Source organism: Phoenix dactylifera, chromosome 7 (assembly GCF_009389715.1).
Source record: "Phoenix dactylifera cultivar Barhee BC4 chromosome 7, palm_55x_up_171113_PBpolish2nd_filt_p, whole genome shotgun sequence".
Lineage (NCBI taxonomy): Eukaryota > Viridiplantae > Streptophyta > Magnoliopsida > Arecales > Arecaceae > Phoenix > Phoenix dactylifera.
Genome location: NC_052398.1, coordinates 145,016 through 217,104, shown reverse-complemented (window position 1 = coordinate 217,104; position 72,089 = coordinate 145,016). Strand labels below are relative to the sequence as shown.

General features: G+C 41.3%; 4 protein-coding genes across 7 annotated transcripts; 2 read left to right on the top strand and 2 right to left on the bottom strand.

Moving 5' to 3' along the window:
• Positions 1-17,746: 17,746 nt before the first annotated feature.
• On the top strand, positions 17,747-22,016 carry LOC103721518 (protein STAR1). The gene is made up of 4 exons (XM_008811769.4): positions 17,747-17,978; positions 18,139-18,480; positions 21,362-21,549; positions 21,669-22,016. Exons 1-4 carry the CDS (start codon positions 17,963-17,965, stop codon positions 21,921-21,923), a joined length of 801 nt encoding a protein of 266 aa, XP_008809991.1. The 5' UTR covers positions 17,747-17,962; the 3' UTR covers positions 21,924-22,016.
• Positions 22,017-22,851: 835 nt separating this feature from the next.
• Positions 22,852-49,381, bottom strand: LOC103721519 (ribulose bisphosphate carboxylase/oxygenase activase, chloroplastic). 4 transcript variants are annotated; one of them, XM_008811770.4, is made up of 13 exons: positions 49,018-49,376; positions 48,794-48,879; positions 47,834-47,843; positions 42,160-42,222; positions 40,752-40,865; positions 38,304-38,365; positions 35,220-35,274; positions 34,700-34,901; positions 30,041-30,147; positions 27,240-27,295; positions 25,460-25,552; positions 23,408-23,584; positions 22,852-23,224 (listed from the first exon to the last, which is right to left on the bottom strand). In XM_008811770.4, exons 1-12 carry the CDS (start codon positions 49,343-49,345, stop codon positions 23,477-23,479), a joined length of 1,284 nt encoding a protein of 427 aa, XP_008809992.2. In that variant the 5' UTR covers positions 49,346-49,376; the 3' UTR covers positions 22,852-23,224; positions 23,408-23,476. The 4 variants fall into 4 exon arrangements, with proteins under 4 accessions (XP_008809992.2, XP_008809993.2, XP_026665994.2 ...); XM_008811771.4 differs by lacking the exon at positions 40,752-40,865; XM_026810193.2 differs by lacking the exon at positions 42,160-42,222.
• An 826-nt stretch (positions 49,382-50,207) lies between these two features.
• LOC103721521 (ferroptosis suppressor protein 1-like) lies at positions 50,208-55,908 on the bottom strand. The gene is made up of 4 exons (XM_008811772.4): positions 55,714-55,908; positions 54,012-54,268; positions 51,660-52,111; positions 50,208-50,654 (listed from the first exon to the last, which is right to left on the bottom strand). Exons 1-4 carry the CDS (start codon positions 55,842-55,844, stop codon positions 50,394-50,396), a joined length of 1,101 nt encoding a protein of 366 aa, XP_008809994.2. The 5' UTR covers positions 55,845-55,908; the 3' UTR covers positions 50,208-50,393.
• A 3,850-nt stretch (positions 55,909-59,758) lies between these two features.
• On the top strand, positions 59,759-61,781 carry LOC103721531 (nascent polypeptide-associated complex subunit alpha, muscle-specific form-like). The gene is made up of 2 exons (XM_039128428.1): positions 59,759-59,904; positions 60,702-61,781. Exon 2 carries the CDS (start codon positions 60,720-60,722, stop codon positions 61,779-61,781), a length of 1,062 nt encoding a protein of 353 aa, XP_038984356.1. The 5' UTR covers positions 59,759-59,904; positions 60,702-60,719.
• The last annotated feature ends 10,308 nt before the right edge of the window (positions 61,782-72,089 follow it).

The window sequence follows — 72,089 nt, the reverse complement described above, 5'->3', positions numbered from 1 at the left end:
GAAGGACACCTCCGGAGAATCAATGCCCCGCTGGTCGGGTTTACCGGAGATGCGGTCCCGGTTGAAGGTGAGGCTAGCTTCCTTGTCACAGTTGGCCTCGCCCCCCGGGAGAGCACTGTGAGGATGGACTTCCTGGTGGTCCGTCTGCCCTCGGTCTACAACGCCATCCTTGGGCGCCCAGGGTTAAATGCCCTTCGAGCCGTGGTTTCAACTCGCCATTTGCTCATGCGGTTCCCCACCGGCCAAGGAGTGGGCGAGGTCCGCGGAGACCAACTGGTCGCCAAGCAATGCTACATGGCGGCCCACACAGTAAAGCAACCAGCCGAGGCACCAGACCGCCCGATGGGCCCTTCACTGCCCATAGAAACCCTCGATGCGAGGGACACCCTCTGGAAGAAGCAAGTAGAGCCCGGTGAGCTCCTTATTCAAATCCCACTACAAGAAAATTTTCCCGAGCTAACCGTGCAGGTTGGCTCCGGCCTCGGCGCCCATGAGAGGAATCGCCTCGTCAGCTTCCTGCGGGACAACGCTGACGTCTTCGCCTGGTCGCCCGCGGACGTGCCAGGAATTGACCCCGAGGTCATGGTCCACCGACTCCAGGTGAGGCCAACCAGCAGGCCCGTAAAGCAGAAGAAAAGAGGCTCCGCCCCTGAGCGACAACGAGCTGCGGCCGAGGAGGTGGACAAACTCCTCGGAGCCGGCTTCATCCGGGAGGTCTCCTACCCGGATTGGCTCGCCAACGTAGTCCTCGTAAAGAAGGCCAACGGAAAATGGCGTATGTGCGTGGACTACACCGACCTGAACAAGGCCTGCCCAAAAGACAGCTTCCCTCTTCCGAGCATCGACCAGCTCGTCGACTCCACTTCAGGACACCAACTGCTAACTTTTATGGACGCCTTTTCAGGATACAACCAAATCCGAATGGCGCCAGAAGACGAGGAGAAGACGGCCTTCATCACCGATAAGGGCACCTACTGCTACAAGGTGATGCCCTTTGGTCTGAAAAATGCTGGGGCCACCTATCAGAGACTGGTCAGCCAAATCTTTAAAGACCAGATCGGCCGGAACATGGAAGTCTATGTGGACGACATGCTGGTAAAGAGCCAAGCGGCGGAACACCACATAGCCGATCTCAACGAGACATTCGTCAAGCTCAGAAAATACCAAATGAAACTCAATCCGGCGAAGTGCGCGTTCGGAGTCACCTCGGGCAAGTTCCTGGGTTTCATAGTGACCCAACGCGGAATTGAAGCCAACCCGGAGAAAATCCGGGCACTGCAAGAGATGTCGCCTCCAAAGACAGTTAAGGAGGTGCAGCGGCTCGCGGGGCGGGTAGCCGCCCTGGGAAGGTTTGTTTCTCGATCAGCCGAACGTTGCCTCCCCTTCTTCAAGAGCCTCAAACGGCCGAAAGACTTCCGGTGGACAGAAGAATGCCAGCAAGCCTTTGAAGAGCTTCGGAGCCTTCTGGCCTCTCCCCCGCTGCTCACCAAGCCCCAGAAGGGCGAAATTCTTTACTTATATCTGGCCGTCTCCCCAGCTGCAGTAAGCTCGGTCCTCGTCCGGGAAGAAGACAAGCCCCAAAAGCCGGTCTATTACACCAGCCGGGTCTTCAGGGATGCTGAGACCCGATATTCTAAACTTGAGAAGACCATCTTCGCTCTCATCATCTCGGCTCGGAGACTCAGGCCTTACTTCCAAGCCCACACGATAGCTATATTAATCGACCAGCCTATGAAGCAGATATTGCAGAGGTCGGATCGTGCGGGGAGGATCGCCAAATGGGCGGTCGAGCTCGGGGAATTCGACCTAGAATATCGGCCCAGGCCGGCTGTCAAAGCTCAGATACTCGCCGACTTCATCGTGGAGTGCACCCTTCCGGACGACCCCGAGCCGCCATCTGAGTCCGTGGAGGAGACCCCGAAGCAGCCATGGGTCCTGCACTCGGATGGGTCTTCGACCCCGGGGGGCAGCGGGGCCGGACTTATCCTCACCAGTCCAGATGGAGTGGTGGCCGAGCAAGCTCTGCGCCTCGAGTTCCCGGCCTCGAACAATGAGGCCGAGTATGAGGCTCTCATCGCCGGGCTCAAGCTGGCGAAAGAACTAAAAGTGGGAGACCTGACGGCCTTCAGCGACTCCCAGCTGGTGGTGAACCAGGTCCAAGGAGATTTTGAAGCTAAAGAGCCATCCATGCAAAAGTATCTCCAAAAGGTGCGGGAACTCACATCTGCCCTGAATTCTTTCAATATTCAGTATATTCCCAGAGCGGAAAACCTCAGGGCAGACCAGCTATCCAAACTGGCCACCTCCCGCATGAGCGAGCTTCCCAAGGGAACAGCGCTCGAGTATCTTCGGGTCCCTAGCACGGAGGAACCCGAGCCCACTATGTGCATCGACTCCGAGCCAAGCTGGATCGACGGGCTCGTCTGCTATCTTCAGGACGGAACTCTACCTCATGACGAGACGGAGGCTCACCGAATCAAGCGCCAGGCTCCCCGGTATGTCTTGTACGAGAATAAACTCTATCGACAATCATTTACTTCTCTCCTTCTCAGATGCCTCCGCCCCTCCGAGGCGGACTACGCCCTCCGAGAGGTCCATGAAGGGATCTGCGGAAATCACCTGGGGGGTCGAGCCTTGGCCCATAAGATCCTGCGGCAGGGATACTACTGGCCCACACTCCAGAAGGACGCAACAGATTTCGTCCGCAAGTGCGATCGGTGCCAACGAAACGCCAATATCCAGCGCCGACCTTCAGCTCTGCTGAGCTCCATCATCGCCCCCTGGCCGTTTGCCCAATGGGGATCGACATCCTGGGGCCCTTTCCCCTGGCCATCGGACAGAGAAAGTTCCTGGTCGTCTCCATCGACTACTTCACCAAATGGGTCGAGGCCGAACCTGTTGCCCGGATCACCGAGCAAAAGATGCGGGACTTCGTGTGGAAGTCTATAATCTGCCGATTCGGACTACCCCGTATCCTTATATCTGACAATGGTCGACAATTTGACAATGTTCATTTCAGGGAGTTTTGCTCTGAGCTCGGCATTGATCATCGCTTCACCTCGGTTGCCCATCCCCAGACAAACGGGGAAACTGAGGTAACTAACCGAACTATTTTGCAGGGACTCAAAGCTAGGCTTGATCGGTCCAAAGGACAGTGGGTCGAGGACTTGTACAATGTCCTTTGGGCGTACCGGACCACGTTCCGACTGCCCACGGGAGAGACCCCCTTCAACCTAGCATACGGCACTGAGGCCGTCATCCCTTTGGAGATCGGCTTGCCTTCTCCGAGGGTGGAGCATTACGACCCCGATACCAATTTCTCTCAGCTCAGGAGCAATTTGGACCTCGTCGAAGAGACAAGAGAGGTCGCCCGGGTGCGCATGGCGAGATATCAACAGCGAACGGCCCAATACTACAACTCCAGAGTTAAGCCCAAGCTCTTCAAAGTAGGGGATCTCGTCCTCAGGAAAGCCGAGGCTTCTCAACCAACCGAGCAAGGAAAGCTCGCCGCAAACTGGGAAGGACCGTATCAAATCGCCCGGGTACAACGGCCAGGGGCGTACAAATTGAAGTCCCTGGAAGGGACTCTGATCCCACGAAGCTGGAACTCCAAGAATTTACGGATGTACTACCAGTGAAACCCCAAGAGGTTCAAGATAATCAGGATAATGGACTCAGCTCCTTTTTCTGCAAATATTTCTCTCATTTTGATGACTGTAATCCTCTTCTAATATTGGGTCGTCTGTGATCCTCAGATTCCCCGGCCAAAATCGGGATGCCTCGAGGCTCGACCGTAGAGTCCCAAACTCCCTCGACCTCGGGAAGAATCGCAGGACGGTGAAACGTCGACTGGTGCAAGATTCCTCGACTAAGGTCGAGATGCCCCGAGTGTCGACAGTGCGTGCCCAGACCCCTCGACACTTCGGAAAGACGGGGTAGTACCTTCGCAGTCCCCCGTGGCGCTCAACACCAACAACGGGGTAGTACCTTCGCGGCCCCCCGTAGCGCCTCCTCGACTAAGGTCGGGATGCCCCGAGGGTCGACCGTAGAGAACCAGACTCCCTCGACCTCGGGAAGGCGCCGTGAGGGGTGGAAAGGGTGGCTCCACCCGGGGTGCCACAAAGTGGACCCCCGGGAGCGGTCGACGATCCCCGATCCCCGAAGCGAGCGATCCCTCGACCAAGGTCGGGATGCCCCGAGGGTCGACCGTAGAGAACCAGACTCCCTCGACCTCGGGAAGCGTCGCCGGTCGGTAGAGCGTGCCCAGACCAGCCGACCTGACGAACGATCCCTCGACTAAGGTCGGGATGCCCCGAGGGTCGACCGTAGAGAACCAGACTCCCTCGACCTCGGGAAGGCGCCGTGAGGGGTGGAAAGGGTGGCTCCACCCGGGGCGCCACAAAGTGGACCCCCGGGAGCGGTCGACGATCCCCGATCCCCGAAGCGAGCGATCCCTCGACCAAGGTCGGGATGCTCCGAGGGTCGACCGTAGAGAACCAGACTCCCTCGACCTCGGGAAGCGTCGCCGGTCGGTAGAGCGTGCCCAGACCAGCCGACCTGACGAACGATCCCTCGACTAAGGTCGGGATGCCCCGAGGGTCGACCGTAGAGAACCAGACTCCCTCGACCTCGGGAAGGCGCCGTGAGGGGTGGAAAGGGTGGCTCCACCCGGGGCGCCACAAAGTGGACCCCCGGGAGCGGTCGACGATCCCCGATCTTCGAAGCGAGCGATCCCTCGACCAAGGTCGGGATGCCCCGAGGGTCGACCGTAGAGAACCAGACTCCCTCGACCTCGGGAAGCGTCGCCGGTCGGTAGAGCGTGCCCAGACCAGCCGACCTGACGAACGATCCCTCGACTAAGGTCGGGATGCCCCGAGGGTCGACCGTAGAGAACCAGACTCCCTCGACCTCGGGAAGGCGCCGTGAGGGGTGGAAAGGGTGGCTCCACCCGGGGCGCCACAAAGTGGACCCCCGGGAGCGGTCGACGATCCCCGATCCCCGAAGCGAGCGATCCCTCGACTAAGGTCGGGATGCCCCGAGGGTCGACCGTAGAGAACCAGACTCCCTCGACCTCGGGAAGCGTCGCCGGTCGGTAGAGCGTGCCCAGACCAGCCGACCTGACGAACGATCCCTCGACTAAGGTCGGGATGCTCCGAGGGTCGACCGTAGAGAACCAGACTCCCTCGACCTCGGGAGGTATCACAGGTCAGCAAAGCGTCCACGAACCCGCCGACCTGACGTGGGATCCCTCGACCAAGGTTGAGGCGCTCCGAGGTCCGACCATAGGGTCTTAAGCCCCCTCGATCTCAAAAAGGGCTACAAATCAACAGAGCCTCCCCAGATCCTCTCAACTCCGGCAGGAGTCGTCGGGTCCATGGGAAGCCCGAGCCCCTTTTACAAGTCAAAAATGACTCCGGAGGTCGACGAGGAAGGGAAGCGACCTACTCCACCATGCGAAGCATGACCCCGAGAATGCAAGAGGTACACCCAACTAGACGCCCTCCTTGTCAAATTTTATCTACATATTGCCGAGCGGGATCTCGTCCAATGTTGGAGTCTTATTTTGCCCCAAAGCCGGGCTTCTTCGCTGGGTCGGCTTAAGACCGACCTCGCAACTTCATCATGCCTGCTCTGTTCGTCAAGTCTCCGCAATCCGTACTAAGGCTTCATAAAGTAGGGCCCAACTCGGCTCTTCTAAGTAAACTCCGACGTCCAGCTGAGAAAGTGGTCCCGGCCACGAATGTACCAGCCAAGCACAGGTACCAAGGCAATCTTTGGGAATCCCAGCCTTGTTCACCGAAATCTCGGCAGGGTCCGAGAACGATAACTATGAAAATCTTCGGCAATAACTTGTTTATTAGCCCGCGCTCCCTATGAGAGGTTCGGAGTTGAGTTCGGAAATCCGACTAAACTCCCCGAATAGCGGCACGAATAGACCTATTCCGGTCCCACTTGAAGGGCTAAGGCCCGACCTCGGTGCCTTAAGATTTTTCTAAAGGCCAAACGTGGCAACTCCCACGACTCTAAGATCCGAGTTATAGGACTTAGAGAAATTTTCTAGAAACCTAAGCTCGGAGCTCCCTTTGGTCGAGACGACTGGAATCCGAGAAGGCTAAGATATAGCCAGGGAAAAGGGCAGCTTCGTTAAGCAGCCCAAAGATTAAAATACGAAGTTAGAGGTCGTCGAGGCGGTTAGCTAAGGTTCTAGCCTCATCCACGACAACAGAGGGAAAGATGAACACAGAATGACAAAAACATTTCTTCATTAACAAAGGGCCGGAAGGCCAATTACAAAATTGGAAGTCGGCCACTCAAGGGCCGACCCCGGATACAATGAAAAAGAAAAGAAAAATATGCTTAAGTCCTAAGCGGCGGGAGCCACATCCGGGGGGTCATCCGGCACATTGATGACCTCATGATCTTCCTCCGGAACAGGCTCAGGGCCGGGAGCAGGAGCTTCGGGCGCCGCCTCCGGGACAGCGTCGATCTCGGCCGCCGGAGCCGCCTCCATGACACCGTCCGCCTCGGCTACCCCCGTCGAAGGCTCGGCGGGGTCCTGCTCGTATATTCCCGCCTCGGACGTCAGGATGGCAGGAAGGGCTTGCACGTCGGACCCCCAGCCCCGGTCCTCCCTCGGACGGACCGTCGAGAAGTCGTACTGAGGGCAGTACCGGCGCACCTGCTCCCGGAAGTTCTCGAAGCCTCGAAGGAAACCGTCGACCGTATCCTCCTCCAACATGTCGCGAAACTCTTGCGACTCTTTGAAGAGTTCCACAGCATGCTCGGCTCGTTCGAGGGCCCTCCTCTCCCGGGCCTCAAGTTGCCCGAGTCGGAGGCGCAAGACCCCCTCCTCATACTCGAGGGCCGCGACCCTGGCCTGGACCTCCCCTAAGCGCGCTTCCGTGCCGCGCATGGTTGCCCTGGTCAGGGCATGAGCCGCCTTCTCCTCCTCGAGCGCCCCCACCATGGCAAGGCGCTCAGCCTCGGTGGCTGTCCACCGAGCCTCGGCCGCGGCCAACGCCGCCTCCAGCTCGGCGACTCTTTTCTTGGCCGGCTCCAGTTGCTGGCCGAGCTGTTGAACTTCTTCCCGATACCCATGGGCGATGAACGCCATGGTGTCGAGCTCGAGAATATGCTGAAAAGAAAGAAACGAGGGTATTGTGAGTTGAAAAGCACATATGTACGCTAAAAACTCGGGAAAATTAAGAAGGAAGCTTACCCGGGCGGTGTTGCAGTAAGCACTGCCGACGACCTCCTCCAGCGAAATACCCCGAAACACGGCCCGGTCCGCTGGAAGCACCGCACGCCGCAACATGGAGCGTGCGACCTCGGCATCTTGAAAGGCCGAGCGCCCCTCGGGAATAGAAGAGTCCGGCTCGACCGACTCTTCTCGGAAAGCCCGGGAAGAGCTCGGCACGATCGAACCCGAGGTCCCGGACCGCTCGCCTCGGTGCCTCGGGTAAGCCCGGGTCCTGGCTGCTGCGGCCGGACCGCGGACGGCTCCCCCCGCTGGGAAAGGGGGGTAGGGCAAGGAGGGGCCGACGGGCCCGCATCACCAACAACCCGCTCCCGCCTCGGGTCGGCTGCAGGGGCCCCCGCCTCGAGGCCACTCGTCCCGGCCGACGAAGAAGCGCCGTCCGTCCTCGCCCTCTTCCGAGGCTGGGGCGCAGCACCCCCGGCCTCGGCCTCTCGCCTCCTCAGGCGAGAGAAAAGTGATGTGTTGCTGGTCGGCATACGTGGAATATCTGAAATCAAGAATTTTGTTAAGAGTCAGACCCGTGACCGTAAAGACGGAGAACAAGAAATAAATAAATAGAATAATGCAACCGCCCTTACCCTCGGGGCGCGCCGAGCTCAGACCCACGCTCGCCAGGGCGTCCTCCCGCAGGAGCTCGGTCAGGTCGTTGCCCCTCCCGAGGGCTCGCAAAGAGTCCAGGGTCCTCAGCTCCCTCCCCGTGGGCTCGGAGAGTTTGTTGAGGGCCTTCAGCCGAGGGTGTCCCCACCTTGGCTCGAACCCCCAAGGCGCCGCAGACGCCAGAAAGAAAAACTTCCTCTTCCACTCGTGAATCGAGGAAGGGGCGCCCCGGAAGAGTGACATACCGCCCCGAAAGGCGAAATACAACCACCCTACGTCCGCCGGGTTTTTCTTTAACAGAAAACACCGGCGAAAAAGGCCTACCGAAATCGGGATCCTGTGCCCGAGGCACAGGGATAAAAACCCGATTATGGTCCTCCATGAGTTCGGAGCCAACTGCGCCGGGACGAGCTGGTACTCGGCCAGCAAGTTGCTCACGAACTCATGGGCGGGAAAACGCAGGCCCGCCCAAAGTGTCTCGCGGTAAACCGCGATCCGACCTGGGGGCGGCTGCGTCACCCTGTCTTCCGGCCCTGCGGTGTCAAGGCGAAACCCGGGCTGGAAGAAGAAACGGGAGCGGATTAACTCCAGCTCCTCTTCCGACAGACTCGACCCAACCTCTTCGGGACCGAAACCCATTCTCACGGAAGAGTGGAGCAAAAGTTAAGAGTAGAAAATGGAAGTTGACGAGGAGGAGAAAAGGGGAAACCCTAGTGAAAACAGGAAGAAAACCTACTGGACATTGCCGGAAATCGCTCCGGGCACCACCAGCAAGATTCAGCTGAGGGAGGAAGCAGGGGGGAAAGACGACGAAAATAAGAGGCAGCCAAACAAGACCTTTAGGGCAGACTCGTGGGGTTTATATAGACCCCCCTGACGGCCCAGATCGACGGGGTCGGTTCCCATCCCCCCGACCGAGTTGCGCCACGTGTCGACCTCGGAAGCCGAGGCACCGTATTCACTCCGGTTTAATAAATCGGATACGAAATCGAAGCGTTGTCCCATCGGATCTCGGGGCCTCATCATGGGTCCACAGAATCAAATCGTCTTGAGGAACGAGCGGACGTAACCCCCGCTCCCCTCGTTTAATAAGATCTGGGACACGTGGAGCCCCGATGAGGCCTCCACTTCTTCGGAATTATGATCCAGTAACATGAAATCGAAAGCGTCCGACCTCGGGTCGCGCCGCGTGTCCGTTTCAAACCCCGTAACGGCACACTCATTAATGAGCCAGAAACGTCGATTACGGAATCGAGACACCGCCTCGACGAGCTCGAGGTCCCCCATCATTAATCCGCCGTAAAATGATCCTGGCGATTCAAGAAGCATGATGATACGAGCTCCATCATTAGCTCACCAAATAAAGCAGCCTCGAGACGCCAAAGGGCGCATATCTCACCATGAAAGCTCCGGAAAGCACAAGGGGGCGGGCGAGACCTTCCCCCCAACCTTAGTGACAGACTTTACTTCCCACGTCCGAGCCCCACAAGCCGCTCGAACTCGGAAGTCGGGGGTAGTGTTGGGGGGAATAAAGTTTCCCCCCAAATGACATAAATGCCCCTAAGAAGCCGTACAACCTCCGACCCCGGACAGCCGAAGTCAGCGTCCGACCTCGGAACGCTCGGCCACAAGACGACCGACCCCGAAACCTCCGACCTAAGAGAAACCCCGATGTCCGAGGACCGTACTCTAACACCCCTCCGGCATTTATTGCGCATGGCCGCTGTAATCTTCCGGCACACTCAACAATAAATGCGGATCTCCGGCTTACTCCATAATAAATGCGGATCTCCGACTTACTCCACAATAAATGCGCATGGCTCCTGACATCTACGGATCCCCAGCTCTCCACGGCAAATCGACCCAGCAGGGTCTAGTCGACTATGATAAGTCTCTGATCTCGGCCATACCGCCGACATCAGCGCAATGATTCGCCTTACCGAGCGCCGACCTGAACAACATGCCAAGCCGTACTACGGCCTCGCCCTGTTACATCACAGGTAAACCGACCCCCGCATATAAAAGGGAGCCTTGGCCTCTCAAGAGGGGATTGGAACATTCATACACCCAAAAATCACTGTTTATCTCCTTCTCCCCGCTATTTGCCCCCTCCCTGACTTGAGCGTCGGAGGGCCGGCGCCGGAGAACCCGGCCACCGGTTCGTGTGCAGGCACCCGGACGGAGGACGCCGCCAGCCAACGGATCGCCGCCCCGCTGCGAGGACCTGCTGTTCCTTCTCTCCGACCGCCCCGGACGGAGGACGCCGCCCGCCGACAGACCGTCGCCCCGCCGTGAAGACTAACAGTCGCTCCCTCTCCTCGACCGAAGATTGCCCCCGGGTCCAATTTCCAGCAACAATAATCATAAGAGGAGGATATTGAGTATGTGTTAAGTTTATAAATTCTAAAAGTTGACTTAGGATACCAGTCTCAATATTGTAAGAATATTAGTTCGAGACTAAATTGATTTATTCTATTATATATATTCCTTGTAATCCCAAGAGAAGAGAACAATTTGATTATTCTAGAGATTGGATATAATGGGGGCTAGAGTTTGCGAGGTAATCTTATATTCTGTAATCTTTATTTTTTTATAGCAAAGTTTTTGCATCGTTTTTTCTCATAGACTTAGGTCAATAGACCGAACAATATAAATATTGTGTGCTTTTGTTCTTTTCCCTTTTCTCTTTTTTTTTTCTTGTTTTATTGTTCTCCGTACCAATAAAAAATGAGATAGAAACAGAGGCACGGGGTGCATGGGAGCTTATGGAATTTGCCAAATGGGTGTTCTAATTGGGCCTGGCTTGGCCTTTGCAAAGTAAAACTTTGTATGGTGGGCTACCCATATAGAGTTGTGGGCTGTAAGGATGCTACATGTACTGAGTTCAACCCAAACCTGACCAGCCCAAATCTCTCATTGGATTAGAATGGACCAAGGTTTTGTAAGCTTAGAACGGGCTTGGGTTCAAAATATGAACACCCTTCTCATTTGGGTTGAATCCAGATCAATGTAAACTTGATTCAACTCAATCCTAACTTTACCTGCACTTGACCCGACCAGGCCAAACCCAACCCAATAGATATTGAAACATAATATATCTGTTTATCTCTATTCTGTATAACAGATAGATATTTTTAATTTTTTATCCCATGCTTTAAAATTAACTAGAAGAATTTGAAGATTAACAAATGACTCTGTCTGCATGATATCATCTTCAGCTTTCTATATTTCTTGCCCCTCGATCAGAAACTCTTCTTTTTCTTAAAAGTTTGAAATATATATATATATATATATATTGTCAGAGATTTTTATTTTTTTATTTTTTATTTTAGTTTTGTTTTGTTGGGGGGAGGCGGTTGCAGTACTGCATGGATTTTTCTTCATGGTGCCACGAAGGATTCAGCGGGTTTATTCAAAAAAGAAAAAAAAAAGGAAAAGAAAACAGTGGGAACTTTTGGTAAGTCTGCTATAAAACGAAAAGCGTAAATCCATTGATGTGATATGTCTATAGTTCCCATCTTGGGTAGAGCAACAGGTCTTTATATATTTATTTATTTAACTTTTGCCGATCGTTATGGATAACTTGACTTGACTGAGCCATACCCAAAAATTAGGATGAGAAGAACCGGTGACAATGATTTAAACATAAACAATATATATATATATATATATATATATATATATATATAATTTCTTGCATTTGGTTCTCTTCTAAATTAGAGGACCATAGATATATGCATTTTGACTTTCATAAAATAATTTAATTATACTAAAATAAACAATTTTGATTCGTTTTAAAAAATAATGCCGTACATGAGATGGTTTCGGCTAAATTGGTTGTCAACGGCTTGTGGATTCCATCATTTAATAAATTTATGCAACATAAGGTGGCTTTCATGGAATTGCACTATGAAAAGAGTAAAAACCAAATTTATTGCCCTTAGGTTCAATCAAAATGCTAACAGAAATATTGAGGAGACTGATGTAAAACCCGGCCTATGGTGAACTGGGCATAGTCCATTTGATCGCCCAATTAGAAAGAGTTTGGCCCAAAAGCCGAAAAAGCAAATGGGGGGTCACACGTGCCGGGCACAGGCAAAGAAGGAAGAAGACTCCCAATGGAGGTCTTCTTCCTCCCGACCTCTTTGGAAGGAATCTGACCAAGGGGCGGATTCCATTCTTCTCTGACTCTATTTAGAGCTCCTTCGATTCTCTCTTTGATCTCGCCATAGAGCCCAAGTGTTGGGAACCCGCCCATGCCGCTGATATTTCAAAAATTAAATCAGATGGCAGCGGAATCGGCATGCACGGGTTCGACGTTCATCGCATGAACGTTGTTTCGAGACCTTTCGTAATTAGGTAAGAATTAAAACTTTTAAAACTATTAGGAAGATCAAATCTTCACCTTGCGCGGGTAGATGATCACCGCAAATCTGAATTCGTAGTTTTGGAAGAGGGTTTGCTTGAAGCCGTTCAAACGTCTGGCCTCTACGGGTATCCACACGAAGCAGGAACCGATCCAAGCTTTCTATCTCACCGGGGTGCTAGCTCCCTTGCAGAGATAGCTTTGATGGCTGATCTCCTCTCTTTCAATCAACCCTTGATTGTGCTTGAGTGGAGGACGAAGAAGAAGGGATCTTGAAGAAGAACAAGAAGGCTAGATGCAACCTTTGCTTTCCCTTGCTTCGAATCCCAAACGAAGGAGGAAGAAGAGGACCGCCAAGAGATCTTTCTTGCTCCCTTGCTTTCGGTTGAAGACCAAGGAGGAAGAGGAGGAGGCCACGGCTGCAAGGAGAGGGATGGATTCATCTAGGGTGCCGGCCCTAGCCTCCTTTTAAAGGGAGTGGAGCTCCTAACATTTAGGAGCTCCATGACAACTTACCTAAGAGGGGGCGCCGGCCCCCTCTCTTCATGTCGCCCTAGCCATGTGGAGAGGGGCTGATGCCCCTCTTACTTGGTTAACCTAATCCTCTTCCAAAGAGGATTAGGTGCCTCTCTCATGGTTTAATCCCAATCCAATTAGGATTAGCCAATTGGGTTCAATCTATGCTAGTCCTAATCCAACTAGGACTTGAATGAACCATGACTCAATTGAACTCTTCAATCCTAATCCAATTAGGAGTCATGTTGATTCATTAGATTATTAATTAATTTAGACTTAAGGAATCCTAATCTAATTAGGATTTATTTAATTTTAGTCTTAATCCAATTAGGACTCTAATTTGAATCCAAAGTCCTAATCTGATTAGGACTCTAGGAATCCTACTCCAAGTAGGAATCCGATTTTGATTCTAAATTCCTAATCTCATTAGGATTGTAGGAATCCTATTCCAAGTAGGAATCTCAGTCCTACTCCAACTAGGATTCCCAGTCCTAATCCAATTAGGACTCTAGGAATCCGACCCGAAGTAGGATTCTTGTTTCAAGTCCAATTAATTTATTCCCTTTCCTTCTTCAACTTCTTATCAATCGAATTGATTACTCGTGATTCATAATCACTTTTCAACCATCGGATCGGTCAATACTTCTAGTGTGTGTGACCCCATAGGTTCTACTCTGACTGGTAGTGAGATATATTATGATCTCTATCACAATATCATTGAAAACTCCTTTCAATGGGTTGGAACGATTCCAACTCAACTCATTAGGATTTATCGATCATCAAGATAATCCCTATGAGTCCCACCATCCACCAGTGACACCTAGCAGCATGTAGTGGCTACCCAGCAGAATGGAATGATGAACCTCTAGGTGCAGTTAACATGTGATACAGTCCTACTATCGTGGATCCCTACAGGACGGAGGTCATGGACAACTCGTCAAACCCCATTGTCTGTCATATGTCAAGATTTATTCGACTTGAGTTCGATAGTGGAAAACTCCTTTTCCACTTTATATTACCGCCCTGGCCAAGGTCTTAGAACTCAGTCTAACAAATCACATAGGATCACTCCTCTTCTATCAAGGTCGATAGATTCCTTATAGGTGCATACCCTACTCCTACAGTGAGCCTACTGCAGCCAATCTACACTGCATGGACCCATATGGCTAGAGACCATGTATGTGTGCAGTCAAACTACAATAACCTCACTGTGAGTAGCCGAAGCACCGCAGGTCAAAGGACCAGTCACACTACTGCAACATCAAGCAAGTCACTGACGAGTGGATAGACATCCAAGTGACTTCTTGTCTTGGTCACGCTCAGTACCCTTGTTCTCTAACAAGCACCTGCACTATCACTTCAGTGTCCCTACACTGTGGACTCAAGTCTCGTCCATCCAGAAGGAAAGTGATCTGTGCACTGATCGGATCGATCACCGTCCTCGTGATGATCCATTGATCAGGAGCATTTAGAAATTAATCACCAATGATACATGGCTCAAATTCTCAACTCTTGAGAATATGTATCATCATCTTATTAATTTCTTGGACGATTCATAGACACATAAACAATATGAATGAAAAGATGCCTTTTATTTATTCAATAATAAATAGTCAAGTACAAAATTATGTCCCTAGAATCAACAATGTGTCAGCCAAATTGGCTTCTAGGGCATACATCTAACACCAAGTACCTAGATTGAAGCGATTCTCGGAAATCTTCTATTTTTCCTCTCTAAATGCTGGCTTCCATTCGTATTGCCGCCAATTCTATTTTTTCCTCTCTTTGATCTCTCTTTCCTCTTCTTTCTCTTTCTACCTAGATTGTCTCTCTCTAGGATTGTTGGACCTGGTAAGGACGTCTCTCATTGACTTTTGGTTGGCTTTGGTGAAGAGCCCTGATTCATAATCGTCGGGCGGCCTGTCGGCCCCCCACCTTAGCTATTTTTGGATACTATTAGAATTGGTCATCCCTGATCTCTATTGAACCACCTAACCGATCTGATTTAGGGGTATGAGGCTATATCCTCAATAGTATTTTAATTTTTAACTTTGCCTATTAACTTGTAATATGAGAAATCAGTTTCAACACCGAGCCACCGATGATTAGAATAGTGGTATATATTATCTGACATTTTGTGCATGTTGTATCTGTTATCTGACCCATGCTACTAGGTTATGTGGCCATAGTCTGATGTTAGATTTTTAGTATAAATTTATGAAAATAATATTATATATATAATATTATTTTCATAAAAAAATAACATTTCATATTTTTAAACATAAATTTTTATTTAAAAGTCAAAGAGTTATATGTTTTGAATTTTTTTTAGCAATACCCAGAACTTGAGCACCTTCAAGCTGGACAATATCTTAGTCAAAAGGAGCCAATCGATTAAGCTAACGATTGTTGGCATATGTTTTACATCCACAACTTTCTAAATTTTTTTAAAAATATTTTACTGCCTTTATAATCAGCCTAAAATGTATTAGAAACTGTTAACTCCTCTCGTTTCCAAAACATGGCATCCATATGATGAGAGGTTAAGCTTGAAGGTCTTGACTTGTTTGAAATTAGATTTGTCAAATTCTTTACTAGATGAGCCATCAAATGTGTAACCATAACTTTGATTACTCATCCCATCTAGAATTCATAACTATCCCCAGATATCACCATCGTTTTTTTTTCTCTAGAGCAATTTAAATATTTATCTCCATCATGTAGACTTAAATAATTTTATTAAATAATAGTTTAAGAGAAGTCATATTGAAATTACCAGTTATCCCAAAAGCTTAAGCTTATAGAATGATGTATATTTATTTATATATTTTTATATTTTTTTACATTCCTCCGCACATATAGGCCGGACTTTTCTTTAATGGGTAAATCTAAAATGTAAAATTTTTTAGTAATGAGATTAAAATGTGCAGTTCGAACTCAGACCTCCATTCTGATACAATGTTGAAATCACTACTTGTCCTAAAAACTTAAGTTAATAAAATAAAATAAATTTATTTATATATTTTTTAGAAGTCATTCATTTGGAACCTTTAGATTGATTTTGTTTTTTTTTCTCTGCAACTCCCGTTTATTTGTTGATCAAAATGATAAAAAACTTCTTGCAACTTTTTTTTTTTATATATCTTTTTTGGCGAACAACGCTGCATCTACTTGCTAAAATATTCGAGCAGAGGTCACCTCTGGATGCTGTGGACTTGACAAGGCTCCCAGGTAGGGACATCGGGGGATCCCGTCGGTAAGACGAAGGGAATAAACTGACGAAGACGTCACGTCGTCAAGGTCGGCATGCAGCCTTCCCCAGATAACTCCCACTCCCGTGCTAAGATCGATCATGAGGTGAGACTCGTCGAGGCAGCCTCCCCCAGATAATCCTATTCCCGTTATTCCCGCTATCCGTGAGATGGGATGTGAGGGAGGGAAATGGGAATTCTTGGCGACTAGCGAGATAGCTACGGTACCTGGAGATGTCATCCGGGCGAGGTTGCATCCGGGGACACACCGAATTCGCCGCCGGTGGCGTACGTCCGGTTCGTACTTCTAATAACCACGGATATTGCCCTCCCCGCTCTCATGCATATAAGTACGCTTCTCGATCTCTTGCCATTCGTTTTTTATTTCTTTTAACGATCCAAAGCTTCGTCGTTTATGGTCCACAGCTGATAGGTGCTTTGTGGGCTGGGTTGGAAGAGGATCTTCGTCCTCTTGGACGAGCATTTGTTTTCTTGGGGCGAAATGTCCACAAACACCCTTTCGTTGGACTTGATCTTCCCATGCCGGAATTCTTGGTTTGGACTTCATTTACTCCGGTCTTTTTTTTTTTTGGAGCTAAAGGAAGTGGGTATAAAAATCATATATGAGATTTAATTTTTTTGTAAAATAATTAATAGAAGATAGATGGGTCGAGGTAGTACACTATGGTAAAGTATAGTGCTCGGAGAATTAAGTTCTCTTTTGATTCTAATAATAGAGAATAAAGATGCTAGAGATAGATGCTAGAATTAAGTTTTCTTTTGATTCTTCTTGTCCTTTTTTATTTTGTTAGCAAGCCGGATGTATCATACTAGTCTAGTGTTTTAATACATTTTATGCATAATTCTATCTACCACCTCACCTCGTGCTTATGCCATGTACCTCATTTTTGTCTGTGCACCTGTAGCTGTATCTTTTGGCCGCTTTAAACATAATCCAAATATGATAATTAACCATAAATCTTTTTCCTTCTGCCTTCCTATCTTATATATTAAACTTATGATCCAATCGGAGAAAAGGAAAAATTTTCTAAATCCGCTCAAATCTCTCAAAAATAATTTAGAAGAAGATGGAACAACTACAAAAGTAAGGCTTGAGTCCCTTTTCTTTCATTGATACTTCATACCTCATAAATCGAGATACATAGTTCTTATTTATAATACTAGTGAGGTCCTTCCTTTCATTCATCCCTTAGTTCGAACAGGATTAGATCTCTAAAAATAAATACTACTAATAGAAATTAAGAAAAAAACTAAAATTTTATAGGAGGTAGATCTCGACTTTTATATTAATTTTCTCTTCCGTCTTCAATTCTTCACGATTTGGAAGATAACATCCCGAAAAGAACGTCTCAGTTTGACTAGTCCTGTTTTGGAGCTCAAATAATGATATTTCGGCCTAATTTAACCTCTTAAGGAGTTGGCCTGAAGTTGTAGATCTCGAAAAGCTATCCGATGGTATAAAAATCATCATCTCAATCGAATGTCGTATGATTAACTTATAGCCTCCTAAAATTTGGCATGCTGAACTCTGTCCAACTTTAATTTATATAATGGCCAAAATAATATACATCAAATTTAAAGGTACTTCTAGGTCAATTTATCCGTCCAAGAGTTCCATCGCCTCGAAGCTAAACAACTAGACTGGTTGATCCAACCTCCCTACAATCGCCAGAATTTTTTTTTTTGTTTTTGTAGTGACTCTGACCAGACCGCCCTGCCCAAACCCATCTGTCTTATTTCTTAGGCGACATGGGGCGGAGTGAAAGCCTCGGCCCCATCCCTCTGAATAAAATACACCATACATAGTACATAATCCCTAAAAGTTTCCAAGAGGTCTCAGGCCACATCCAGCCTCTCTCCTTCCTGCAGTTATATTTATCCTTGTCCCTCGCCGTCTTCCTCTCCCGTATCTCGCCTCCACCACCCTCCAAAAACTCGAATCCCTGGACTCCCATGGGCTCTGTGCAACGTAATAATCCTCTTCTCCTATATTTCATTTCATTTCCCCAGTTATAATATATACATATATATATAGAGAGAGAGAGAGAACCGAATGAATTCATTCCAACTTGGTTCCGATGCATCCTACGCTGCTTGTTTCTGATTCATTCTGTATGCTGGCTTGGCAGAAGAGATTCGCGAGCATCTGTTGGTGGATGTCGACGGTGCAGCTGGTCAGAAGCTGCCGAAGGAGGCGGCCAAGCTCCAGGTCCGGAATCTAACGAAGCTCTCCGAGACGACCGGAGAGCCGATCCTTAGAGAGGTCAACCTGGACGTCCCCGAAGGTGCGATCATGGGGGTGATCGGGCCGAGTGGAAGCGGCAAGTCAACTCTCCTCCGGGCCGTGAACCGGCTCTGGGAACCCTCCCCCGGCACCGTGTTTCTCGACGGCCAAGATATCTGCGGCCTTGATGTCCTCTCCCTCCGCCGCAAGGTCGGAATGCTCTTCCAGCTCCCGGCCCTCTTCGATGGTGAGTTATTCCCGTCCTGAACTCTGTATTACCTTCTGTTATTATTTGTTATTCCAAGGATAAGGCCATAAGGGAGCCATGCGGTGCGGGTTGACTATCAGAAGATTCAGAACGGTGGAGCTGGTTGACGATCAGAACGGTGGAGCTGCTTTTCCGCGTTAGAATTAAAGGAATCCGCTTGCTTAATTACTTATATGGGAAATGACATCCGTGCCATACGCAGGAAGATAATAAAATTTTAAATAAAAATTTATGCATTTTAAGGAATACATAATAGTTTAGAAAATATCGTAAAAACAAATATAAGGGGAAGGAGTAGGAAATAGAATGAAAAATAAATATAGGAGGCAGATTGGAAAAAAAAAAGGAAAAAGAGGTTAGCTAGGTATTTTGATAGCAGTCTTCTATGCAGCTGTCAAACAGAAACTATAGATCATTTACTGATAACTTGTCTCTTTGCCTCATCCATTTGAGAAATTATGCGCTCCAAACTTAAATGTTCCTTCTTCACCTGAAAATCTATTGAAACTGTGCTTCAAACTTTTTTTTTTTTGTAATATTAATTGCAGATATCTACAATATCACCCTCTGTATCTCCATAAAACACAGCAGTCCTCTCTCTCTCTCTCTCTCTCTCTCTCTCTCTCTCTCTCTCTATATATATATATATATATATATATATATATATGTCAATTTGAAATAAAAAAAATGAAGAGAAGATCTCATTCTCTCTCGACCTATCCTACCCACCCACTCATTCCATCATGTCAATTTGAAAAAAAAAACATGAGATGATCCCAGTCTCTCTCTACCTGCCCTACCCACCCACCCCTTCCATCACTCTTTTTTTTTTTGTACTTCTTTCTAAAACCGAAAAACTTATCTCTACCAATTCAATATGTACGTCATCCTCTCCTCTCTCCACAATTCATATACTATCTCCCCTTTTCAAGACCCTTAACCTATGCTTCTCTTGCTCTGAACTAACTTCGTAATTACACAAAAAGGAATTATAGATAAGAAATACATTGTTCTATAAAAGAAGAAATGAATATTTTATTCAAATCTCTCTCTCTCTTCTCGATACTCTGTATCTCATAAACATATAAAATAAGAAAGCATGAATAATTTAATAAGAAAGTATGCAAACATATTTACAAATTTTAAATAAATAAGAAAACATATAAATATGTGACTAGTTGATATACGAGCAAAAATGAGAAAGAACTTACTATTTATTAATACTGTTAGTACTAAACAATGATAGATTTTTCTTTTTTATGTAGACTTCGATTTTCTTTTTTGCACAACTTTGGATTTTCTTTTTTCATGCACACGAAGAAAAATATTAGGAAACAATTTGAATTCAAATTTCTTTTTTTGTGCGTGAAATTTTTTGTGAGCATAAAGAAAAGTATTAGGAAGCAATTTTTCTTTTTTTACATGACTAATTAGGAAGCAAAATAATTAAGAAAAGTTGATTTTTCTACTATCTTCTTTCTAATTTTTCTGAATTTTTGGAAAAGGATTAAGTTTCTCTCTCCTTACCATTTAATAAGTATATAAATAATCTTTCAAATTCCATGATTATGATTTTGAATGAAAGGTTTATAAGGCATACATTTTATTTTACATATAACTTTAAATCTTTTTCTAATTGGACGAGCCAAAATGAATCAAATATCAATCTAGACCCGATAATACGGACCGGTTCAACTTGAAATTCCCCTGTAGTGACCATCTATGACCGAACTTGCACTCGAGAAACGCAATGTGCATTGCGGGTTTGATTTCACTTAACCTTGTAAATATTGTTGACACTTTTTAAGAGCGGGTAATGCTCACCGGGGGGTGACAGCAACATCGGTTGAGGTCATCCAACGAAAGCGTAAAAGTACGCCATCGGTGCGGGTCGCACGAGCCTGTGGGGCCCACTCGGCACCGTCCGTTTACGGTCGAACGGGCTTGGTTGGTGGTGTACGGCTTCCTCTTTTTTTTTTTTGTTTGCTGAAAACGGACGGCTTCCTCTTATTGATCTCCACAAAATTTTCGGAGGTTGGCGCCTGTCCCTCTCTTATCTCGTCCCGTGGTGCGCCCTGCCCGGCCACTTCAACTTTTTAAAAAGTAGTTCGTGACGCCTTTTGCCAGAGAATTTATTACATGCTTATACGTCACATGATAGCTTTTCGTCATCCCATGGTTTTACCTCAACTGCTTTGGGAAAAATTCATAAAAAATTATCCCCCAAACGAAATGCTAATTATCAAGACAAGTGCATCATAAATAGGGCCTATACCAAAAAAAAAAAAAAATCTAACATGTAATGTAAAATATAATTTTTTTAAATAAAAAATTATGTCTTACATTGCGTGCATCAATATAGCCATGCACCATGTCCATTACCTCGTATTTTTACTACAGGTCAATCATCGAGACACGTGCATGATGAATGAAGTCCATTACCTCATATTTTTACGATTTTTTTGAGATTTGTATATGTACGGATCAGCTCTATCTTAAAATATCCAATTCTATGCAAATGGCAAAACCCAGTTTTAAGAAGATTCCTTAAAAGACCCAGCCACCTTGCTTCCAGTTGTAGTTTGCTGGAGCTAAAACTAGACTAAATACTCACCACAAAAAATGGACTAAATAATCACCAAAAAAAAAAAGAAAAAAAGAAAAATGCCAGAGCAGTCAGAAAAATGCAGTTGCATGCTATGGTTATGATATTTCACCTGCACGTAAAGGTAAGCAGAACAACAGGACAAAAAGTTAGAATTCACAGGCGATAAAAAGAGCAAGTTTTTATTTATTATTATTATTTTCTTAGTCACACAACTTATTTATTCTTTACGTGAATTGCCCTCTGCGTGGCCAGGCACGGTGGCCGACAATGTTAGGTTTGGACCTCAGCTAAGAGGGAAGAAACTAACTGAAGCTGAGGTACAGAAGCTATTGAGTCAGGCAGACCTGGACCCTTCCTTTGCCTCCAAGTCTGCGTCCGGTTTGTCCGTGGGGGAGGGCCAGCGTGTGGCCCTGGCACGCACCCTTGCCAATGACCCTGAGGTAATGAAATCCTCTCCTCCTCATCCCTCCTTTAAGCACCAATGCTTATCATTTTAGGTCAACAAACCAAACTCCATTTTAGATGATTGAATTGTGGGACGTTGAATTGTCATTGAAAGGTGCTGCTATTGGATGAGCCTACCAGTGCATTGGACCCTATATCAACACAGAACATTGAGGAGGCGATCGTGCAGCTCAAAAAGTCTCGAGGGATGACTATAGTGATGGTGTCGCACAGTGTGAAGCAAATCCAGCGTATCGCCGACGTGCTGTGCCTCGTCGTCGGCGGGGTGGTGGTGGAGGTGCTGGACCCCTCTGGTCTCTCCCAGGCCCAGCACCCCATGGCCCGCCGTTTCTTGGAACTCAGTGCCTAACTCTTTCTTTTGATGCAAATTGTTCGTATTCTGGCAGCACCAATGATAATAAATGACCTTTCTGGGAAAAATTAAGCAAGCGATTTGAGAATCTCACAGGTGAAATTAGGATATATTTCCAGGCCTTGACTCCAACTATGTTGCAGTAACTCCTTCGCAGATTAAAAACTTCGAACCCAACAAATAGATTGAAAGTTAGCATCGTTTTTCACCCGAGCCTCCAATTCCAACCCTTGCTTTTTCCCCACCTAGATGGACATAAAAAAAAAAAAAAAAAAAAAACCACCGGTCCACACGTGCCAAATATTGCTCCGATTCAGAGTTGTTCCATGTTCAGCATGATTGAGAGGGCACTTGGTCGACAGCTGCCTTCTGCATTCACACCAACCTGCTTTTTTCTTAAACTCTTCCCCTAATATCCTCAACCAATTCCCATCTCGATATCAATACGATCACATACTGGTACCAGTATCGATATGATACAATTTTTTTTTTTAATATATCAAATACCAATATGCTATCCATATCAGATACCGATAATTAAACCGGACATATCCCCAACAATACAAAATGGCTCTCTCACCCTCTCACCTCCCACCACGTTGCCAGTTCTACCTTTAAACGGTAGAACGAGCCACGCGTCATTAGCAAACAGCCCCAATCATTTTCGCAGGCTATATTCCTTGTTTCCGTGGGCCACCCACCATAGGCGTCATTACACCTTCCGTCGATTTTTTCTTAGCGGCTCGCCACATGCGGTGCCCCTCTTCCCCTCCGTCTCCCAAAAGCCGAACAAAGCACAAAAATAGCTTCTCTTTATTCTTTTTATTTATTTTATTTTTCTACCTCTGGTTAAATTTCTTAATTCTGACTATTTCATTTTTCCCATCCAGAAAAGCAAATAACAATAATAATAACAAAGCAGCTATACTATAGGAAATTAATATGCTTATCTTTAAATCAATTTTTTTACAGTAATATCACAGTTCTTGCGTTGGGTCCGTTGCTTCCGTTAGCGAAAGACACACACACTATTCTTTTATTTATTTATTCCGCTTTTTGGGGATTTTTCTTGGGAGATTTACCTCTTGTCTCGATCCAATATCCAGGGTTTTAGCCCTCGGAAAAAATGAAAACATAAATTAGAATGATCATAACACCTATTGCTATCTGCTTGCCATTATCAGCATTTGCAATCTGGTAACAGGGAATGCAATAAAATGTTTTCCATTTCTGCAGATCAGTTCCTTGTTTCCCGGGTTAGGACATTTATTTTCCGCTTCCATTTCCCATATTGCTTCCTGTGTCCATTTTCCAAAATATTAGGGATACAAAAAGATCATAGAAAGATTGAGAGAAAGAGAAGACTAATATGTCATCATGATTGTTAATAATGGTGAGTAGAACTGGTCATGTGTAGAATGAAAAAACAAAGTTACATACTAACCCTAGGCTTGTGAAAAAAAATCACTTTCCATACGAACCTCTTCAAGTCGTATAGCACCAACAGCAGTTGGAATCACAACAGCCCATATATGTTGAATAACCTTTAACTAGTCATCAATATTTTTCATGTATTCCTTCGAGAGTCTGGAATTCATTATTAACTGCTGCTCCCTGACAAGGGAATGTCCTGATTCAAGCAAAGTCTCAACTGTTTGCTGTTCCAAGTAAAATGGAATTAATCAGTCAATCAAACATGGTCTACCTGCTAAATTAGTAATCAAAATACTATTCTCTCAAACAAAGGCTGTTATCTCCAGACATGGTTCATGATACATAAGTTCTAAGAGGTTCAGAAGAAACGGTTTTGTGACGGGCCTAGATGCTATTGTTTGCTCAGTGAGAGATGGAAATGAACGAGCATGATAGTTTTTTTAGTTCATCATGTAGATTTTTTGGCTGTCATGATTTTTTTCAGTCATGTACATTTTCTACAAGTCGCATTAGTTCCGTGAGTTTGTGTGAGATATAATCCTTTTGAGTAGGATGCTTCTTAATGGAGTCCAAGATTGATAAGCTATATCTCAAGAAAGTTCTAAATCCATTGGAACTGAGTTAAGGACTGGTTTTTATCTTTTTCTAATAAGAGTGATGAATTCAATTCAGAATTTCAATGACAGCCAAGATGCTATCATTTTCTCCATCGTGCAACTCTAGTATGAAAGTGCTACTTTAAACAGTTGGTGATGATTCATAAGTTCTTCTACGAACAATTCCTTCTTCTGGTCATCTTCATTTTGTTGGTTAGCATTTTTAGTTCTACATAATACTTTAACACCTTTTTTTTGATGAACCCTCCTAGGACCAAATTCTTGAAAGCACATAACTAGTCTCATCCTTGGAAAATTTCAGAATTCAAGCAAACCACGGTTTATAACAACATTGGAAACCTCAGAAACAGTCCTCCTCTATTTGCATCTAAATCTATGGTTTGAACACTAGCCTTCAAATAATAACCCTTGCAATACAGCAATGTAATCACCAAAATATAAAAACCTAAACCTAACATGAACTCACTCCTTTTCTTGCATCACATTTCTATTGTCTGGGTGTGAAAAATTCTCATTTTCATGAAAAGACTACAAGCAGCAGCCCCTCATACTCCAGAGCCCAACCTTCTCCACTAATGTTTCCCTTTTGAGTGATTACACTGTATTGTCTTTTGTCTTGATCTCAATGTCAACTCTCACAATTATATCCTCTTAGTGTTCAATTCGCAACATTGTGATCCTGCCATGTACTCATTGTAGCTTTATCATTACTAATGATGCTTCCACTATCACCAATACGATTCTTTGATGTGACATAAAAATTTGAAAACCACCGTGATGCAGAAGTTTTTAATATTAAGTGGGCATCATAGGAAACATTTTTGATTTAATATTGTGCAAGTTCTTGTAGTGACGATTTGTAATTACATTGCCATATGTTTATTATGCAACTCCCTTGCCTTTTTTGCCGCCTTCATCAACATCTGCTTGCACCACTTCTCTTCAGCCATGTTCCAATCAAATATGATGTCAGAGTTATAAACTCCTATAATAATATATTTCTATTTCAAGCCAGCGTCTTTCTCTTCGGAGGTCCCTCGCCTCCTTAAGAAAGGGAAGCAAGATATTCACTTGTTCTAGCATTAAGGACAAACATTGAATTGGTGCTTCATTTGGGCATTTTCTCTCCCATGGTGTGCCCTTTGGGGTGGGCCAGGGTCAGGTAGAGGTGTGAATCAGCTATAAAGTTGTGTACTACATCGTTGTTTGTCATTATTATATGCTTATATAAACCTGTATAACTTGTTTATACTATAAATTATATCAGTCCCTATGGCTTATTTCATGCCACATTCAACCTCCCTGCACGTTCTGCTCCTACCAGATAAATTGAAACATGGAAAATTTTTAGCATTTGTTTGTCTGCGTGCAGCAGGATAAATAGGTGACAGCTAGTAAATGTGAATAATAAAGGAAAGATTGTATGCATTGAAACATAAAACATAATTTAATGCAAATAGGAGTGATGGAACAAGTTCATACCTTAGGAGGAATAAATGTAGGAAGCTTGCTGTTTTTCCTTCCCTTCATAAGTTTCTCACCAAGATTTTCATATCCACCAATATCACTTATCCACTACAACATAATTCATGAATTTAAATAATTACATAGCACAGATGACAATGCCATTGGAGCTAATATAACTACTACAAGGCTAATGATAATGGAATATTAATATGATGCACAAATTTTCATCTAGAAACCAAAGCGCAGTGGCAAGCTAAATCATCAGAAGAAAAGAAATATTAGACTGAAACCTTTATACTTTTGAATTGGTATGATCATTGGATTAGAAAATATCATCATGCTTGAGATCCATCAAAATGCTCAAGCAATTATCAAGATCTTAATAGTGGAATTTCTCATATATGGATGCAGAGATCTTGATCATGGTTTCTGAACCTCATATACCCAGCACGAACTTAACTAGCAGCGAGACATCCAAAATGACCTTTGTTGATATGAGGGATAAGGTCATCAAAATGGTCAATTGGTCAAGAAACACTCTTCAATACATCCAACAGACTGTTAAAAACCTAATGTTTTTACATTAAATAGTCAACAACCAGTAAATTTTGAACAAAATAAATTGGAATATATCTCTAAGTCAATAAGAGCATAATTTTATTAGTTACTATAAATTGTAGGAGTGCAACAAGGGAAGATAAATATTAGTAAGTATTATTTTTTTAAGAAACAAACAAACGTGCTCATAATAGTAGTAGCAATAAAATTATTTTTGGTTCTGATGGTTCAGAATGAAAGAATACAACAAAGTGAACATCTAAAGATAAAATAGAAAAAGCTATAAGAGAATAACAAATAGATACACGGAAGGAAGAAAGACATTCCTTCAAAATAGAGATATCTAGATCATGAGCTTATCATGAGAATAATGTAAAAGATTACTTTTCTCAACATATACATAGATGCACGCATGCACACGTGTGCGCGCGCACACACATATGTATGTGTGTGTGTGTGCATTTCAATCGCCAAATTAATATCAGATATACAAAAGAGATATGCAAAAGATGGCCAATGCAGATGTCTCAAAAACAAATGCTCGTTTTGTGGTTAAATGGATTAAACGGCTGCTTAACCATTTAAGAAAATGTTCAAATGGTAAAGTGGAAGTAAATGTTTAAATACGTAGCGCTTAAGCAATTAAGCAACACAGTAATTTAAGCAACAACTTAGGCATTTAAACATTTAAACATTTGCTTTTTGACAACACTGATAAGAACATTTGAGATTACAATGTCATGATTTATTTTAATCTTTCAATAATAAGTGCTAAGTTAGTGGCAGTAGGAAAACACATGTATTCTGAAAAGCAATAGAATATGTAATGATGTTAAGGAGCAATCAGTTATGACTACTCCCCATCTTCCATAGGCCATGATGGGTATTGATGACAATAAGAGTGGTGGTGGTGATATAAAGAATGGAAGATGGAGATTTGATCATTTGCTCCTCTATCTCTTAACCCGAATTTGTGTGCGCACGCGATTGCGCAAATAGTTGTTCAAGGAATCTTATTTTAATAATGATAGTTTCCCAAGGGTTCATATGCTGAAGATGTATGATGCTCCTGAAATCATCATGGTTTGGAAAGAACAAATTAACACTAAGTCAAATTATTCTTCGGCTTTCTCCCTAATCAATTATCTTTAGAACTTGATGACAATGTCATCCACAACTGGACCAGTTATTTTCACATCAGTCATCCAAATACTACTAAATTAATAAATATAGAAACCTTGGAGATTGACTGATCATATGTCCTGGACCTCACTGCTCCATAAAAATCCAAGGCTGCACATGGAAAAAAAGAGAGTTGCTCGATTTAAAAAAAACATTGTATGTAGAACCAAAAATTTCTTATGTTCAACAGATGGTGGATTTACAAATTTTGAGTAATTAAATAAAGTAATTTATGTAATTACATAAAAATTTGAGCCTAAAAGACCAAAAATCAATATACAGACAAAAAGGGGAAACAACTAATTGCCCCTACAGATTTAATCCTTGAATCCTGTCATTAAGTGCCATACACTCCCTTCTTGTTTGGACATTCAAGAAACCCATCTGGGCATCATACAATCTACAATAACTCATTTCTTTAACTTCAGATATACATCTATTCCTCTTCCCTAAATACGACGCTGCATAACTTTAGGCTGCAACTATTTCTCCCTTTTCATCAGCATTAAACACTGCAAAGACATATACCACTTCCATAATGACTCTTTGACCATCCAATTCAACATACAGATCCTCTAATTCTATCACAGAATCTGCTAGGGTGATTTAATGTTGCATCAAAACCTTGTTGACAATTACCAAGTCTATCTAAATGGTCATATCTAAATTATTTATGCCTTCACTCTTATCAGGTTGTGACCTTATTCTTAACATCAATCGAACTTCTATTTATACATCACTCAACTAAAACCTAGAATTTTTTTTCACACTTGATATGATTATTTTTTAGTATTGTTTCAAAATAATAGAAGTTTATCTTGGATGCGACATCATGCCACTCTAATCCACGTTGTTCCCTGCTATGTATGATATGAGCATCACTTTACAGCATAATGTCAAAAACCAGGGTTAGTTCAAGCAGAACACAGATTTAAATTATAAAGTGCAATCTGGTGCAATCATATAAAAATGAGGAACTAAGAGTTTTATTATATTCTCAATGATAGCAAAGATTTAATAAACTTCAGATAATTGGTAGGCAGATTTGAGAAAAAGGAATTGAAAACATTAATGGCAACACCTAAATGAAGGAGAACCTATGACAGTAATAGCCAAGGTTCGCCGAATCGGTACCGGTAGGCATACTGGTCGGCCACCGGATCGGTTTGGTACCGGTTTGAACCGGTTCGAACCGGTACCATTGGTTGGGCCTCCAAAAGTCCAAAAAAAATTTAGCTTAGCCGGTACGGGCCGGTACCGGCATGTACAGACTAGTACGAGGGCCGGTACAGGCCGGTTCGGACCGGTACGGATCAGTACGGGCTGGTACTATTTTTCACGGTCGAACCGGACTGGTCCGGTACAGGATGAACCGGCCTGTACGGGCTGAACCGGCATACCATGGTAATGGCATTGCTGGTCAGCTGATGAAAGTCTAAAATTGCAAGATAGAGCAAAATTCAGTTGCCATGAATATTGTTGCCTTTAAAGGCCATATTTCACATATGCCTCCACCCTGCATGGGCGGAGCCAGGGGAGCAAAAGTTTGGATCCTCATGGTATAGAGATAGGAATGGGAGAATCAGTGTAATATGTCCCTCTCCCGCCCAACACAAACACCCCACCCTGTCCACCAAAAAAAAAGAGAACAAAACAAAAATCATGGAAACCTGTATAGTATGATTCCCTAAAATAATGGGTAATTGTTGAAGTGGGATAATGGGCTCAATAGCTTTCTTTTTTTGACTGGATATAAAGATGCATATTTACTTAATTGTACCATCAAAATCTTACTCTTATTTTCAGAAACTTCATCCTACCCATGTCTCATTTCTACATACGTTTGGGGTTCCTTTCCAAAGTTGGTGAAGTACCAAAAGAAGAGGAGAAGAAGGTTTTCTCAACATGACAGAATTGCAAAAACTCCGCACCTCTTGTTTTTCTAGTTTCTAATTTTTGGTCAGTGCTTGTTTTTGATTTATTACCTTTCCTTCTCATATTTCTGATGTACAATTTTCATTATCAAATTGGAGGCAAGAAAAATAGTCAGAAATTTCAAAAGCTAGCATGTGGTATTCTTTCTGACTCCCCCCCAATTTTTTATCTTTTTACTGGTTTGTTGTTATTCCTCCTATTTTCTAGTCCTAGTTCCTTCACTCCCCAAGTAACAGAGGAAGAAGGGAAAAAGAGGAAGAAGATGAAGAATAAATCAAAGTATCCAAGTATGTTTCTCTACCATTTTCTCTGTATTGCAAAATCTAAAATAATTTGTATTACACCTAATGTAATATAAATTATAGATACCTCTAATTTCTTTTGACCGGAAAAAAGATAAATCACTCACATAAACAAGATGAATAAGGAGATATAAAAAATCCTTGATGATATAATATTAGATTAGTCTTACTATTTATATTTAATTCACTACTACTCAAATTGATTAAGAATTTAAGAGTGACTTGGATTATGCATCTCTTTGTAAATAATATTTGCTCCCCTTGAATAAATTCTGGCTCCGCCGCTGTCCACCCCCACCTTCTTCCCAACCCTCCCTCCGCCACCCAACCCTCCAAAATAAAAAAGGAATGCATGAAAGAAATTAGAAATATATTATTATAAGACAAAACAAAGTACATTTCATTGGTGATGCAATAAGGAATCTAGATTCATATTAGGGATCTAGATTCCTATTAGAGAACAAAGTAAATAATTCAGAATTTTCTACTGAAATCGATACTATTAGGCAAAATGTGATGTCCTCATTTTAATCCAATTATATGAAAGATTTTAGAAATTGTTTTATTAACAATTTTGTTCAGAACACGGCTTCTAGAACATACACGAGTGCAGAAATACCTTGGTTAGGAAATGTATCTACAAGGCTGATGACTTCATCTCTAGAAATTCCATCTTTAGCATACATGCGGTAAACAATATTGATTACATCTTCACGATCTGGTTGCCTGATTTAGCAGAAAATGCTCTTGTAGTGACAATCACCACCAGGAATATAGAAAAAGAATCAAGCAGGACAATTTCGTGGGAATAACAGTTAAGAGAAAAACAATATTAAGTAGATGGAGAGAATGCAACAATCCTTCAAGAGAACTATTTTAGATTCATATAGTGGCTTGTATAGGACATGAAGTACAGTGATTATTGTACGACATCAAGACATGCTTTTACTTGTTCTTAGAGAATATGAAATTAATATTATGAACTATGAAGTTTGAGTGCAAAAGAAGAATCAGAACATTGTGTAAATAAAAATTAACACTTCAATAATGAAATATGCATGAAGTCAATGATCTACATGTGATATCAAGGCATGAGAAGAAACACAGCACTACATAATTATGAAACCATCTTTATGCCATCCCATAATATAATCTAAATTTGAATTCAGAAACAACTTTTAGGCAGATATATAGATACCTCCCAAGGGAAACAGGAAAGGTAGGATAGGAAATATATTAAGAAAATTATTTTAATTGTGGTTTCAACTGTCATTTCTCTAATTCGTTTCAGAATTCTTTGCATTGTTTTATAGAGGCTTATGTGGGAGAAGTTATTAGAGCTATTTTTGGTGCAACCACAATGACAAATTCAAAGGAAAGTGAAGTATTTGTATGTAGTAAACAGCCAAAGCAATCTAGAAATGCCAAGCTATAGACGATGAGATGCAGAGCATTATGTCTGTACCTGGAACTGGTAGACTTGCCTCATGGTGAGCTAAGCTAACTACATGCAAGTAGATTTATAATAACAGAAGAGCATATGCATATATAAAGTTTAAATTCATGTAGCGGCCAACAGCTATTCACAAAAGAAAGATGTCAACTTTTTTTGCACCTATGATTCAATAGCCAGGATATTTCCTATCGGCATGTTGATTCTTCAGCTACAATATAGACACTTATCTATCATATAGATGTGACAACAGCTACTTTTGCATGAAATATCAATGAAGGTATTTATATGAAGCAACATGAAGGCTTTGTTCCAATGCTATCAATTTTAAAGTCCAAATCATACAAGCTAATTTCACCATTATACCATCTGCAAAAGGCCATGCTATGCAAAATTTTTACCAAGTAATTTTAGCATGAAGCACTTCAATGACGTGTGTAATGGAATTTTTTTTTACAACAAAAGGAATTATTTTCTTTCTTTAGATGGTTTCCTCATTTTGGGTACGTTTGGAATTTGTTAACAAATGAGAATTCCTCCCCCATAACATCAATATGGATTTGGATGCTATGCTATTCTTGGTATCAAGGTGGGTGAGAGCTAAGAATCTGTAGAGGGACTAGTTTATTAGCTATGTTACTTAGACACTTCATTTGAACTGTCTATGAGTATGAACAGGACATTTGGACATGCAGGACATGACACAACATGGCTGGATATTCTACTTTGAAGCGTACTACTGACATCAACAAAAAGAGTCCGACACGGCATTTTTCTTGGAATTTTATGCAGCAGACTCTTAGTCTTAAATGTTGGATATTTTCAGTGAAGTGTCCTAAGTTTTTTGGACACTTCAAACAAAGCATCCTTAAATATTTCTAGGCACTTCAAGCAAAGTGTCCTTATATGTTAAATATAAAGTTAACAAGATTATATGGATGCTTTAAGCAAAATATCATTATGTTTTAAATATAAATATCAAACTTATTGTCAATCTGCTTATCTCAGAATATCTTAAATGAGCCTAGCAAATAAATTAAAAAACTTGTAAAGATCATGGCTATTCTATTAATGTATTTGAAGTGTACTACTGATATCAACAAAAAGAGTCCGACACGGCACTTTTTTTGGAATGTTATGCAGGATACTCTTAGTCTTAAATGTTGGATATTTTCAGTGAAGTGTCCTAAGTTTTTTTGGACACTTCAAACAAAGTATCCTTCAATTTTTCTATGCAGTTTAAGCAAATGTCCTTATATGTTAAATAGAAAGTTAAAAAGATTATAAGGATACTTTAAGCAAAATATCATTATGTTTTAAATATAAATATCAAAGTTAGCTGTCAATCTACTTATCTCAGAATATTTTAAATGAACATAGCAAATAAATAAAACAACTTGCAAAGATCATGGCTATTCTATTAATGTATGTGCTAAATAGCATCTATAACTCTAAGTTTCTCTTTTATTTTTGAATAAGTATAAAACACCACATGCGTATATGTACATGTAGATGTGTGTGTGTGTGTGTATATATATATATATATATGTGTGTATGTATATATATATGTATATGCATGTGTGTATGTGTATATGCATGTGTGTATATATGTATATATATATGTGTGTGTGTGTGTGTGTGTGTGTATATGTGAATATATGTGTATATATGTGTGTGTGTATATATATATATATATATCATGTCTCTATGCCTAGCTTTCATACATACACACACACACTATATATATATACACATATATAATATACATATAAAAATGCATATATATATACATGCATACATACATATATATACACATACATATACACGTGTCTCTATGCCTAGTTTTCCAGAGGCCTTCATGCCCGAAGCTTGAGGACACTTAGACTCAACTGATGTTTAGTGAGTCAGTTCCCCTCTGCTCCGTTGGTTGCATGTTGTCCTTGACATGGCAAGAAATGGCAATAGCCCCTCAGTCACATAGAAAAAGAAATAAAAGAAGGCAAATAGAGAGATTTACATGCCTAGTTTCTTAGAGTCAGCTCCTCTCCATACCTGCAAATAGCCAATTTGTTTCCTCCTCAATACTCGAAGAATTCCAAAGAAACTTGCCCAAGACAACTATCTTCTCTTATGTGTGAGTTTGGGAACATTGGCATCTATGAAACCTATGCCGCTTTAAAATATAGAAACCCCAGAACATATGGTCAGAAATCTATAAATTCAATATCTTAAGATCATTAGACCATGGATTAGGATAGGAAAATTTTTCTAGACCTCAATTAAACCCAATATTAAAGAGAATTGTTCTTATTAAAAAATTTAAATATTTATTTATAGGCTTGAGAAACTATGGCAGTAAATATTGATGGATTTGGTCCATAAGACTATTTATATCTTTTTATATAATGAATAATGATGAACTTTTTATATAATGCTGTGGACAAACAAATCCTAATTATGCCCATATCTTTTTTAAATTGAATTCTGTGGCCTTTGTAGAATTTTGTGCATATGACATTAGAGGCATTTAATTCTAACCATCAAACATATATAATACAATTTGTTTCCATTACTTTTTAGTAGTTTGAGAAACCTAACTAAAATTAATTGGATGTAAGAATTAGAAGATGGACCATCTTTTGATTTGTTTGAAAACAAAAACTTACTTAGTGTTAGGGCACTATAATGGGACTTAAAGGAGTTAACCAAAGTGGTCTTTTTTGCTTCTACTGAAGGTGCATACCAAAAGATTAAAACAGCTTATAGTCTCTTAGGAGATATCCACCATCCACCAAAGCACATGCACTGAGGAAGGATTATGCCTTATGAACAAGATATTTACAGCATACTTAAAGCTTTGTGAATTTTGATGGTGCCTTAGCACCGGGTTTTCAATAAAAAGCCTTATTAATTTGCAATTATGTAATATTTTCAAAACTTTATCAATTTTGATTAATGCTAATTAAGGACTTTTAAAACCTAAAGTAGATGTAGCACTAACACTCTTCACATTCAATACATAATAGATTTTTTCTAAAAAAGGTCAAAGCTCTAACAACATTCCCAAATTGGACTGTAATATATAAATTCTCCACATAAAAAGTTTGAAATTTTACTTAGTCCATATTCAAACCCTCTATCAAATAGGAGTAAATTGCATACTAAGATATCGTAGTAACCTCAGTTTCAAAGTTCCTTATAATACCTATCTTTGGAACTCTTCTCAATGTTTAAACAATTGTTTCACATCAATAAAAGAAAATTACAAGCAATTTTTTAGGATCAGAGTAGCTAAGCTTCCAAAACTGGCTACAGGAACTCTGAGAAGATGAAATTAAAAGAAAATTGAGGGAACCTCTTGTTTACAAAATACAGCCCCTGCCATGGTCTGCCGTACCGGTCGGTACGGGCCAGTACCGGCCGGTACATACCGGTACCGAACCCTACCGGTACGGTACAGCTACATATTTCGGTATCGACGCGTACCGGCCCGTACCGACTCGGTACCGGCCCGTACCGAACCGGTACCGGCCCGAACCGATCAGTCCGTACCGGCTCCAATTTTTTTTTGGTTTTTAGCCCCATCGGTACAGTACCGGTTCGGCTCGGTTTGGTTCGGCACCGTACCGGTACCGATGCCCACCGGTACGTCGGTATTGTCGGTACCGCGTACCTTGGCCCCTGCAATATTTTTTTTTTTAATGAAAAAGCATGGCAATATCACATGCAATAACAAATTAAGAAGAAGATTTCACAATGAACTGCCTATAGTGGAGAAGACAAGATAAAACTAAAATGACAGATCCACCATAATGAGAGACATACCAATAGAACTTCTCCATCCTTCCATCTCGAATCAAGGGAGCATAAAGTGTTGAAAAATCATTTCCAGTTACAAGGATGGGAACTCTATGTGTAACATCTGATTCTCTCCATTTCTGCCCAATGCTCACCCTTGTAGGATTATCTGACAAATTCATCAGTGTTCCAACAACAATTTGGTTGTTGACCGTCATTTGTGTGTTTCCTATATGAGCAGATATAAGGAAAACATTAAGAACCATTTTGTTGAAAATAAGACCAGATGTCATGATTGCTTATCAATCTGAGAAACATTTTAGGTCTCTAATAAGACAAGTTGACAAATGACAATACTACTTACCAGTTAGGTTGTTTTAGATCAAACAGGTCACAAGGGATTTTGAAAAATTTTCATTTAAACAACACATGCTTGAAGAAGTGGCAATTTTCATTTACCAAAAGAAAAAAAAAATCAATGTCAAAATTTGTTTTACATTTATACACACCTAAAATAATTTTCTAAACAGAAGAAAGAATGGCATACCAAATCTCCCAAGGCCAGCATCGATATCATTGATCATCAAACAGCTTATTTTTCCCTGGATTAACCACATTTGAATCATTAACATGAAAACTACATTGTCTTGTGAACTCCATATAAATCCTTCCCACAATAATCACTTTAAAGACAAACAAAAGTGGCATTGTACATCCACCACTACAAGGCATTTGCCTATAGTAGAAGATGACACAAGAAAACATTATAATTGTAAACTTTCTTTGTACCGCTCAGAATAATTGGCAGTTCTTTCTATCAGTATACTAACTATTTGATGTGACACGACTTCATTGAATCACAATTGGGACTTTAACTACTATATAGAAGAGAAAAAAGAAAGAGAATAGCATTACAAATTCATGCAATTTTGTACACTACACAGCAAGGTCCATCGAACCAGTACCAGAACCCGTACCAGTTAGTGGTGGGTCGGTATGGTACTGGTTCAGTACCGTACCGACGGTGCTCTTGGGCGTGCCGGTTCATGAACCAGCACGCCCTTTTTTTTTGAATTTTTCAAGTTGATTTAATTGGTAATCAATCTTTTTGAACTTTTTCAAGTTGAGTTTTTCAAGTTGATTTAATTAGTAAGATGCTCCGGGCTACATAGGGTAGTAGCCACCGGAAGATACCTCAGATGCACCATATCCATACCATATTCGTATGGATCATAGGCTGCATGTGGCTGCGGATAATAGAATTCAGTATATGACTTAGAACTTGATACGTCTATGAATCTACTCCACGTGCGAGGTCATCTGCAGCTGCTCGTGTTTTCCTGAATTATCTCAAGCAACCCATTTTTTATATGCAATTGGATCCTCGCAAGCTCCACCAGATCATGCACCGTGGTCCCTATCCTGTGTAGCATGCGTAAACTGGGACTCACCGGTGAATTGAAGATCACCCTGCGGCAGTGTCTTATAAACGGTGGTCTTATTTTCTCCACTTTTTTCTGGCCAGCAGATCAATAATCATCAAAACTACTGCTCCTGGTCTCTGAATCTGAGTGAACTGGCTCCTCGTCTACACTCTCCATTGGAGCTATAAGTGCCTTTTGTTTTTCTTTTTTGGTATACTATGCAGCTACCTTCTTACCCTTCGTGTCACTTGTTGCCTGCTTACTATTCGTGCCTTTCTTTGTCCAGCTATATTGGAAGGATGTATGTCGCCCTTCTGACCGAGTCGACCGGATAGCGTAGTGGCCTCATTTAAGCATCTCTCGATCATATCTCTAAAATGATATCTCAGACAAGAAGTCATGTAGTAACCGACTTCCCTATGGCTGTGACTGATCAGCTAGAAGAATTTGTATAGATCATCCATAGATCTACAACTTAAAATAAAATCCAGCCCAAATTAAAAATTTTGGCACGATTTCTTTTTATTTTGCAAATTTCGAGCTATTTTTCCAAGCCAAAAAAATAAAGAGAATGAGATAGGAGAGAGGAAGCACATCTTATTTAGGCTTGGATCTTTCTTCAATCACACTAAATCGGTGTCATTTCGTGAATTGGAGAGGAGTTGTTTAGCCGTCTTACGGCTAAATGAATTTCATAAAAAAACTATTGGAAAGGCCGAACACTTCTTTTTAACAAAAAAAGCTGAGGGGGAGGAGGCACGAATCCGAATCGGATCGACTCAGTGCGAACCGGATAGTTGCACCGAGTTCAAACGGAATCGGTCAGTTTCGAACGATTCCGGCCGGTTGGTCCAGTTTGGGCCTTATCCGGCCAGTTCAGTCCGGTTTGGGACCGGAACCGATTCCAATAGGCGAACCGACCCGGTTTCCTACTGGGTCGGCTCGGTACAGGTTAAATTGGACGGTTCGGTCTGGTTTAGCCTACCTTGCTGCATAATCAAAGGCTAAAAATACTTATCAGTTGATAACTTTCTATTTTATGCATGCAAATTGTCGCATACATACTGATTGTTAGAAAGAAGTATTGAGGAGGTGGGCTTAAGAGTTGCACTAAGTTGATAACAAGAACTGATTGCCAGGCAAGTTCATGTGGAAAGAAATATCAGCCAATTTGGTACAATACTTAAGTGATGCATGAACTTTATTACGAACAATCTGCAAAAGGCTTGCATAATGCATGATGTAAACCTCCAGAAGATTGAAATAGTGAAGGGAAATTTATAAGGTCCAAATCCAAAATGACATGTCTAAAAAGTTGTCGGTTATGCTATTTCTAATGGTAGTGGAGGGTGAAGTAGCACAGCATATGTCCTTATCATGATCACATTGTCCCATAATCGAGGCATACAATTAACTACAATAACAAAGAACTTTATCCTGATAATCATGTCGATGAGTATTTCAGTTTACAATAATGCCAACTATACCAGTGAATTCTCCATTATATCATTCTCAAGTTACAAAAAGAGAAAAACAAAATTACAAATTCAATTTGTTACAAATTAAGAAATTATTCAAAAAGTTGAACTAGCAGACATGTAAGCAAAACTCTTTCACTGTTATTTTGCAGAAGAGCTATTCCGGTATCCATGAAGGATGCAAAACTAGATTGAGATAAAGATATCAATATCGAAAGCACTGCCATTTTTTCACCTTAAAGTCAATATAAAATCTAATATCATATCATCAATTGCTTCATTATAGATCTAAATACTGCTATTATAAATTCCTGCCAAAACAATCTACAGTTACTCACAAAAAGCATTCAGCATAACACAATCTGATACTTATCCCTAAGTAGTTTATCATACTTATACAAATATTAAAATAACAGATTAAATTATGAAGAAGTTGAAATTCTTATATCCACTGATGGGTGAAATAAGCAAACAAACATCAATTTTAACTTCTTTATAGTGTACTTTCCTGCAAGATTTTTTTTTTTAAAATGTGAATGATCTAGAGCTTCCTGTTTCTTGAGATTACACTTCAGTACTAACTATATCAAAATGCAAAAAAAATAACTTAACAGAAAGGTGCTTTATTCAATAAATAAATTAAAAAATAAAAAATGTAACAGAATAATGCAATCTCCACAACTTTAGTCATACAAATATCAATAGTCGAAGTTAAACAAAGGTTCTAACCTGGTTTTGGATCACTTGGGAAGCTGTTCTATACCGTTCACGTATGAGCTTGCCTGGTTCTCCTGAAAAGAGAATGGAAGATAGGTACGACTAAGCAATCATATATGATTTTATTGGATATAGCTACATGAACAAAAGCTTTAACATATGATTTTATTGCAGACAGTTATATGAAGAAAACCTTCTTGGATTCATAATCCACTTTGATAAAATTAAATATTTTTTGCATATATACATTTGTAAATATAACTTAACGCATATTTACCCTCCACCAATCACTATGTACATGTATACCCCCTCAATTCATCCTGTTTTTGCACGGATGCCCCTCAGATTTTGGGATGATGGCTTTAAAAAATAACCATTTTGAATTTCGTTTGACACTATTAACCTTTTATGACAATACCACTGAAAAATTTAACATTCAATTTGTATTAAAAGAGCTATATTTTTATATAATTTTGCCACAGATATTGATCCAAAAGGGTAATAAAATCATTTAATGTTTAAAACAATAATTTCTTAACGCCATCAACTAAAAAATCTAATGGAATGGTTATCCATGTAAAAACAAGACGATTTGAGGGGTATATATGCAAATAATGATTTTTAAGAGGAAATATGCAATAAGCTATATTTGCAAGGGTATATATGCAAAAAAAAAACCCTAAATCCTCAGTCAGAAATGCCTCAAAAGCATTACCAATTAAATTTTAAATGTACATTTGACACAAAAATTAAACAGTGTGCAAGAAGTGCATAGCTTTTCTTTGAAACATACACAATTTTATATATTTGTTTGACTCATAAAAAATTATACCTTCTTAATGCAGAAGAAAACATAAGACATACCCAGGTCTTAGTTTTTAGATAATAAAGAATATATTTCCAGTAGAAGAGGAAAAAGGATAAACCAAATTCACATAAATGTAGATGGTGATTTATGTAGTAGACAGCTGATACAAAATTACAAATAGGATGCACAAGAAGAAAGGGATAGGAACCCTGTCACCGCATCATCATGAGAACCAGCCAAATCTATCTTTCTGCTTGACTAGATATTTTAATAACTAAATATTTCGTTTCAATTTCTTAAGCTTAGTGCAAACTTGATCTATACCAACAAGACCTATTCCATTTTTATGTAGAAACATCTTCAACCAATGCATGATCTGTCAAAGTTTGAGAACATCCTTCACTGGCTCTGAACCATATGTCAACGCTCAAAATTGGTTCTCAACTCCGAGAAAAGGCAACTTTAGGCAGGAAAGGTTACCACGAAACCTATGAGGCTCGTTGGCTACCTGCTTAATCCAAACAAGGGCTTTGTCTAGAAGGAATATTGGAAGCAGCATATTCTTTCTTTCTTTATTTTTTAAACCTTTAAGAACAATTCACAGGAAAGGAAACTTAAGTTATACATTATAAACTATGTTGTTCTGTTTTGATTTCCATTCCTCAGTCAGAAAGGGTTTCCTTAATACTCTGGCCTTTAGCCTTGTACTGACCAGCAAAGAATTTTTTAACTTTATATTCAAAGGAAAAGAAATCAGTGTTTGGGTAAAGAAGTCCTACAGGTTCATGCTTTCAGACTACAATGGTAGAACTTAGACAATATTTATTCCTTCTAAACCTTATTAGTCTTATAAAATTGAAGATATTTCTCTTTACTATAATCATGGATGGAGCACAACCATCAGTTAGTGCGTAATGGTTTTATTAAAAGCTGATTACTAGATGATAAAGAACAGCTCCTTCAAAATATTGATTTGGAAGTTATCAACAGCAGCTGCTAGAAGGGGAGAAACTATATATATATATATATATATATATATATATATATATATATATATATATATATATATATATATATATATATATATATATATATATATATATATATATATATATATATATATATATATATATATATATATATATATATATATATATATATATATATATATATATATAGATACATACATACATACACACACACACACACACACATATATATATATATATATATCTCAATACATACACCCACACACTAATTTATTAACCTTCGTTTCGCATCAATCAATGATATTAAAACATCATACTCTAACTTTCTAGGTTTAACTAGTAGTTCATACATAATCACTATTATAGAGAGTAGCATCTCCCTAGAAATTTTGCTCTATATAAGTGGGATTATTTTCTTCCTATGAAGAATCACTAAAGAAAACAAAATTATAAGTCTTGAAATGGAACACCTCTCTTGGAATTACTCATTCAAGTCTAATACAATCCGATGAGTAATCATAAACTGATTAAACTCATCAAAGTCTTTCGAACATCCCAAAAGTTTAGTAAATTAGCCGACAACTTATGATCACCTTGAAGATTTTAAATGATGAGAAAACTTCACCAATGCTCTTTCAGAAATGCATGAAAATGCATGTTTACCTGCTCTCTCTGATTCAAGTTCTCCTGCAGACATAATGACCGGCTCAACTCCCATTGCTTGAAAAATAAGTTCAGTTTGAAATGTTTTTCCTTGGCCTTTTCCTCCCCAGATGCCTACAAAATCAAGTTACAGACTGTGTTGCTTGGTATGTACACCTTGAATATATTTTAAGACAAGCACACTAATTGTGACATGAAAGTAATTTAGGAAAAAAGAACCCACGAGGCCACAACTAAGTTGATCAAGTGGTTTATAACCTCAGGTTAAAGATGGCAGAAAAAACTAAACAACATGACAAGATGTAACCTGTTTGGAAAATTTAAAAGAAAAAAAAGACTCTAATCAACATGATGATTATGTGGTCTTACCAAAATAATCATAATATCAAGAAAGCATATCCTAATCTTAAGCAATAAGCCTTGTCCCAACTTTCTGAGGTTGGCATAAAGGATCAAGATATAGTCCATCAAAATTGTGAGCATGTCACAACCAACTCTCAGCATAATATCAACCCTTCGAACTATGCTGAATTCCTAGTCGAGGCATCAATTGATAAGATAGGGGCATGCCATGAGACCTGAAAGGCCCGTTGTGTAAGGAGACATGCCAATTTGGTTATGCAATTTAAGCTAATGCAACTGGAGAGCTGTCTCCATGGTTTCCCTAGAGTTGGAAACAATCTATTAGAAAGGCAAGAAGACAAGGTTTAATATTGGGAATTACATTCATCACTAAGGCGCAAATTATATGCCAACAGCAAATAAAAACATAATTCCCAGTATATAAATAGTAATAGAAGATAAAAAAAAAGAAGAAGAACTACAAGATGATCTCCACAAACCCAAGGTTTTATTACATATCTCTGCAAACATATCAATCAAATCACAGATTTCTCGTTAAGTGCGTCATTAGGAAAAAAAGATAAGCAAAATAAAGTCAGAAGAAGAGAAACCACTTCAGCAGATAAAATTAGTATGGTGATTAAAATAGTGAAGTTCACGTGACAGTCATATGTTACTAAATGCATGATCCTGTCATGCACAATCAGAATATACATAGATAAGATAGGAAAGGTGTCTTGTTCGAGTCAACTATATACACAATCAGAATTGCATAGATGAGGTGTTAATAAAAAAGAAATAAATAGGCACAACATATATAGTTTTCCAGGCTTTCTTTTGTCAAAAAAGAAAATAATCTTCAAGTCATCTCCCACATATAAGCTGACTAGTGGGATAAGATGTGAGCAAATGCAATGCCTGTCAATTAGAACAGCTTTAAAATCATCATTCCTAAATCAAGATTTCTTTTAGAAAAATCACATATGAGATAAAGGACATTGTTCTATAATAACTGCACCTCACAGAAATATGTTCATTTTTTTAAAAAAAAATTTAAATTATTTACCTAGTATTAGAGGAACTTTCACATTGAGGAGATGCGCAATATAGTTCTTCACAATGTGGCATGCTGCAAAAGAAGTATTTATGAATGTCTAATGATGGAAATATTGGAAACCAAAATATTAAACTGTTGGGAATTGTGTCCCAAAGCCAATTTTTTAATTGTAAGAAATTGAATTATGTATATGTTTTATTAAAATGAATAAAAATTTATTCTGGCAATTTTCTATTCATCACAAGTGTTGCATCTTCAAATTGAACTCCTGTGTATTGTGATGAAGTCCTTAGGACTAATTTAGTGGATAAAAGAGGTTTTATCATTTAGTCCTTGAACCAGTTCGCGACCAAATGACGAGCTGTCAATTGGACGATAGCTATGTCAAGTATAGGTCGTTGTGTGCCATTTAGTTGGTTGTCCTCTTAAACCAAGGAGTGTGGAGACACTGTATGGCATACAGGTGAGATGTAGGAGTACATCGTCACTGAATAGTGACTCACCTGAGTAGCACTCCACTGTCGGGAGTTAGCTCGAAAAACGGTATGGGCATAAGTACCCCTTAGACCTGAGACTGTCACGGTGACTTGCAAGCAACTCACTGTACTTAGGCACTGGATGACCTGAATTTCTAATTCAGGGATCGGAAGGATGTTGGGTGCAGTCAAGTACTCGCGAAGTCTGTGTATGAGTCAAGATGGGATTGACCGCTCCAGATTTTAGGAGTTGATGTCTCACTGTATTTCAATTCAGTAAAACCTTGGCCAGGGTAAACCAAGTGATAGGTCACTTGATTTGATTATTTGAAATACACTATGGATGACCGGACCCAGAGGTCGACAGTCCACTCTGAGGTCATCTTGAGCATCGAAGGTCATAGGGATGAATTATGCAACAACCATACGTCTAGGTTCTTGAATGTTGCTTTGCATATTCGACCTATCCGGACGTCGGGTATCATTGCTAGATGGTCACCTCGATTAGTGCATGGAGTAGTCCATGTACTACCGGCTTAGTGTTCGAACCTATCGGAGTCACGCACATAAGTCAAGTTAAGTAGGAAGGACTTGATCCAATTTAATTGAGAATTAAATTGTGGGTCATTTGAGATTTGATTTTGTCTATGTTCAGCTAGCACTGAACATGAGGTACATACTGAATTTCATGGATGTGTATTTAATTATGTCTGTATTCTGGCTTAATCAAGTTTCAATTAATGTAATTGAAATTGATTTGGACTCATTTGTTGAGTTTGTTTTTGAATTGGATTCAAATGAATGTAATTGGGCTTCATGATGATTTTATTAGAATTTATTCCATATTTATTCTAGTCCAAGTGTGACTTGGATTGATCCGAAAATTGAACTAATTGGAGTTCACATGAATCAGATTCATGTGGAATTTTTCCGGATCCAAAACCTTTCAAATTGGTCTTCAATTTGGTTTAGAACCAATGATGGACCCAAGCCCATTTGATTCAGCCCATTTGAATTAACCCATTTAAGTCAAGTCTGGAAATTTACGTGTTTGCCCCTCAAATTGAATGACACGGTTTAGTTCTGGTTTCTTCCTCGGTCCATGGACCAATTTCTCTGCAAATATTCTCCCGTGGACCGCGTTCTTCTTCTTCTTCCGAACACATCGAAGGCCGCTTGATCTTTCCTCTTTCGGCTACCATTTGAAGATCCGAAGAGACGTGTCTCTTCGGTTTTGAAACCTCTTTAACATAGGACTGATTTAATTGAAATCAAACGGTTAAAAAAATTCAATAAAATCATGAATCGTTTGGCGTTCACTCTTCCCTTTTGGCGTTTTCTCTTCCCTGGTTCAGTCTTGTCTTTGCCTACAAATAGGCTAGCTTTCTCTTCATTCTGTGCTAGAGATTTTATCTGGGGAGAGGGGAGATTCGTGATCTTTTGAGTAGCTTGAAAAGAGAGGAAAAGGAAACGGGAAGAAAGAGGAAAAGAAAGAAAAGAAAAAAAAAGGGGAAGAAAGAATTTTTGAAATTCTTTTCTTCCAGGGGTTTATTTGCAAAAAGGGTTTTTGCACTATACAGACATCATCCTACCTTCCTGCATTTCTTGGCGTGCGTGTGAAGTAGAGGGTCCGTACATCCGGGCCTCGCATAGCACCAGATCCATCAGTACCAGATCCGGCACCAGATCCAGTTCCAGATCCAGTTCCCGATCCAGTACCAGATCTAGCATCTGATCCAGTATCTGATCCAGCACTTGGCCCTGTACCAGATTCTGTTCCTGAGTACCTTGACCATCTTCCGCTGCGGGATCGAGGTATGGTAAACATAATATAGTTATGTTATTTATTTATACCTGTTATAAATAAATAGATAAAATTTTAAAACTGATTTTCTGACCTGGCATCCGATTTTATCGGATTTTGCGGGATATTTTTCCTTCATAAACAAGCTTCATCAAAGAGCAAAAGCAAGAATTACAAATACAGATTTTTTTAACTTCCGAAGGTAACTAAGAAAACTGAGCCAACTCTAGCTTTTTCAACCAGTCAAATGTTTCTCTCAAGAGTTCTTCAATGTTCCCTGTGACACCTTCCTAGACCCCTAACCCATCTCACCTAGATCAGAGTGCTCCTCACCATGCTCTTACCCCGACCTCGAATTCTTATGCTACTATCATCATGGTTAGCTTACCATTAGCTCATCTTTCTTTGATTTATACCATTTCTTCTAGTCATCCATGCCAAGTACTAGTCATAAGTTATGGTCATTTAGCATTTGAAGCAGTGAGCTGTTATGGATGAGGAGCCCTCCTGAGGCTCTTCGGCAAACAATTATACAGGACCTTGTTGCCCTTTTCATAAGGAAAGTTCCAATCCCGCATAAGTGGGTCTGTAGAGTTATGACATGATATGATGGTTCAATAAACTGATGTAAAGCTTCTTTAGTCGCTTGAAATATTATTCACAAGTAAGCAATCCATTGTAAGGAGAACTTCACCTATTTAGCATTACAGATTTTTTTATTGTTTGATAATCATTTTTTTTAATGGTCACCCCCACTATTAGATGGATGAGAAGAATTGCATTTCTTTTAACAAAGCCTGTCTAAGGATACCTCCACCTAGCCTGCGCTCTATAGCCACCAGGCAACAGTTGGTGCCTCCACCAAACTATTTATTGCATCTGGCATGTCTGTACTTTAGACTTCTCAGTTACTACTATCTGAAGTAGAATCTCCAGCATCAGTTTAAGATGCACCTTAGCACATTGCTACTTCTTTCCCAAGGTTGCCGTCCCTCCTAAATTTGCTTTCACAGCAGAAATATACCAACATTAGCAGTTATGCATGAACAACCAATTAATGCACCACTGACACACTAATGAAGCTTCAACTGAGGCTACTTGACAGCAAGCTATATTGAGACAAGGATTTTTTTTTTTAATTTTTATGGCAGACCACTTTGAAATCCTACACAAAATTGTCAACCCATATTAGTTCTGACCATATTTCAATCTCATATTGAGCAAGCAATGAGCATGGTGAGCAGATCTATTAGTCTTCCTCGCTCTATTCACTATGTAACAATACCTTCAAGGTAGTATGACTAACATCGGCTGTTCAATCTCCTCTCCTTCTGCCTTAGCATTAGAACTTAGGACCTCCACTAATCATAGTTGAGATAGTAGTCTTATATATTAGTTATGTAATACAGATTTCTTTGTATTCTTAAAGACACCCTCATAACCATGAAAAGCAAGAAACATGGTAGCATTTTTTGGCTCCAGTATCAAGGCAAATTATCAATATAATGACTCATACTCAAAGATTTCAATTCATTTTCCCATGCCATCTTCCTAGCATGGTTGTTGCCATCAGCAATCCTACATTTATGATGACCAGAGTGATATTCATACTGCAAGCAATCAGACTGTCTATTAATTATACTGATATACCACATGGGAGGGCTATGGCCCATTGCAATAGTGCATACTGGATTCTGATTGCATTATTACAGCTCATCCAACATTGCTCATCATGTTTCAATCTCCATACTATCATTCTACAGATATTTAGGATAAAGACAAAGTTTAATTTGTTTTATTTTCGGGCCAAATATTCCATCTTGCAGCAAATTAAGAAGGTAAATATCTCAAAGATGATGAAAGTTGATGAATCACTGTCAAGTACATAAGTTCATGGTCGGAAAATATTATTAGTTTGTTACTTCCAAGCAAAAACACTATTAACCCCATTGAACTTTCATATAGATTGAAGAGGCAGTTATCTTCTTACTATAATTTGCTTTTTCTTATTGCATGAATAAGTAGTCTACAGGATCAAAAATGTCACATATGGACAACGGTATTAGAATGAATTTTAATAGATAGGTTTCACTGCCTATAATTATCAAACACAATCTTATAATATTCAGCAGATTACTGCCCAGAGCTGATATTAACAAGCTATCACACCATTTTCTTGGCTAATTTAAATTAAAGATACATGCATTCTATTAAACACATGTTAAATCGCATCACCCGATACAGGACTATATAGGATAATACACATTGATTTGATAACGTTATTCATCATACTGCTTTTCTACAGAATAGTTCAGAGATAAAGATCACAAACTTGAATAACAAAATTTCTAATTATGATAATTTAAATTTACCTCTTTAACTCAGGTTTTCTAAATAATAGCTAAATTTACCTCTTTAACTCAGGTGTTATAAATAACAGCTACATCGACTCCCATGTTTTAAGGTATCTGTTCTTTTTTTCAGAATAAATAAAATATTTGCACCTCAAAAGGAAGATTTTGAAGTCTATGGTTTTGAGCCTATGCAACAACTATAGTAGAAGTCCCTTAAACATCATGCAAGCATTTTCTGAGTGCCAGGTGCTGATGGGAATTTTTGAATCATCTAGGTGATGCAGATTATCAGACTCTGCAAAGTTGTATACATTAATTTTCATTTTCCAGTACGATCAGTACTGTATGTTTTGTCCATTAACCAACTTTTGTTTGAGCTTTTTCTTTTTAAGAAAGAATGTTGAACCAGGCAAAAAAAGAAAAGGAAGGAAAGGGTCTTGCTTTGTTATTGATGCACTAATGACTTCCAAAACCAAAAGCTGTCAATGTCTAATGTTGGGGATCTCTGCATACATTCAGTTTAACATGTACCAACAAAATGAGAAATTATACAAATTTTTAATTCATATTATGATTACTAAATAAAATATTGATAGCTCAATGTGTAAACACTAGCCACTTTCCACACTTCAACACTGAGTACAAAATTATAGTGAATTAAAAGTTAATGTTGATATTGCTTGACACAATTCATGGGTTTAGCATTTTGCTTCTTTTTCAACCACCAATTTCATGAAGGAAAAATTCCCACTTGAAAAGAAAATAAGAATGTTGTACTTAAGTGCAAAAATATTAAGATTATTATAGAACTCCATGAAGTAACAAATGTTGGATGAAACTTTTTGTGTTTCCAATCAATAAAACATACAAAGAAACATTTTTAAGCACCTAATTCTGAAAAATTATCAAAAAAGGCCCTTTAAATGAATATATTAGATCATGCTGGATCATATAAGGCAAAACAGCTGGTGTTCCTGCTTTCTATAATATGTGATACCTCATCAAAATTCATCACTTGCAAATTCGCAGCAAAGTTTCATAGAACTTACCAATTTTATCCTGTACAATAGACCAGCATACTATGTCAGATTCTGTTGATCAACTATTAGAAGGTGAAACAACTATCAAGAAAGTGCAATGGTGAATCATGTAGCTTACAAGAAAAGACAAGGATATTGAAAGAAAGAGGCCAAAACAAATGGAAAGAAGTATCTCATGATGTACATGAAAGAAGTAGACATGATTCTCTTCAATAAGGGAGAACATCAAAATATAGAAGCAGCATTACATTCTTTTTTAAAAAAAATACAAAAAATTTCCTCATGTGTTTACAATCTGAAAACTTGAGCGAATTAGAGTAAGACATCAAGATCCTCGGTAAGGGAGAATTCTTCCCTCCTTTTCCCTTTCAAGAAAAAAGGGAAAAAAAAAACATAAAGACTCTCTACAAACTTCTAATGATCCGTCAGAAGTCTGATGGATGGTGTTAAAGTTACATCCATGTATTCTACATACACTCGGTATACACAGGGCCATGGTCTCTATCAATTGTACCTATGGGAGCGTGGCTTTCAAAATGCAGAACTGTACGTTAGCAAACTTCCAGCACTAGTAGCCCAAGTTTCAGCAATGTTTTACAGCAAATATATTCAAGAAGAAACGTAGGTCTTTCAAGATAGCAACACGGAAAGATCTATACAAGAGCCCCTAATAGAAGCAACCAAAATTAAACCAAAAACTGCCAACTCCTCACACAAAGCTCATGAAGACAGTGGCTGCTTTAGCCTTCAAGAATCAAGAACAATGACAAAGAAAGATAAGAATTTTACAAAAGAAACTCAAGAAATTTTGAAAAAGAACCATCAAATCCTTCAATTTGGCTAATTTCACACACTAAATATCAAACTTTGTCTGATTCCAAGACAACCACAACCAATCAAATACTAAATTATACAAGACCAATCATAACAAAAAAGGAAATTAATTGAGACCAAAGAGAAAGAACTAACCAAGAAAACTGGAGCTATGTAATAGTCGCCCTCGAGGTACTCAAACGACCTCGTCACCTTCTGCCTGTAATCGAAAACAATATCCGCTGCAAAAACCCAACAATAACACAATTAAAATAAAAATAAAATAAATAAAAATGAATCCATATCATTCCCAACAAAATACCCTAAAAAACTTGCAACAAAGGTGGCAAGTTTCCAAGAAAAGAAGAGGAATTCCATACAATCTTTTCCAAGAAACTCGCCGACGAAGAGATCATCGACGATCCCCTTCCGGGCCCCGACCGCAATGTTCATGTTGTCGGCCTCCTGCCCGAGCCGGTACAAGTAGTCCTTCCCGTCCGCGTCCTTGGACTCCCACGAGGACTGCTCCGAGATCCTCTTCTTTGGACCGTCGGGCGGCGGCCGATTGGGAGATCGACGGGAGCAGCTGGGGGGGATCGAGAGAGCGAGCCTCCTCTTCTTCCCCTTGATCTTGGGGCTAGGGTTTAAGACAAAAGATCGCCGGGGGAAGAGGAGGACGAGGTCGGAGTAAAAGCCGAGGGCCGCCATTTATTTCTTGGTTTTCGCTCCAACTTTCTTCTTGGAGGGGAAATATAACCGTTGCCGAGTGTAGGCTTGCGGAAGCCCCACGCCCAGGTATGATTGGGATTGCCGTAACCGTCGGATTGGGTGGACATTGGGTTGGGCGGTCCAGATTTTCGGATGCATGAGTAAAATGTTGGGCGCATCGCTTCTGCTGCGTGTGGAGATAGCGGGCTTATCTTGAACGGCTGGGAGGTGGCTGAGCTGGACCAACATGACACCGGACCATCTCAGCCGTCCAAAAAAAAATCATAGGTCTGCATGAGCTATATGTCATGATTGGGAGATAGATAAAAAACAAACAAACAAACAAAAATCTCATACCAGGCTCTAATTGTACGGTTACGAGTATGAATGGGCCATGTCCCTTGATGCCTTTGTTTCGTGACTAGAATCAAAAACAAAATAGAATTTAAATACTAAAAAAAAGTTTGAATTAGATTTGAAAGGATTCTAGTATATTTTTATTTTCTTTTAAAACTGAAATCGGAATGAGACTCTCTCTAACCAAACGGCTTAAATAAGAGTTACTTATTTCTATTTTCATTCCCAAGCCCAATTTTTTCCAACCAAACATATCTCTAAATGGAAAAGAAAAAAATTACCACATGCTCTCTCACCCAGGCACCATGTTTACAAGAAAACTTTGTCTTGTTCAGCAAAAGATCGGATAGCTCAAGGGATCACAAGAAACCTTCACATCAAGTCCATCCAAATACTCACATCATTAAATTCCATTTGATTCAAGGCCTCAACTACCTAGTGAAGAATATCTTGAAACTTGGTTTCTTAGAGTTGCGTTCATCTCACTTCCAGGCAGGCTAAAGCATCCATGGCAAAGATATTTTTACTTGTCAATATAACTGCTGCATAATCTTCTCTCGATGATTTCAGTACATGACAAGATCAGAGAAGTGCAGCATTAAATTTATTACACCAAAACTACAACCATATGTTCATGCTTCCATGGAGACAAAATGACATTAAAAAATTGGCTACATATACTTTTCTAGGCTTAGCGAGGGTTCAACCCCATCTCTTCCCTGGTCTTGCTTACAAACAGATCCCTGGACTTGATTATACCAGGTAAGCACCCAATGACTGTTGCGAATGGCAGCTGCGCCACTGCTTCTTTCCTTCCTAGCGACACAATTGCAATAGCAGAAGAAGGCTTGTAAGTGGCCAGCTTGTTCTCACCAGCTCCCTTGATCAACTGCTTCAAGTTCTTGACAACCACCGTGGCATGCTTCTGTGCAAGGAATCCTTGTTTGATTTCCTGCCCATAAAAGAAAATTCAAATCAGATGGAATTACAGGAAATGAAAAACACTTGTTCATGGTTTCCTAAAGGCAAAGTTTGCAAGATCGGGGATTAAAAATGCAGTGTAAATTCTCTTAGCATCTTACCTCGATCGACTATGGATAAACAGAAAATAAGTGAGATTAATCAGTGGTGAATGATATGATGGTTGTTAGACTGTAGATATGCTGAGACACCATGTTCAGTGCCCCTGTTTGGTCAACAAAAATTAATAATTTTGTTAGCAATGCAGATGATATGCAATCTGAGAGTCATTGCCTTGAAAGAGTTTAGATCTTGGATTTATGTATCTTTAATGGGCTTGACTTGCAATAACTGTTATACGTTCAAGCATTAGAAAAAAGTATGACAGGGTAATTTGGTCTATCTGCGCCATTCTATGTACTTATTGTGCAGGGGCCATGTATTGCAGAGGGTAAGATCAATGATTTTCTCCCAGATAAACAAAGCCTTGATCCATAGAGGGTTTTCTGGGATCCACAAAAGGAAAGACACAAATTAAGCTGAAGGCAACATATAAATACACTAAACTTAAACATCCATTTCATTGTAAGATGCAACTCCTGTTTGGGAACTAGACAACAATTGATGAAAGCGAACTTTATGATATGACAACCCTCTCAGTTTTTTATTTTTTTTTGACTGAGCCCTCTCAGTTTTGTTGTATAACAAAATCCAAAAGGCATAATCTTTAACAGGTAGGTATATTACAAAGACAAAGTATCATTAGGTTTGAAAATGTATTATATAAAATAGATGTGAGGTTTTACGTGCTTTTTATAGAAAAAAATTAATTCTTGTTTTATGAACTAAAAAGAACATAAATGAAGGAAAAAGCAACTCATTCTCACAATGAATGCAATCATGATTTTCATATCAAGCAACTTTGAAAGTGCAGATGATTCTATTAGCGATAATAAGATATGTTTAGCACAAGAGATAACTGAAAAGCCAGACTTACAGGAACATCAGCGATGTCTCCGATAGCAAATATATTCTCACGGCCTCTGACTCTCAGGTTTTCATCAACCAACAGTCTTCCCTTCTGGTCCAAGCTATCCTCTAATACAGACTCCTTCAGCCATGATGAACCCAGTGGCTTTGCCACACAAACAAAATGGCAATCAGCTGTGATCTTTTCTCCAGCAGATGTTGTGTACACTCCATCTGCCTCTGATATCGAGTCTAAATCAATTGACTGCCCTAAAAGCACTTCTACATTCTTCGATGTCAACCAGTCCATTGCCTTATTGGAAGCTTTCAGTCCTATGAATTCCAGCAACCTTGATCCTTTATGGACCAGAGTCACCTTCTTCTCTGGATAGTCAACTGCAATTTCTCCAGCAAGTTCAACACCAGTTGGACCACCGCCGATGATTAGAACAGAACGTGAAGATTTAATCTTCTGGCTATCTAAATATGGAAAATGTCATACTCATCAATAAGATAAGTGAGATTAATCATCTTTCCTACAAATGTTGGGCTAGAGTATGCATTCTACAGTAATGTCACAATATAATAACTTGGGTGAAGTCTGATGGAAGTCAATTCCAACAAGATTGTGCATGATCAAGATTAAAAGAAAAACTAAATGGTATATGAGATTGTCAGTTTTTCTTTTCTTTTCTTTTTTTAACCTTAAGATAGAGAAGTTGCGGTGTTGCTAGGAGTACTTGCTAAGGTGCAAGTGCAAGAGACAAATGACTAGATATGGCTGGATGGAGTCTTATTATAAATGACATTCTACAGTAATGTCACAATATAATAACTTGGGTGAAGTCTGATGGAAGTCAATTCCAACAAGATTGTGCATGATCAAGATTAAAAGAAGAACTAAATGGTATATGAGATTGTCAGTTTTTTTTTTTTTTTTAACTTTAAGATAGAGAAGTTGCAGTGTTGCTAGGAGGACTTGCTAAGGTGCAAGCGCAAGAGATAAATGACTAGATATGGCTGGATGGAGTCTTAAGTGCGACTGGGCGAGTACTTAGTAATGTCATGGGCTACCTTTATTTTAGAGTACTTGGTAATGTCATGGGTTAGCTTTATTTTTGGACTTTCTATTGTCTGAGATTTAAACATGTAAACAAGGTATGAAGTTTAATCAACCCCTGTATGGTGACAACGTTGGGGCAAACAATATTAGGGTTATACTCTTGGAAAATGTGGCAAGACAAATATCAACCTTTGAGCTATTATAATGCTTGCCATTAAGATGAGAAAATGTGGACTGCTTCTTGGTTCTTTGTTATCAGATTTCTTCAAGTGTACAGAGTAGCTTGAAAACATCAACTGCTACAAATCTAATCAGCCACATTTGTTCTCTTGATTCCTCTTCCTAACAAACAACTCCTTTGGCCTCAGGATTTGCCACATGCAGAATCAACAGAAAGTGAATCTAGTCGTTGCTAGTTTCAACTAGTCATTTTTTGGTTGGCTGCAACCATATTAAAAATACTCATTTTATTTTTCTGCATTAAAGGCTTGAAATGTTTGAAGGTATTAAGTAATTGGTTAAAGATGTGCAAATGGATTTGACATGAGTAATATAAATTTCAACAACACACTGAATGAAATAAAAGTTAAAAGGCTAACAGGTAATTAGCAGTAACTAACATCCCATCAGATATAATTCATCCTATAACTTGCATCACATAACAGAAGCCCTGGTAATTAGTGACTATATAGCACATGTATAATGAATGCAAACAGAAATACATACAGTTGAACAGAGAGAGAAAATGGATAAATAAATGGAGACTAGGGTTTAATACAGTTAGGTTTATTCAAGAATAAGAAAATGATATTCCCAGCACAAAAATTTCGCAGTCATCCCAGATTAAATAGTGATACTCAGCTTAAATAAAACAAGGTAGATGCCACCAATTATATCTAACTGATAATTGGGAAAAATTAAAATCGCATGAACGAATTATTCGCGATGACTTTGAGATAAAGCATATACTATAAAAATGCTTCATCCAGCTATCTGCAACCAAATCCCAGGCATTAGCAATTTTGCTTAGTTGATTCACAGTTAAACACGAGCATAATAGGCTATCTCTATTTATATTGGGAAAAAATATAACTGGTCAATAGTAGTTAATACTGATAAAGGAAAAGTTAAAAAATAAGAGCCTTTGAAGTTTCCTCATGATGAGAAATAATGCAAAAAGTAGTTCTTCGGCAAACAGAACCAAAATATAACAATGTAAAGCATGGCCCATGTAAAATGAAATACCCAATCAGGAGTGTCCTCATAGACAATATTGAATATATAGAAGAACGTTAGGAAAGTGCTCCTTCTACATGCCTTGTTGAAACTGTTCAAGCCTGTCCTTTCGGTTTCTCGGAGTAGAATCTGCATGACCGGCAGCTATGACAAGATAATCATATGCAATGGAATGGCCATTTGCTGTCAAGACCTTTGCTTCAGTAACATTGACTGCAGAGGATGTAATAATTCTCCCGTTGGTAAGGTAATCAGTGTGGTTAATTACTGATCTCTCTGCAAATGATGGCTCAACCATCGATCTCAGTTGTGCCCAGGTGATCTCAAAATATTCCTTCCTAATCAAAAGGACAAAAGTACATTAAAAAAATGAAAACTGAACAAACTAATACTAAATTAGTTGAATATGATACCTCTAAGATTATACCCTTCACAAGTAAGAAACAGCAGACTCGAGAAAAAGAAATGGCATCTCACAGGCATATCAGTTTTAACTTAAGGCATCAGCATTTTTGAAAATACATGCAAATGATAACATGGCACAACATTGTATTTGCATTCACCAGTTATGATAGCATCCACATCTTGCATTGGACTTTAGAATTCCTAAGAAAGCAGTATCACAAAGAGAACATTATGTGCAACAATCGGTGCACAGCCTTAAATTTGTCATGGCACATCAATCTCTTTTAGTTACCGCCTTTAGTTTTCATCATTTATCATATGTCTACAAGTCCACAATACCATCTAGCATTTTAGTTTAAATGATAAAACATGTACAACAATAGATCAGTATAATCTTAATTCAGGCAATATTAGATATGAGGAAAAAAGGAGTGTGTCTCCAGTCCATCAACCCTGCTTTCACCTTATTGAAATCAATATTTTTATCACTCCACCAGTTAAATCCGAGCTAGCAAAGGTGACATACTTGAAGAATTCCTGGACCCTTTGCACTTTAACTACATAATCACCTGCTCCCATATTCTCACTAAAAATCACAGCAGTTCTCTTTGACATTTCAATTGTTTGTTCCACAGATATTTGCTTAATAATTATATATATATATATATATATATATATATATATATATATATATATATATATATATATATATATATATATATATATATATATATATATACTCAACCCTTTCTTAGCCACATCAACCACATTTTCATCTACAAGTAATAGACACAGAGGAGCGGCCACCACTTAACATATCAGTAACTAGTGCTCATAAAACAGGTGTATAAAGCAGTCCAAACTAAATTCATAAATAACATTGAATACAAATTCACCAATTTTCACAGAGAAGGCTTCCAAATTCCATTTGCTTTCCCCTTACACCCGTATCAAGGTCAGCATATTTATCAACCTTCTATCCTTTGTTTTAACTCGGAGAGTGAGTATGTGGGAGGGAAAAGGTGAACAAGAGATTTTTAGCACAGAAGAAAAAACCTCATGCCCCAATCACAAGCTGCTACATCATATACTACAATTTTTCTCACTAAAATCGTCAAAAGCCAATCTATTGTCGGATTCATCTCCATCAAAACCCTAGAATAAATAGAGTAAATATCGATTCTCAACCAGTCTAACAGCTAAAACGTAAATCAAACCCCAGTTCCCCCATAAAAACGATGTTTTTCCAATTAACACGACCCAATCTGTACCCAGATTTCCCCAAATCGAACACCGCAAGGAAAACGCAACCGAAATCATGAAGAAATCCATCAGATTGATTGTTCGAGGAAGAGAAAGGAAAGGAAATGAATCGTACGGGTCGATGAGGACAACATCGGCGTGGAACTGCATGTTCTTGGCGACGAGCGCACCGGCGACTCCTCCGCCCACCACCACCACCCTGTTGTTCATCCTCGAGCTCCCCTCTCCTCCTCCTCCTCCTGCCATGGCGATGGGGGCTATTCCGGGAATCCCTGGCCTCGAGCGTTCGCATTTAAAGTCTTGGGGTACAAATGGGTCCGGTCGAATCGGATTCTTATTTTTTAAAAAATTTAACGTCAGGAGATCCGTATGATTTACAGATTTAAATTTATTAAATAAATAAATTTATTTTGTGCTATAATAAATTTATTTTGATGCTAAATAAAATATATATATATATTATTTTTTTAAAAAAATTTATTAATTATAATTATAGATTTATTTGCTTAGTTAGGTGATATATTACTAACAATCCAAAGAAGTGCTTCTTTATTTTCTTTTTAGTAATATATAATTCAGTAAATCATTCTAAAAAGATAATAATTTGTTTAATTTTCAAGAAGTTTATCGTACCTCCATTTAGACTGCTCAGGAAGTAATTTCCACATCTCATTCAAACGAAAAATTCGAAAATTAGTTAATCCATAATATATAATTCATTGAATTGATATTTTAGATCCCAATTATAATAATTATTTTGCTAGCACAAAATTAGTAATCTATTATTCTAATAAAGTAATAAATCAATTCTAATTTATATAATTCATTGAATTAACATTTTAGGTCTCAATTACAATAACTGATTTGTTAGCACAAAATTAGTAATATATTAATTTAATAAGGCAATAAATCAATTCTAATTTATATAAATTATTGAATTGACATTTTAGATATCAATTATAATAATTGTTTTGCTAGTACAAAATTAGTAATCTATTATTCTAATAAGGTAATAAATCAATTCTAATTTATATAATTTATTGAATTAATATTTTAGATCTCAATTACAATAACTGATTTGCTAACACAAAATTAGTAATATATTAATCTAATAAGACAATAAATCAATTCTAATTTATATAAATTATTGAATTGACATTTTAAATCTCAATTACAATAATTATTTTGGTAGCACAAAATTAGTAATCTATTATTCTAATAAGATAATATATTAATTTTAATTTATATAATTTATTAAATTAACATTTTAGATCTCAATTATAATAACTGATTTGCTAGCACAAAATTAGTAATTTATTATTCTAATAAGGCAATAAATCAATTCTAATTTATATAATTTATTGAATTGATATTTTAGATCTCAATTATAATAATTGATTTGCTAGCACAAAATTAGTAATCTATTATTCTAATAAGGCAATAAATTAATTCGAATTTATATAATTCATTGAATTGACATTTTATATCTCAATTACAGTAATTGTTTTGCTAGCACAAAATTAGTAATCTATTATTCTAATAAGGTAATGAATCAATTCTAATTTATATAATTCGTTGAATTGATATTTTAGATCTCAATTACAATAATTGATTTGCTAGCACAAAATTAGTAATCTATTATTCTAATAAGGTAATAAATCAATTCTAATTTATATAATTAATTGAATTGATATTTTAGATCTCAATTACAATAATTGATTTGCTAGCATAAAATTAGTAATCTATTATTCTAATAAGACAATAAATCAATTCTAATTTATATAATTTATTGAATTAATATTTTAGATCTCAATTACAATAATTAATTTGCTAGCACAAAATTAGTAATCAATTATTCTAATAAGGTAATAAATTAGATAATTCATTGATTTGATATATTAGATCTCAATTACAATAATTGTTTTGCTAGCACTAAATTAGTAATCAATTATTACTAATTTGAAAAATTCAAACAAAAAATTGCATGATACTAAACCTAGCGCTTGTAGACCTTCCTGTAGATGAGTCACCTTTACCACATGTTTCCTTACATTGTGATTATAAATCTACAATAGATAAGTGCAATCAAGAAAATGCCAATGTAAGAATGAACCGGCACTTAAAAGTGCATCATAAATTATTAAGATTTAAATTGAAAAATAACGTTATAGCTTTGAATTTTGTAAAATCAGAAAATAATTTGGTTAATCAGCTTACAAAAGATTTGTCTATAATAGTAGTTCTAAAGTCATCGAGAGGGATGAGGCTTAGCCCATAAAGATAGATCACCACGGTGGAAATCCAACCTTAAAAGATTCAATGGGTATAAACAAATCAGAGTGTGACTAAAAGGAACACTGTTTTATGTTTTCCTCATCCCTATGGTGCTAGTGCTCATAAAAGCAAGCGATAGGATAAGTTCCTTTGTATAACTCTTAATGAGTTCGAGACCTAAGAGGCAGGAGCTTGCTTACTAACTTCCTTATTAAGACTCACCTATATGTGCAGTCGTGAGGCCGCGATTATAGAAAATGGGTGATTTCCTAAAAAGCACATGAAAGATACCTGTGCATGGCCATATTAACGCAACCTGCTTAGAACCCAGATCGGGCTATATTATGTGTGCCGTTGATTTAATCTGAGCCATGGACCGAGGTTCAAGGTTAAGACCACCTTGGCTCCACAGATGTAATCAATTGTTACTAAGTGAAGGTTCAAACCGAAAGGTACCTACACCTATTATATAATATAAGATATCCAGCATTTTATTTAATTTTAAAATTATTTAAAAAATTAATTTTTTGTGGAGGATTGTTGGAAAAATTTAAATGCACATGCAGCCCGAGACACGAGTCTCGACCGCGTGCACGCTTGCCATTTGCGAAACGCTCACTGGGGCCTCCGTGAATTAATCACGGATGGGCCGCGTTCGCATTCTGTGGACGTGTGCCCGCTGGCCAGCCACGCGTTGGCCACGTCCGCGGATCGGGGACGCATGCCAGCACCCGCTGGCCACGAGAAGAGCGCGGATGCATCCGCAAAAATTACCAAAAAGCCCTTGTAAATACCCTCTATTTCATCTTATTCGGTACATAAAAAAATAAAAAAAAAATATTGGAGAAATTTTGGAGAAAAGTTTTTCCTCCTCTTAGCCACTTCAGATTTTTTATTTTTGCTCTTTTGCATTTTATTTTATTCTTTTTATTTCGTTCTTTGCTGGATCTGCAAGGTCGATCGGGTTCTCTTTGGTTTCTTCCGGAACTTACCGAAAAAGAATCTTTTGGGTCGTCGTATCTCTGAGGAGGATTGCCGGAAGATCCATACGTGGGGGCAAACACTTCTTTGGGACAGCGTCCGTGTGCTTCGATCTACCTTCAATCAGGTTATTTTCTCTTACTTTTGTTTTAAATTTAATATTACTAGATCTGTAGGATTTGCAATTTTATGATTTGAATTTATTAAATGAATATATTTATTTTGTGCTAAAATAGATTTCTTTTGTTATAAAATAGATTTATTTTGATGCCAAATAAAATATATATATATATATATATATTATTTTCTGTAAAAATTTCTGTTATTTGTAATTATAGATTTATTTGCTTAGTTGGGTGATATATTGCTAGCATCAGTTACTATGCTGCGAGGCAAGCTGTTTTCGAAAACAAAAACACCGCCATGTTATTTTTTTTTAATTCCAAATGATGCTGACCACACCAACAATTCTCTAAGTGACTATCTACAATGCACCAAATGATAGATGTTCAGAGCACAATAAAAAGGATTGCTCACCACTCATTTAACTCATCTCCTATGATTTTTGTGTCTGTGTAGCACCGCTCATTTGGAAAATGCTAAACCAGCATCAACCATAACAAATCACCCTGGAATTTGGGATTAACCCTGTTTAGGGGTGAAGAACCACAAGCCTGAATGAAAAAGCAAAATCTTCGAAACCTCAAATCTAATTTTTCAGCATTGATGGTGAAGGTTGGTGTTAGTTTTGCACTGATTTTTGCCAGATACTGACGCTAACCCCTCCATAATTAGCTTAAACGTGACATGTTCCGGTAGCTCCCAACTGCCTTTAGTTCGACCTGCTCCATTCGTCCCCACTTGAACATGGGGCTGATAACCCCCTTCCTCTTCACAAAAGCCATGAATCCCATTGCACATAAATGAGACAAACTTCTTCTCTTGTCCCCATCTTTCCAAATCGTCCCTCTGGATCTAAAACGATCTTCAAACAAGTGCAGACATCATGTTGATTTTATTGAGAGTCTTTTATTCCTCTGATCAAGACTAGGTAACTTGTTCTTGCTACTCCTCTTTCTTCCATTTCTCATGTTTTTCCTTTGGGATTTTGTTTCATCAATGCAAGCAGGTTTTCAAAAACCGTGGTGTCCACAAATCTTTCTAGCAATTTTTTTATCCTCTTAAAAAAAAATCCTCTTTCTTTTATAATATTGCGGTCGTGTTTTTTTTATCTTTTTGGAGTTTATACAAGATCTCTGAATTCGAATATAATTACTGAGTTCAGGTGGGTTTGATTCTCATTTAGCTCGAAGTTTGGATCTCAATTTGACTTGCTAATAGTCTTCAGATAATTAAGAGTCTACTCTAATTAGCTACAACATCAGGGCTTCAAATCCAACACCTTACACCTATTCAAACGAAATATTTGCCTATCATTTTTTTTCCAAAAAAGAAAGCATTCCGGGAAGGTCCTATCTAATTCATGAAATTAGGCATGATGGTTTTTTCAGAAGGGAAAAGAGGATGACTAAGGGAGACTGTGAAACCAAATAGAAAAACACTTGCAAATCAGGCAAGCAAATCAATATGTCACAAGATGAAGCAATTTTATCAGTATTTTAAAGAAAAGTTGACTTATTCTAGTTGATATTCACAATCTAAAAGATTTCTAATAATCGTTGGCAGATTGGTAAAGTTAATGTCTTGGCCTTCTTCAGTTTACCTTTTTTCCTCTCTATCATTCCTAATCATCTAGTTTTATTAAGCTTGAAAATTTTGTAATACTTTCTTGATATGTATCGGAAGTTACCTATCTCCAATACGCTAACCTGTCTTCCCTGGTTCAAGTTGGTATCCAACTAGCTCATGGCTACACCAAGACCAAGGGATATTCACCTAAAAGAGAAGAGCAGCTCAGCCTCTTTGGTCCCTCATCACACGGACACCCTCCATGGGCGACGAACCACAAGACCATCAGTCCCTGGTTCCCCTCTTGGAGATCTCCGTTGCAAGCTTACAGCGAGTAAGAGCACCACAGGCACTTCCAGAGCCAGAAGGGAGCCCCCTTCCAATGCCACGGCTGGAAGACGTGTTCCTACAAGAAACCCCAACGAGAAGCCTCCATCACCGTCCGGCCCGCCTCGAAGAGTACGCACACCAAGCACCCTCGAAGCGAAAGCAGTCGAGGCTCCATCCTCCTTGCCTAGTGCTGCCATCTCTTCAAAACCAGCATTAGATAGAGCATCGAAGCCTCTTAAGGGTACAAGAACTAAACCATTGGTGAAGGAAAAGAGTTTAGGAGCTGATACAAGAACAGTTACTGGCACTCCTGCTCCCAGCACAACAGAAACACCACCGGCGATGAAGTCCGAGCAAGAAGTAAAAGATGATTCTCCTGATGAGCTCGAGCTCACCGACTCCTCCGAATCGAATATTGCAGAAGATAACACGGACTCTGCTCCTCAAACAGATCAACATAAGCCAAGTTCCCCGAAAGCGGAGATTGCAATTACGAACGATGGAGGAGTTGGTGGTGATGGAAGCAAAGCCGATGAGGATAGGGAGAGCCCCAAGGAGCCAGAGGGAAAGCCGGCTATAGAAAGCTCCGAGGAGCCGCAAAGTGAGCCAGCGGTCAATGGTGGAAAGCCAGAGGAAGCTGAAGCAGAGAAGGCGACGGCGGTGGAGTCGAGCGAGACGAAGAGGCCAGAGGTGGTCGCTTTCAAGAGGCCGGAGGTGGCAGCCATGGGGAGGAAGAAGGATGCGCCGAGGAGTAATGATGTGATCGCGGAGGCGCGAAGCAAGCTCATGGAGAAGGGGAAGAGCAAAGTGCTGGCTTTGGTTGGGGCCTTCGAGACCGTTATCTCGCTTCGTGAGCCCGAGGGTCAAACCGGTCAAACCGAAGGGAAGAGCGGGGACGAAGGGGCCTAGGAGGGGGGGAGCAAAGTCAAACTGGTGGATTCTTTGATTCGGTCGTTGGATCTGTCGGAGTACTTGATTAATTCTCGGCTGAATCTTGACATTTTCTTTCTCGATTATTTATTAATTTTTGTTTCCCTGATGTTGGGATGGGGGAAGGCTTGATTTTGTTACATGCGTTATGATTTTTATGGGTGCATGATACACGATGATTCACCAATCTTCAAGCGAAATGTTTTGCTTAAAAAACGATAATGATTTTGATATGTACACCGGCAATTGAAGGTGTTACTCGTATAGCAATTGTCAAGATTTTACAACAGTAACTAAATATTGACCATTCTGTAGTCGTGCATATTGCATGCACTCAATTATTTACTAGTTTAGATCAGCTACTTATCGACATTTTCTATAAACCCAAGGCTTTGATTGACACGTGTTTAGCAGATATCTACTACATAAGCATTGAAATGTAGGTCTGTCTTGTTGATGAATGATCCAAGCCCATGTACCGAGGCTCGGAACAATAAGTGAAGGTTCCATCCGAACCCATAAGAAGCTTGTTCACATTAGAGAATGGTTCGATATCAAATATGTATAGTTGGTAATTAAGCTCAGCTCAAGCTCCTGGTGCCTTGCCAATAAGAAGCCAAGCTTGAGTAAGAGCGATAGGACACAGCACAAGGGGATCCTATTAACTTCGTACCTATACGTAGCTGACAATAGTGGATGATCGGACTAAATTCTTCGGAAGCGAGGTCATTTTTTGGCCTCTGTTTGGGATAAGGGAGTCCTGGAAGCCAGAGATGGCACGTCACAACTTCCCCTTTTGGTTAAGGACCACGACACCGTAGGCGTTGACCGGCGGGCAGCTGACGTTTCTTTCCGAAAAGGGAAATGGGACAAATGCAAGTGTGGTCCGCCACAAGGACTAACAACACCCACATGCATGATATCTTCAGGCATCGTGCATCCAGTACCAAGACGATATTTTTCACTTAAGAGTTTCCACCCCCAAGCTTTCTTATGCCCAATTTTAATGGATGCGTGCTAGATGATGGCGGAAAAAGAGGTGCTGACTTCATCATTAGAGGCCCAGACTCCATGGTGGCTGTTGCTGGTGGTTGCCAGATCTTTAACATCTTGGTGCCGGAGGTTGAGCTAAGGGCAGCATGGATCGAGCTGGACCATACTCGCCGTGTGTTGCAGACTAGACAGTTATGCTTGAGGGTGACTCGGCCATAGTTATTAGCTGGATCCAGAAAAGCACTGGAGGTGTGTGTGGGGGTCACCCCTGCTTCGAGATATATGGGTCATGATTAGTAGTGGCGTAGAATTCCAAGCCAGGCACGTTTTACAGAAAGATCAATTGGGACTGGATGGCCTCGTACGTAGCCAATCACTTCGGAGGTGCCCCATAGGTCGGAGAGAAGGAGGTGCTTAGAGCGCTTTGAAATATGTTGTTTTTCGATCTTTTTGAATGTGACTGTACTAAAATTGTATGAATCCTCTATCCTAGCAAAAAAAAAAAAAAAAAAAAAAATCCCTCTTGGGTCAGCATGTTATCTTGGTCTTCCTACGCCTTCATCCAAACCGAATTTTGGAGGCATGCGCTCTACCACTTTCTTAATTGCGTTTTAGCCCCTGAACGAATCCCTCTTGGGTCAGCCATGACAACAGTAGTGCAGACCTCCACGTCAAACCTCACTAGCAAAGCCAAGACAAAGAAATGAAGAATATTTCCCCACGGCGCTTGGACATGAGAAAGCCCTACTATCTTCGGCCATCCACCATCCAAAACTTCGAGGTCCCCCTCACGAACAAGAGCAGGGAAAGCAGTGGTGGGGGAGCATCGAAGGCGGACGGGTGGAGAGAGAGTGAAGAGAGAGAGTGAGTGACTTGGGATGCGCACCCAGGTGCGATTTTTTTCGTGCTGCGTGTGGGGATTTTCTCCGAACACTTGGGGGGCTTAGGGTGGTGTGGAGTGGGGTCGCTCGGTATTCCCTGTGCAACCAGATCGGGAGCTGGGCTCCGCGGATGGCGTCATTGGGATCGGTTGCACCGGGGGTGGGGGAGACGGAGGCTGCAAGTCAGGGAGACTTACCGGCGCAGCCTCAACAACCGAAGGTGGCTGGCAATGACCGGACGTGGGCGGCGGTGGCGAAAGGAACGGCGAGACCGCCGATGTCGTCGTTGTGGACCCAAGATCGGATCTCAGAGGGGGAACTGGAGACACTGAAGAAACGCTTCACAGACGTCGTGGAGATCCCGTCGGAGGAGGGGGAGCTGGCTAGATCGGCGTGGAGGGACACTGCGGTGCTCGTGCGCAGTGCGGGCCGCCGGGTGCCTATGGATTGGATTCGCCGGGAGCTGCGGAGGGTTGGGAGGCTTGATTACGACGTCGAGGCTTTCCCAATGTCGCACGAAACCTTTGCCTTCCGCTTCCGGAAGGAGAGTGAAAGGGAAGCCGTCATGGAGGCCGGACCGTGGTTGGTGGCCGGCCAGTTACTGGTTTTGGAACGGTGGCGACCGAACTTTGTTCCGGGTGAACAGCAACTCAGGCGGCTTGTGGTCTGGCTCAGGCTTCCCAATCTGCCAATGGAGTACTGGACCCGAAGCATGATCATGAGCATAGCAGCAAAGGCCGGCCACCCCCTGACCTTGGATAAGTTCACTGATCTCGGCCGGAGGCTAGGGTATGCACGAGTCAAGGTGGAGCTGGATGCGAGGGAGCCGATTCGGCCGGGGACTTTCGTCCGGTTAGGCACTGATGTGCACTGGCAGACGTTCAGCTACGAAAATTTACCGGCCTTCTGCTACCAATGCGCTCGCCTTGGTCATGGAGTGGAAGTCTGCCCCTATCAACCAGATCTGGTGGAACCAGGAGCTCCGGGCGACCGCAGTGCTCACCACGCATCACCACCGGAGTCGATGGAGGGGGTTACGACGGTGAGCCGGCCCCCTTTTGGGCCGTGGTTGTCGACTACCAGAATCCGACAGCCAAGGTCGGTTAAGTCGGCGAAGAAGACGACCGAGTCAGAGGGCGAGGCATCACGAACTCACCCGGGTTCCGAGTCTGGGCCGAGTTCTCCCCGTGCGGTGCCGACTTCCCCTGAGTCGCCGATGGACACGGAAGGATGGCAGAAGCCGACTAAGTTGGCCAGGCGGCGGTCGCCGGGGAAGGGGGCGGCCGGTAACTCGGTGGCCGAGAGTGGTAAACCCATCCAACCCGGTGTGGTCGCCGAGTCAACTGTGGCTGAGGGCCAGAATCCAGGATTGGAAGGGCCGGCCCACCAAGCGGCCCTTGCGCCGGTTCGGGGCCTGGGCCACAGCCCGATGAAGCGGGCCAGGAGCCCAGCCAAATCGAGCCTGCTGCTGGGGGCGGGGAAAGTCGGGCGTGGGCCGGTCCAGAACCTGGCCAGAGCATCTTCATCTTCCTCCTTCGAAGGCTTCGAGAGACGCCGACGGGAGGAAGGGAGGAGGCACTTCCGGAGCGCCTCCCTACCGCCGGTGAGGCCCCCTTCTCGACAGAGACCAGCCGGTGAAGCTGGTGGCGGTGGCTTGGAGTCTCTACCGGCGGTCGGTGGTGCCCTGGCGAGCGGAATGCATCCGTCGACGGCGACGGCAGCGGCTGATGCTGGAGTTGGTGCCCTGGTGTCGCCTGCCACCCCTTTCCCGGATGGTGGTGGTGCTTCGGCGAGCCGGGAGATGCGGCCTTGTGGGACGATGACGGCCCGTGTGCCTGGGTTCACAGAAGAAGGGCAAAACCCAGCCGTGGGTAGGCGACTGGATGAAGCGGAGTCGATGGGCAACCCGAGGCACTCTGATGGGGCGTTGACGGGCAGGCCACCGGCTCTGGCTGCCCCTGTAGCTCAACCAACAGGGAGGTGTGGTGCGGTGGAGGAACTGGGCAAGCCTTCTTCAGCGCCTCTCCCCCCCCCTGACAGTCGGCGAAGTGGTGAGGAGGGGTGTGGCAGGGGGCTCTAAACAGGGATCTCCTATTCTAGAACATGGAAGGGTGGTCGATTTGTTGAGAGCCTCAATTCAAGGAAGTGTCATTGCGCCAGTAGGGGAAATCAATCTGGCAATAGGAGCAAATAGCCCGGGGACAGTGGGCACAACCTCTTCTGATATTTTTAAATGAAGGTGCTAGCTTGGAATTGCAGGGGGGCGGCCAAACCGTCCTTTTCCTCCTCGTTCAAGAGGTTAGTTCAGCTTCATAATCCTGAAATTTGCTTTCTTTGTGAAACACGGGTGTCCGGAGATGGATTACGTCGTGTGCAGTGACGGTTGGGAGGTGATTGGGAATCTTTTGCAGTGGAGTCTCGGGGTTTATCAGGAGGTATTCTGTTGTTGTGGAAGCGGGGTATGGCTACTGTGGATGTTTTTTGCAATTGCTCCCAGCAGGTGGTGATGGTCATCACGGAACCAAATGAACCCCCGTGGGTGTTATGTGGGGTTTATGCTAGTACCGCCTACCGGGCAAGAAGGATACTTTGGGGGGAGCTGACTTGTTTGCTGACCCAGGGAGTACCGACTTTGGTGGTAGGTGATTTTAACTGCATTTTAAGTCCTGATGAGAAAAGAGGAGGCAGAGCCTATTCTGATTCGGTGGACAGGAGAGAGTTTCGGGAGTTCGTGGGGAGAAATGGGCTGGTGGACCTTGATTTTTCGGGGCCCCGATTCACTTGGTGCAACAATCAACTTGGGCAAGCCAGAGTGTGGGAGCGGATTGATAGGGCCTTTGCTTCAGCAGATTGGATCCAGTGATTCCCGGCCTACCAGGTCAGTCATCTAGCTCGGATTGCTTCTGATCATTGCCCTCTTTTGATATCTACAGTTTCGGGATCTGCCCATCATAGCCCCTTTCGTTTTGAGAAGCTGTGGTTGTCCTATCCCCAGTCTTGGGATGTAGTCAGGGAGGCGTGGAGTGTGTCAGTTCGGGGAGATGCTATGCAGAGGGTGTCACGGAAGTTGGAGCTCACCAAACGGCGTCTGCGTCGATGGAATCGAGAGGTCGTCGGCAATGTTTTCCGGAGGTTAGAGGAGGTGGAGGCAGTGATACTGGACGTCCAGGGGCGGGAGGATAGAGGAGAGGAGCTCACGGAGGCCGATATGGTAGTACTGCGGCGATCACTAGCCTCACATCATTCATTGTTGCGCCAGCAGGAGATTTTTTGGAGACAAAAGTCTAGGATTCAGTGGGTCAAGGATGGCGACCGGAATACTACCTTTTTCCACAGATCGACAGTTATTAGAAGGCAGAGGAATATGATCCGATCCTTGAGGGTCGGGGAGGGCCACCGAGTGGAGGAGGAGTCGGCAGTTAGACATGCCCTGTTTGAGTTCTTCAGATCCAGGTGGACGGATGTTGGTGATGTATATGAGATGGGCTTGCTCCCCCGGCCGGAGACCACAGTAGGAGAGGTGGAGAATACAGCTTTGGTGCGGCCAGTGTCAGATTTGGAGGTGCAGGAGGCGGTTTGGAGTCTTGCAGAGGATAAGGCCCCCGGGCCTGATGGATTTCCACCCTTCTTCTATCGCAGATATTGGTGTGTTGTTGGGAGGACAGTGGTGGAGGCAGTACAGTTGTTTTTCAGCCGAGCGAGGATGACGGATGATTGGAAGTCAACTTTCATTACATTGATACCGAAGCGCCTGGACGCCTCGGAGCCGAGTCACTACAGACCTATTAGTTTGTGCACTACCCTGTACAAGGTGGTGGCGAGAATCATGGTGGGGAGAATGAAGCACCTGATGCCTAGGATCATCAGTCAGGAGCAGGGTGCCTTTGTGGGAGGGAGGAGTATCTCGGACAACATTTTGCTTGCTCAGGAGATGATGGGTGATCTGCAGCGGGCCTCCAGGAGCCGAAGTTTGATGGCAGTTAAAATAGACATGGAGCGAGCCTATGATCGGATCCGGTGGGACTTTCTACGTCAGGCATTACAGAGCTTTGGGTTCCACCAGACTTGGATTGACTGGATCCTAGGGTGTGTACAGGGGCCGAGTTTCTCCATTTTGATCAATGGCACGCCATCGCCCTTCTTCAGAGCTACTATGGGACTTCGCCAGGGATGTCCTCTGTCCCCGTTCTTATTTATCATCTGTTCTGACGTGCTTTCCCGCTTATTGCATACAGCTTGTCGGAACCGGGAGCTGGTGCCTTATTATCCAGCCCCGGGTGCCCGACCTATTTCTCATTTGTTATTTGCAGATGACTGTCTCTTAGTTGCTAGAGCGGGGGCGAGGGATGCCAGAGCCCTTCAGGATGTGCTGACAGAGTATTGTGCTATGTCCGGGCAGAAGGTCAATCTACAAAAGTCCGCTATCCTTTTCAGTCCCCGTACTGAGGGGAGGATACGACGGGAGATCAGGATGATGTTAGGGATGCAGGAGCAGTTGGGGACTCTGATTTATCTAGGGGTCCCCATCACTAGGAGGAGACTACGGGTGGCAGAGTGCACTCCCCTATTGGAGAGGGTGCGGAGCAGACTAGAGGGGTGGAGAGCATCGTCACTGTCTATGATGGGGAGATTGATATTGATCAGGTCAGTTCTGTGCTCCATGCCTATTTATCTGATGGCTCACACAGCGGTGCCGAAGTCCGTGTTGGAGAGGATTGAGCGGCTTATGCGGAGCTTTCTTTGGGGCTCCTATGGGGGGGGGCATGGGATACACCTGATAGCCTGGGAGAGAGTGTGCCAGCCATTGAGGGAGGGTGGGCTGGGGGTGCAGTCACTGTCAGTGCGGCGCGAGGCTCTTTTGGCACGGAGGGCGGTGCAGTTTACTTTAGAGCCGCATGGTCACTGGAGCCAGGTCATGACTGCCAGGTATGGCCGAGCGGGACCCGAGGGGCTGGTGATAGCTCCTCGGAGGAGATCTTTTATGTGGCGAGAGATCGGGAGGTATGTGCCTATGGCTCTAGCGCACTCGAGGTGGCTGATCGGTGACGGACGGAGCATCGATGTATTGGAGGACCCTTGGGTGGATGCACTTCCACTGAGACTATGGCCGACAGCGATCAGTGTGGAGGCAGGGGCAGGACTACGGGTCTCGGACTTGCTCAGGCCAGGGGAGGCAGAGTGGGATGGTGACAGGCTGGGACAGCTATTTGGGGAGCATCTTGCGGAGCGGGTACGGGCGATCCCCCTTCCGGGTTCTGCAGGTCCAGATGTCAGAGTTTGGAGCACTACTTGTCGAGCCAGTGCGAGGATCTGCGAGGTCTCCCGGGTTCTTCAGCTTGGGTTACAGTCGGGCCTAGACTGTGGTTGGGTGTGGAGGTTCGGACTACACCAGAGAGTGGCCCTCTTCCTCTGGAAGGTGGCTTGGGAGCGGTTGCCGACATGCTCAGTTTTGAGTAGACGAGGTATGACCCTGTCCCCTTTATGTCCGGAGTGCGGGATGGCTGAGTCAGTGGATCACGTACTCTTCCACTGCGAGAGGGCGAGAGGTGTCTGGAGTTTGACTGAGATCCAGGGGGACGTCTGGAGTGGGAGGGTTACTTTCCTGGATGCAGTTCGGCATTGGGCTGGTATTCCCCAGATGAGGAGATCAGCCATTAGGGCGTCTTGTACAGCATATCAGATATGGCTGGCCAGGAACGCCCGGGTGTTTGGGGAGCGGCGGCTCTCCCAGCGTTTTGTGATGGAGCGGGCCTGTGCCCAAGCTGATGAGATGATCCATGTAGAGTCTGCTTACAGACCTTTGATAGCTCGGGACACCTGGGGCTCCCACTTTGCTTCGGCAGCTCCTTATAGGGTATTTTTTACCTGGGAGCCCCCACCCCCGAGTTTCCTCAAGGTGAATTTTGATGGCTCTGTTTTGGATGGCGGTAGGAGGGGAGGGGCCGGATTTACTGTCAGGGGGCCGGGCGCTGATGTGATGGCAGCAGGGGGCTGTCAGATTTTTGATACTTCAGTTCCGGGGGCAGAGCTGTGCGCGGCCTGGATGGGTCTATCCTACGCGCGGCGGGTGCTCCACGCGAGCTCGATCCTGCTCGAGGGTGACTCTGCTACGGTGGTCAGCTGGATCCGTAGGGGCCCGAGTAGTCATGGGGGTGACCATCCCTTACTTCGTGACATCTGGATGTTGGCGAGGGAGGGAGTGATATTACAGGCTAGGCATGTGTATCGGGAGGCTAATGGGGCGGCCGACTGGGTCGCATCGTATGTAGCATGCCACTCGGGTGGTACCCTATGGGTTGGGGAGAGAGATATGCCCAGAGCTTTTCGGGACATTTTGTATTCTGACTCTATAGGGTGTATTCGTACCCGCTATGTATGAATCGCCCGCTTTAGCAAAAAAAAAAAAAAAAAAAAAAAAAAGCAGTGGTGGGATATAAAAAGAGATTTTTATAATGATTGCGTATCTTGACGGCTTCTTGGCTCTCTCGCCTCGGCCACCAAGAGCCGCCTTCCAATATATGCTACGGGCATAGGAACAAGTTGGTTAGAGATCAAGGAATCGATCCCAGAATTTGGAATCACTGTTCGGTTTAGATCTTTGACACGGTACGTGTTGGCCCCATATATGTCTGAAGGAACACTTCTTTCAAGTTTTTCCATTTGGCACAGATAAATTAAACCAAACAAATATAAATATATTCATGAGAATCGGCAAACAAAATATTAATTAATCATAAGATAAGAAGGTACATCCTAAAATTTTATAGTATTGATCCTATATAATTAGTCATATAAAATGCCATCCTGTCAGCTACTATTGGTTTTCTTAAATATATGAGAAATTTCAAATAAGAACAATGAGCCGCAAGGATAGTTAGCAATTTAGAAGAATAGAATAAATTTTGATTTCAGCATTCAATAGATCAAAAAGCCATCTAATAATTACTTAAAAATTTCCTCCAAATAAATAATGTTCATCCTAAAAATAATGTATGTATGTATGCATACATACATGCATACATACATGTATATGTATGTATATAGGAACATTAGTATGCATGTATGTACGTGCATATATACACTCTGAGCTTTGATTTTAGATGAAATCACTAGCCAAAGCTAGGTGACATATAGAATGCGATAAAAGTAATCATGCTGCATTTATCCGTTATTGAAAAATGATAATATTAAAAAATTTAAAGAAACAACGAACTAGACAATTATCTTTTTCCTTCCTTTGTGAAGTGTCTTTCATCATTTTACAAATTTCTATCTATATAATTATTTATGCACAAGCCTTTTCTCACCTCCTAAAAATGAACATACCGGAAAGCTTATTTGGTAAGTCAATGATAAATTATAAATAAAAATAATTTTTGATGGTAAATTGCTTGTGGCATTTCTTATTATGTGCCGTTAATTTTTTTTACTGCATTATAGTATAAATACCACTATCTTATAATAAGTATTTTTTTATTAGTGTTACTTTATTGTAAATGCCGCTATAAATTTGTTTTCTACAACGTATAGCTTGAAGCGCCGAAAACTAAAGCTGCTATTATGGCATTTAACTAATATGTTATTAAATAATATCATAATTTATGGGATTTTGGAAGATTGCAGCTAAATCTTAAATTATTAATTTTTATATAGTTATATCGACACCATTAAATATGTTATTATGCAGATTATGACAGTCATCGAATATCTCATAATTGGATCCCTTCATGGTGAAAATATTTACAACAAGTTAGTACATCTTTTTAGCATTACTATATATATATATATAGGTCGCTGGTTCGATTAAGCTTGTATTAAAGTTTTAAAAATTATAAATTAATTAAGATAAAAAAATAATATAAGAATATTAACATTTTCATTAGAAAATTATTATTATTTATTGTAATATAAATAGAAATATTCATAAATTAAGTATTCTTAAAGAGTTTGTAAAAAATTATATATGAATTTAGTGACACATAAAAGTTTTTTTTACATGTTTTTAACAATAAAACTTTAAAAATATCTTATAAAATTAAAATAAAATAATTTTATTTTAATTCCATAAAATGCTCAAAAATAATGATTAAAATATGAAATATTAAAATATACATCAAATAATTATTTGATGATATGAATATACGTTATAAGTCAAATAAATCGCACTTATATAATAATAATACAAGTTGTAGCTTGGTGGTTAAAAACTTGCTATTCAAATTAGAGATCACTAATTTAAACCCTCCCTTGGCAAATGCTGCTAATAACTAGTTTTGTTGTAATGGCAATATGGGTAGATAGATGCGTGAGCATATCACCAACCTTGAGCAACTAGAAAGATTGTGATCGAAGGGATGATACAAGAGTAGCATTTGCAATGACCTATCATCACTGTCGCCGTCATGGTTGAAGA

What these genes read in the sequence shown, in the direction of transcription:
- LOC103721531 (XM_039128428.1), top strand. Translation starts at nt 60,720, where the DNA reads ATGGCTACACCAAGACCAAGGGATATTCACCTAAAAGAGAAGAGCAGC.
- LOC103721521 (XM_008811772.4), bottom strand. Translation starts at nt 55,844, where the DNA reads ATGGCAGGAGGAGGAGGAGGAGAGGGGAGCTCGAGGATGAACAACAGG. An exon ending in GATGTTGTCCTCATCGACCC is followed by an intron (nt 54,269 to 55,713) that starts GTACGATTCATT and finishes CCTTTTGATTAG; the next exon opens with GAAGGAATATTTTGAGATCA. An exon ending in GCTTGAACAGTTTCAACAAG is followed by an intron (nt 52,112 to 54,011) that starts GCATGTAGAAGG and finishes TTCCATATTTAG; the next exon opens with ATAGCCAGAAGATTAAATCT.
- LOC103721518 (XM_008811769.4), top strand. An exon ending in GCTCCCGGCCCTCTTCGATG is followed by an intron (nt 18,481 to 21,361) that starts GTGAGTTATTCC and finishes CTGCGTGGCCAG; the next exon opens with GCACGGTGGCCGACAATGTT. An exon ending in CCCTTGCCAATGACCCTGAG is followed by an intron (nt 21,550 to 21,668) that starts GTAATGAAATCC and finishes TGTCATTGAAAG; the next exon opens with GTGCTGCTATTGGATGAGCC.
- LOC103721519 (XM_008811770.4), bottom strand. Translation starts at nt 49,345, where the DNA reads ATGGCGGCCCTCGGCTTTTACTCCGACCTCGTCCTCCTCTTCCCCCGG. An exon ending in GAAAGTTCCTCTAATACTAG is followed by an intron (nt 40,866 to 42,159) that starts GTAAATAATTTA and finishes TTGATTTTGTAG; the next exon opens with GCATCTGGGGAGGAAAAGGC. An exon ending in TGCTGGCCTTGGGAGATTTG is followed by an intron (nt 34,902 to 35,219) that starts GTATGCCATTCT and finishes CTGCTCATATAG; the next exon opens with GAAACACACAAATGACGGTC.